The following is a 72,089-nucleotide window of genomic DNA, read 5'->3' on the forward strand; positions in this document are numbered from 1 at the left end:
GCTCAGGGGAGGAGCAGAGAGGGTGAGGGACAGGGAGAGAATCTCAAGCCGACTTTGCACTTAGCATGGAACCCATCGCAGGACTCAACCTCATGACCCTGAGATCATGACCTGAGCCAAAATCAGTAGTTGGATGCTTAACCAACTGAGCCACCCAGGTGCCCCATTCTTAATTTTTTTCTTATGATGAGAACGTTTAACATCCACTCTCTTAGTAATTTTTACAATAGGGTATTGTTAACTGTAGTCGCCATTCTATACCATCACATCCCCATGTCCGATTCATTTTATATTGGCAGTTTTTATCTTTTGACCTCTTTCACCCATTTCACATCTCACTACCACCCACTTCTGGCAATCACAAATCTGTTCTCAATATTTATGAGCTAATTTAAAAAATTCCATTTATAAGTGAGATCATATGGCATTTGCCTATCTTTGACTTATTTCACTTAGTATAATGACCTCAAGGTCCATCATGGTATTGCAAATGGCAGGATTTCCTTTTATATGTCCGCATTCCATTTTATTTATATTTATATACATATATATACACAAACTACACATTTATGTTATAATTACATATATTATAGTACATATAAATATTATAGATATATTATAAACATTATGTTATTTATATTAGATATATTATGATAAATAATATAATAATTGTATATAATATACATATAGCATTTTCTTTATCCATTCATCCATTGATGGACACTTAGTCTGTCTTCATGTCTCGGCTTTTGTAAATAAAGCTGCAGTGAATACATGGGTGGAGATATCTTTTTGAGTTGGTATATTCGTTTCCTTTGGATACAGAATTCCAGAAGTGAAATTGCCAGATCATATGCACAAGTGCACAAGTGTTCTCTTTTCTCGATATCCTTCCCTGTTTTAAATCTTGTAACACAGATTAGTGTTTTAAAAGATCTCCTTGGCTGCTCTGTGGACCACAGATTAAAGGGAGATAAGAAGAGAAGCAAGACCAGTTCAGGAGGCTGTTGTAATAACCCACGAGAAAGATAAGTGTGAATCAAACTATAGTAGTAGAGAAGAGTAGATTATTTTAGAGATATTTGGAAGTGGATTTAACAGGTCTTGGCTATTAAAATGAAATAAGGGTAGAGAGCAAACAGCAATGCCCCAAAATAGTTTGGGGAGCTTGAGAGGAAAAAGAGAAGATACAAAGAAGTAGAAAGTAGGATGGGAGCAGGGTGAAGAGGTGGATGATAGGGGTGGGGTGGGGGGGGGGAGGATGTCACACCTTGGTGCTAATTAAAGAATGATACTTGTTCCAGATATTGCCAAGCAAGCAGATAAGGAGGACCTTCCCAGCACCTCTGAAATCACATAGGTGGACACCTAGCCTGCTCATGAATGGGTGTCGGTTCAAGTTGGAATGGGTCTAGGAGGAGTGCTATGGTCCAATGTTGCCTGAGATCCAGAGCAGCCCAGTTGTGGATACCACAGCGGGGGTACAAAGTTGCTGAAGCCAAGACTATGGGTCTGTGTGCACTTTCTCCCTATTTGACTTAAAAGAGTGATAGTTAACTATTCCTCATTCCTTAAATACATATCCACTGGTTGGGTTCCTGAGACTTGCAGCTAATCCTTACTCACTTGATGTTACTAAACTAAGAGCATTCTACTAAAAAAGAAATGAAATAATTAACTCCAAAAAGTCAAATTTATATTCCTTTTAAGGAAACTGAAATTAATAATTAATCCTTTATATCTGGAGAAATAAAGTTTCTTTGCTGGAAGAATGGTCTAAATATATACACTGGATCTTGAAAACAAAGACAGACATGGAATTTTTATGGTAATATCAGTGATACTAGAAGGCTGCCCCCCCCCCAAAATAGTGCCTATGAGAATGACAGTTACACACTCAAAGGAGGGAACTGCATACCTAGTGGTTTACAATGTGTTCAATTACTGGGTAGAACAGCAACTCAAGTCTCCTAGCAGTGCAAAAGTCTATTAGATCACTTACCACCCTCCCCCCATACTCCCACCACTGTAGGATTCTTCTCTCTGGTATGTTCATAAGGACTCTGTTCAGTCTCGTTTTAAAGGTCTTAGGTTTGGAGGTTTTAATCACCTTCTTTAGAAGACTCTTCCCTCCTATCATAGGAAGTATGTCCTTAAGGGAAATTGACTGATACTTAACCCATATTTTACTTGTTATAATTTCCTATTACTCTAATTAATACCTTTCTCTGAGCTTTTCCTTGTGACTCACCTACCATGTATCACCTCTTCCTCTGTGGTGTTTTGCTATTTAGATCCCTTGCATGTGGACAGTTATTCTGAGTCTCTAGTCAGTCTTAATAGTTAGGAAATGTTTAAGCCTGTAGTACTAATAAATCAGCTCAAGGTATAATTAGAGGCTTAACTCTGTGAAGAGAAGATGTAACCCATTTGTTAATAACATCACTTAGGTCTTTTGAAAACATTCCTGCCTAAAATAACTGAGTCAAATTAAGAACTAGCCTTAGACAAAATGTCAAAATAATGGCCTTCGAGGACATTAAGAGCCCAATTTCTCTATTGAAAGCATAGCTAAGAATGCTCTGCAGCTTTCTGCTAGTTATTACATAGGCAAGTTGACTTTCAGCTTCTTCAGAGTTGATTAAAATTCAGATGAAATTAATATTAATTTATGTGCTAGATGCTTTTATTATAGTCATCTTACAGACAACTACACCACAGCTAAGAGATGTTAAGTAATGTTTACAATGCCACACAGTAGATAGTGACAGACTCAGGATATAGACTCAGGCTATAGACCCAGGTCTTTTGACTCCAAATCCTGAGCTCTTAAAGTCATTCACCTGATTCAGAGATGATAACACTATTACTTAGATTTGAGTCTCTCCACCACACCATGAGGCCTTAGCAAAATATCCACTTTGTATTTTCTGCTGTGCCATAAAGCATATGGGCATGAAAAACAAACATGTTTATAGATGTATAAGAGCTATGGAATTATTATTCTCCACCTTGTAGTAATAATGTCTCCTTGCTCAACCTACTTCACATTTAATCCTCTTGTGTTCTTATACATATGCCCACTGCCCCCTTTTATGGACAAGGTATTCTCAAAAGTTTTCCAAAGAGCACTTAGTAGAAAGTGGCTAAGTTCAAAATCAAACACAAATCTAAAGTCCTTCCTTCATTTGTTGAAAAGTGAATGAAGGAAGCCTTACTTCTCTTCCTCATTAGGAATGGTGGTGGTGGGGGAGGTGGGAAGAGGGGGGAGATAACAAAGAGGAATTGCAACATGTTTTGCAAAGTAAAATATGCTAGTGAACTGATTGTATCAACCTGCTCCAGAGGAATCCTGCACATGATAAACATTAAGACTCACTAAACCAGTTTTTCTGTTGTGTAATTCCTCCTCCTGTCACCCTAATTATGCAATGTCATCTCTTATGTACTGTCATCTGTTCAGTGATAGCTAGTTCTAATTCTATTGCTATTTGGATAAATTATGTTTAAAATTTAAGTTAAGAATTTTTAATAACAAGAATATTCTCTATGAGCAAATGAAAATTTAAAAGAGCATGTAACCTGACAAACACTAAATCAGCTAGGTGGTCAAGGTGATCAACAGTGATAAACCATGGGATTAAATTGGCACTTTATATCTGTGGTCTTGCTTCGAAATATGGTTAACTTCCATCTAATTAAGAGAAAAATATTAGAAAAATCTCAATAGAAGGACATTTTACAAGATACCTAATACAGATATAGATATAGCTGAAACCAAAATACCTAAGTACTCCTCAAAACTCTCAAGGTCATCAAAAACCAAGAAAGTCTAAGAAATTGTCACTGTCAATAGAAGCTTAAGGAGACAGGATCACTAAAGGTAATGTGACATCCTGGATGATATCCTGGAATAGAAAAAGGACAATAGGTAAAAACTAAGAAAATCTGAGTAAAGGACAGACTTTAATTAAAAATAATATATTGATATTGGTTCACTAATTGTGACAAAAAGACCATACTAAGGTAAGATGCTAATCACAGGGCAAACTACTAGTGAGTTATGTGGGAATCTCCATACTCTCCTCATGATTTTTCTATAAATCTAAAACTGTTCTAGAAAATAAAGTTTATTAGAAAAATAACTAAAATAAAAGAGCATGTAAATAGGGTTTTGTTTTGAATAAATTCCTTAAAAGGCATGTTCTTCTCCCATTCTCATGTTTTTTTAAAAATCACAAGCACACAGAAAAAAATAGCATTTTTAAAAATTCATAGGAAATGTTTCTATCATGGAAGTATAATAAATTACTTTTCCCATCTTGCCATCATGAACAGAGATTAAGAAATTCAGGGTTATTTTTTCTTTAGGTTTATTATTGATTATGATCTTTAAAAAGTCATTTTTCCATTTGTAAAATAGATAAAATTTTACCTCATGGGAGGGTTATCAAGTTTTATGCAAGGATGCAATGAAATAGATAAACAGTTTATAAAAAGAATTACTTTAGGGCTAACATTATAATATCACAGCTTTTTAAAATACAATTTTCATCCATCTCATCCAGTGACCAGAGTATTTGACTTTCCTGTCAATGATGATGCCTATAATGATTTTATTCTTTTGTTGAATTTTCTTCACACAAAACAGCATGCACTTAAACTTTGCTTAAATACCAGGACATGCTGACACAGGCTGGGGACAGAATTACATAGATAGTCCACACCCTGGCTCCTGCTCAGTTTTTTAAATCCAGGACACGGTGTAACCCAGCAAGTCACCGTTTCATGAGTCAGCCCTTCGATGTGAGGGGGAAAGTCTTTGGCAACCTCACTGTGCTGTTCTAAGGTAAGAGAAGTGATTGCCTAGGGAAAAGACATCACGGCCACCACATGTACAGACTTGCTCTGCCCAGGATGTGGGGAATTTTACTTTGCTTGGAATCAGCCCCAGAATTCAAAATTAAGCTAACTACAGCTTGCTTTTCTAATATCCTAAAAATGCGTGCTTTTGTAAGTCCCTAGGTGCTGGCTTTCACTATCCATGCTTGCTTTGACTCTGCTCACCATCCCTGAGCCACTGGAGTTGATACACCGTTGCTTGATCTTGTCAGGTAACGTGAAACAGAGTGAGACAATCAGCTATTCAATTCAGACACAGGTTTGAGTGTAGAAACAACCCCACATGTAATCAGAAGTCACAAGACAGTAAAGGTGACCGCAGGCTTTGAAAAGAGACCTAAGTCTATACCAGAAACTAGGCAGCCAGGGGTATGGTAATCAACTTCTGTGGTATCTGTTTTCTTTCTTTCTTTCTTTCTTTTTTTTTAAAGATTTTATTTATTTCACAGAGAGAGATCACAAGTAGGCAGAGAGGCAGGCAGAGAGAGAGATAGAGGAGGAAGCAGGTTCTCTGCTGAGCAGAGCCCGATGCGGGACTCGATCCCAGGACCCTGAGATCATGACCTGAGCCAAAGGCAGAGGCTTAACCCACTGAGCCACCCAGGTGCCCTGTGGTATCTGTTTTCTTATGGTTTGTGCTATCACTGCCTAATTCAACAGAAGACAGGCAGGTTGGACCAACAGAAGACAGGCAGGCTGGACCAACAGAAGACAGGCAGGCTGTTCTTCTGTGGAACCTGCTGGGTCCAGGCTCTGGCCTAAGGTAATTTCCAACTGCTCCTTTTCTTCCCTCGTAGATCCATGGAACTCATGGTGATCAAGACTTAGGATTCATGGTAGCTACTGACCAAGAATTTTATGGAACATAAATTCACCACATGATTTTAAAGTTGTAAGACTTGAATCCCATAGCTTGCATTCCATTTCTCTTTAATACTATGCCTACTGCATCTATCCCTGGAGATCCTGTTTCTTCTCATCTCCAAGATTGGCTGTGAGTGGATCATGTACTCCCTAGTACTTTCTTGTCAACTGTATGGACATGCACACCATTTTTGCTTTAGAAGTTTAGACTTAAGTACTACAGGAATGCTGACACCAGAAAATAATGTAATAGCATGGAGGAAGTTGTAAAAACTAATAAATTAAAGTCTTCCAGTCATAGTCCCCAGTCTGAGGTTGTGGGATAACACCCTCTGTTTGCAGTTCTTGTTCGTAAGAGTGAAGTTCATAAGAAATAATAAGGAAAAATGTTGATTGGGTTCTTATTTGGGGGAAATGTGTATTTTTCAGGAACTTTCAACCGCATGTTACCAAATTCAGTGGGCATTTTCACAGAAACAGGTATTTAAAGAATTACTACCTCCCTTAAACATACCGAGATACTTACATCCCTATCCAGAATTCTTTGAATGCTAAGGGGTTATTAATTTACTCAAAAAGAAGAATCTGACTCCAAATTTTATTTCTATCATTTGACTCATTATAGTAACTAATGAGAATTTTATTAAATATATATGTCATTCTGAAACAAATGTACGAGGCTCTGTGGCTTAGTTTCTAATTTCATTATCATGTTCTACTCAGCAATGTTGCTTGGACTAAATGCTAGTCTAGGATTTTTTCCTTAGTCCTTAGATCCAGAACTTCATCTAATGGAGTTTAGGCTTAGTTCCACAAAGTCACTAGAAAACTTTGTTCATTTATAATGCAAACCATTTACACTAAGAATTTTTTTCTCTCCAGATATCGACCTCAGAAATGAACCAAGGACAGACATAGGCTTAATGACTATGGAGGCAAGGAATAAAGCAAAAAGAATGTTTTAAAGCTGATGATGAAACTCCCCCTTAGAATTATGGCACCACAGATTTATATCTGCCTAGGAGCCTAACTATTCCTGTCACTGGTCTGGGAGCCCTTAGTCTAGGGACACACCAAAAAATTCTTACTTTAAAATTCTCATCTCTCTGGATGCCACATATACCCACACCTTTATAACTCTATATCTTTACCCTCACTGCAACCTTCTTACAACATTTGGACAATGTGTTTTATATTCCAGTTAGCTGACTTCCTATGGAAAGGAATTATCTACATACATTAATTGCTGTCAGTCCCACAATAGGACTTGCATTTTTTCTTTCCTTTCTAAAACTTTTTTCCCTAGCATTTATCTTATTCTGGTCTCTTTTGTATATCCATTACTACAGTAGTATATAGCAATAACTCACCACATTTCAGATTTGTAGTTATATCAGATGAATAGGTACCATAAGCACAAACAAGAGCAAGATGGTATTATAAAATCACAAAGGAGAATCATATAGGATAAACATTCTTTTTTTCCTCATCCTCTATATGTGAATGGGAGAATTAATATAGGTTGACATAATGGCAGGGATGTTGGTACTTTAATATATAACAGTAAATGAAGAAGTGCAATTGAACAAACCTATCTTGTGGTCGGTCATTACTGACTTGAAGTTTTAGTTCACAGGACATTTGTTTTGTTCTACATACAGTGTTTACAAAGCTTTGATAGAATTGCAGGGAAGCACCAAAAGGGGAAAATAGTATTGTAATTAATATTAATAAGCAGCCATAATTAATACCACCTCTGAAATATTTTTATCTAAATTTTAAAAGGATCCTATGATCAACAAATGGTGCTGGTATAACTGGATAGCCATATGATAAAGAATACAGTTGGACCCTTATTTCACACCATGTATAAAAACTAATTGAAAATGGATCACTGATCTAAACTTTCATGACCTTGGATTAAGCAATGGTTTCTAGATGTGACCTAAAAGCACAAGTGATAAAAAACAGATAAATTGGATTTCATCTAGATTAAAAACTTAATGATAACTACGTGAGGATATATGTTATTCTGTTTAATTGTAGTAATCATTTCACAGTGTATATGTACACCAAATTATCATGTTGTGTACTTATATATAGTTGCTATTTTTAAAAATATATAAATTACAAGATTAAAAACTTTTTGCTTCAATGGACACTGTCAAGAAAGTGAAAAGACAACCCACAGAATGGGAGAAATTGCAAATCATATATATCTAATAAGGAACTTGTACCCAGAATACATAAAGAATTGTTCTACCACAAAAATAAAAAGACAACCCAATTTAAAAATGGGCAAAGGATTTGAATAGACATTTCTCCAAAGAAGGTATACACATGTCCAATAAGCATTTGAAAAAAATGAACATCATTAGTCATTAGACAAATGCAAATCAAAACCATAATGAGACACTACTTCATACCCACTAGAAAGGCTATGATCAAAATGACAATGACAAATGTTGGCAAAGTTATGGAAAAACTGGAGTCTTCATACATTGCCAATGGTAATGTAAAATGGTACAATGGTTTGGAAACAGTATGATAGTTCGTCAAAAAGTTAAATATAGAGTTACCATATGAGTCAGCAATTCTACTCCTACTGGATCCACTCCTAGTTATATCCCATGAAAAAATGAAAACAAATCCACACAAATTCATAATAACCAAAAAGGGGAAACAACCCAAATGTGCATCAACTGAGAAATGGACAAAATCTGTGCACCACAAAAAATGGTACAATTTTGTATTATTTGGCCATAAAATGAAGTATCAATAGATGTTATAATATGGATGAACCCTGAAAACATGATGGTAAGGGAAAAGAAGTCAGACAAAAAGACCACACATTATATTACTTCATTTGCATGAAATGTCCAGAATAGGCAAATCGATAGAGAAAGAAAGTATATTAGTGGTTGTCAGAGCCTGGGAGAGAGGGAAACAGAATGACTGCTAACAGGTACTGAGTTTCTTTTTGGAGTGATGGAAATATTTGGGAATTAGATAGCAACAATAGTTGCAAAATTGTAAACATACTAAAACTGTGGAGTTGTACTCTTTAAAATGGTAAACTTTCTGGTATATGAAATATCCATAGTTTAAGGTAAAGAAATTATGGTTCGAAAAGGCTGAAGACTCCATTAACATTGGAGGCTGGTGGTATAAGTGCACTGAATTAGGCTAATGGTTCTCAAAATGTGGTTTGCAAATCAGCAGCATCGTGTCACCTGGAAATTCGTTAGGTATGCACATTCTCAGGTTACACCCCAGATCAAATAAGTCAGAACCTCAGGAAGGGGGAGCTCAGCAATCTGTGTTTTAACAAGCTCTACCGGTGATTTTGATGAACACTCAGGTGTTGAGAGTCACTGGATTAGTTACAACTTTAAAGCCTTCCTGCTCTCCTGGTCGCTAGATGTGTAGCCTTTGACAAGTTTCTTGACCTTTCAGTGCCTCAAATTACTCAACCAGAGAAATCATTCCTCACAGTGTTATTATGAGCACTAAATGTTTAAATACAAGTAATCTGCTTGGAAGAGAGTTTGCCACTCAATGAGCAGAGTACTCATAATAAGCTATTATTATGCAATAGTACTGAGCTGATACAGGAAACAAATACAGATGCCATCTTGGGGAAATTGAGCCACAGATCTAAGTTTAAATTTTCTAGTAGCCACATATAAAATGTAAAAAGAACTAAGATAAAGTAATAGCATATTTTATTTAACCCAATGTATTAAAAGTATTATTATTTCTTGGGGTGCCTGCGTGGCTCAGTGAGTTAAAGCCTCTGCCTTTGGCTCAGGGCTCAGGTCATGCTCTCGGGGTCCTGGGATGGAGCCCTGCATCAGGCCTCCCTGCTGAGCAGGGAGCCTGCTTCCCCTCCCTGCCACCGCCCCCCCCCACCTCTCTGCCTACTTGTGATCTCTGTCAAATAAATAAATAAAATCTTTTAAAAAATTAAAAAATAAAAATATTATCATTTCAACATGTAATCAACATAAAAAATGTTTAGATAGCTTGCATTCTCTTTTTCAAACTGAATCATCAAAATCCTGTATATTTTATACTTAAGAGAACATCTCAATTTGGACTAGCCACATTTCTATTGCCCAGTAGTCACCCATGGCTGATTGCTGGTGTACTGGACCACAAAGCTCTTAACTCGAATGCTGTGCTTTTTTCCTCGCCTAAAGTTCCTAAGACTGCAGCATGTTGTCTGCCTGAAGGGAATAACCAGATGGGGAAAAGTCATGAAGCATCCTTTCCTGACATATTCCATCTTAAAAGGTGATACTGGTTTGCAGATGAGCCTCCAACCTATGTCCTCAACTGCATATTGTTACACAAGGATGATCTGGTGAACTGGCTGAGGAGAATCTTAAGGGAGAAACGTAGTAGGCTGCAGGCTTTCCTGTACTGCTCCCTCTTTTATCCATAGAGTCTAGAAAACTTGCCAGACAAAAAGCAGGCACTCAGCACAATTTTTTCAATTAATGAATAAACATTAAGAGTGCTTTTCTAACTTAACTTTTAATTTTATTATAATTTTTCAAATACCTGAAAACATCTAATAATTTCTTTCACAATGTCTTTACTTCTCATAAGCAGATCCAGTTTTTGTTTTTTAAATTGATTTGCTTATGCTTCTCCTTACATTTAAATATTCATCAAGTGCTTAATAAAGATTAGGTTTCAAAAGCATGAGCCCATAATAGTATTGCTGATATTAGGGGTGTATTTTCTGTTACAGAAGACATATTTCATATTTATGTAAATAACATACAAATATCACAAATATAATTTTGTTTGGATTTTTTTATTGTGATCTAAGAATAAACAGAAGGAAATATCCAGAGTTTCAGTATTGATGAGCATTTCTCATTCTCAGTAGCAGTAACTATGGGACATATTTTTACATTAAGGGGCCATATGCCTGGATAAGTCTGACTTACTACAGCAAGTAACCTGCAGAAACACTGTTGACATGTGGGTGGAGTGGTTTCCCAGGGAGGTTGCTACCTGGCATGAATTAGTTTCTTACTGAGTTCCTAGGATCCTAGAAGCAAGATGGTGTGGGTAGTTAACTCAGAGTAAAAGACAAGGTCCTATTAATAACCCAGAAGCCTTCTTTGACTCACTCTATACTTTTCCTTATGCTCATTCTCCTCCAGCCACACTAGCCTCCTTCCTGTTCCTCAGATACACCAGGTTTTCTCCAACCTTCCTGCTCTGCTGAATGTTCTCCCCCCGCCACAAATCCACCTGGCTACCTCCTTTCACTTCCAACCTTGCTCAGATGTCGCCTCCCTGAGTTCTACCCTGATTGCACTATTAAATACAGTCACTTCCCCACATTCCACCCCCAACCCCTCATTTTCTTAAGCCTACTTTTTACCCCACTTAGCACTTACCACCCCTTAATATATGATACGCCACCCTGTGTCGTTCCTCATACTAGAATATAAGTATCTAAAGGTCAGAGATTGTGTCTGTTTTGTTCACTGATGTACCATTTCCTAGAGTAGTGGCTGGTGTACAGCAGGCACTCCATAAATCCTTGTTGAATGAACAGTTCACTCATAGAACAGATTCTTCAATAGATTTTTTTCCCTTTTCACTTTTTAAGCCCATTCTAGTATTAAGATCATCTGGGAGGTTTTGCAAGCCTGACTGAGAAGTTGAACTCTCCCCACGTTTTGGTTGGGCTTGCTCACTGAAGGGTTCTGTCTCTGGAATTCATTTCTCTGGGCAGGTTGCCAGAGCCTGAATTTGTCGTCTTTAGTGTATGATGCAAGATTTAGGATTTTTGTTTTTCTTTTCGGAGGGGCGTGTTTTAATTTTGGCTAACTTTATTGTTTTGTCTGGGGTTTTATTCTTGTGTTGAGTTTTGTTTGTCTGGGTTGATCAAGCAATTTAGCAACTATTCTTCAGAGCTATGGAATACTAGAAATTAGAGCTGGAAAAGACCTCATGGTTGATCCAGTCCATCCCCCTTGCCATTGAAGTCTTGCTCTTCATAATACAATGTCCATGGCTTTGTTCAATGAGGTTTTAAATGTCCTCAGAGATTCCTTTAGGCGCCCACTCAACTAACCTAATACTCTCAACAATTAACAAAAATTCCCAGAGTATGTCTAAACTCTCCCTTTCATATTTTGATTTTATTTATATCTGTAGTCCAAGGTAGCAGGCCTTTTCTCTTACAGGATTTTACATCTTTCAAAGAAGTGTGGACTTACATTTCTGCTCTCAACAGACTTATATTTCTGCTCTTTAGCCAAACTCTACATGTGTTCCTACTTTTCTTCATTCTCTTCAATTTTGGTTTTGCTTAGTAAATTCTTTCAAACTCCTCACCTTGATTTTTAGTATGTAGTTTCACTAGTCATCCACTGAATGACTGTAAAACAATGCTTTTCCTTCTGAAACCTTAAGACAAAGCACTGCCATCTACCATATGAAATTGCAAATATATCCAATTTGCTGCCATACTCAAGCTAGGCTGTTTTTATTTTATTCATCAGAATATTAAACAAGTTCTGTGCAATGCTCTTCCCTTGCCTTTAAAATTTTGATGGTAATTGTGTAATATCAGACATCTCACTTAAGCCCTTTGTACTTTTGTTTTTATATCTGCAAAAGGAGAGAATAACAGCAGCAGCCTCCTTTGCTATAATCTTATGAAAATAAAGATGTTATTATAGGGCTAGAAAGAGACCTTTCAGAGATAAAAAGCTTTCATTTCCTAGCTTTCAGACAGAATCACATAGGATAAATTATTTTCAATACTATGAAGTTCAAATGGCACTCTTTTTTCCCCTGGTTTATAGTAATTTATGCTAAATCAGTGCAACTCAAACTAATTGAAGTGAAGGGCAAATTTCACAAGTTTCCAAATGCCATGGACTGATTTTTGTAAAATACAAAAATCATAGAGTTGGGGGAAGTGGCAATGTCAAAGTGCTCTAAGAGTCACTTTCTGTATTTATCTTTTCCTAGACAGGCACTGGTCCACGGACGCTACTTTGAGTGGCCCTAACAATCATTTTCCTCACTTTCAGATTCAGATACTTTATAAATATTTCTCTTCTGAAGATTAACATAATACTTGCTTTTACTTTTCAGCTTGTTTTCTGCCTCACTTGAAAATCAACTTTTAGAAAACAGAAGAGCCAATCAATTAATCATTTTCCCAAAACATTTGGTTACATATTTCCCATTTATTTATTTTCACTTTTTCCAAAGTGTAATAATCCCTAATTTACTTTGTAAAATCAAATCTAATGAAAAATACTTTTACAAAAGAAAAAAAAAACAATCTCTTGGGGTTTATACCAAGTCAGTACTTTACAGGATAGTCTCTTGGTCAAACAATGCCAGCAGCCTCACTTCTCAAACTGCCCCTAGTCTCTAGCAATCCTGACCAATGCTAGAGCAACACTGTTAACAGCAGAAATCCACCAACCCAAGAAGGTAAAAAACACTCTCACTTTTTCCACCCTGCCTGGCACTCTGCCATCAACCTGCACTTTTTGGATTTAAGACACAGATTATATGTCAGCAATAATTGGAGTAGCTATTACATAAGCTGGTTATGAGATGCCGTGTGCTTTCAACCGGCATCTTTTATAGTTTGGACATTACAAAAATTTAGTTTTAGCACTCTTTTCTGAAATAAGCTTCTCTTATTTTTAGTGGGTTTTAATTACTTTGAGAGGGAATTAAATAAAAATATACTGAAATATCATTTCTCCAGGGAATAAAAAAAATAAAGTTTATAGGAAAACATGAAATGTGAGGAAATATTAAATATAGTAAACTGCACAAATGTAATACATAACTTACACATTGGGCTTTTTATGATCTAAAAATCTATTCCAAGAAAAAGAAAAAGTGAAATTTGAAGACTTATGAGCTTGTTTCAAAAAATACTAAAAATAAGTTCCAGCTGGTGTGAGAACATGGTAAAGGTATAACATGGTACCAGGGTAAATAATAGCACAGGATAGGTGAGGCACTGAAGAGGGAAACTTTAAATGCAGAACATTTTATACTGATTTTTAAAGGGATTTTTACAAAAGTAAGAAAACTTACATGCACACATCAATAGCAGAGAAAATGTACTAAAACAATATTTCAGATGATGTTTTCTTTACACAATTTCCCAAGAGTAAGCACATGGCTAATATGGATTTATCACTAATGAATTTAATAAAGTGAATAGATTATTAGGTCCTAGAGCCAGTTATAGTTATTTTATTTTCTAATGTTTCAATGTGCCAGATGTTTCATAAAAATAGTTTTTACTATTTAAAATGATTTATGAAGCTAGAATGCCCAACTTTTATTTCTGTGTTAAAATTTAAGAGTTAAAAATCATTAACAAACAGAATTTGCAGTTCAGTTAGCAGTCACTGAATGTAAAAAGAGTTCTTAAAATGCTCCTCTTCAGAGCCATTCTCGTTCCCATAGAAACCAATGTGAGATCCTGGAAAACAAGGTAAGTTCTAAAATAATCACCATTATAAATACCCATTATATAAATGTAAATACAGGCAATTGAAATGATTTAGATGATTTTGAAATTGCATATCATTTCCCAAACCATAATGATTCCTTCAGAGTGGTTCTTGTCTGTCATATAAATACAGCATTTACAAAATTTTTAAAATTCTTATGATTTACTTGTGAGACCATAATCGCCTTTTCAAACAAGTCTTGGGCATGCAAATATCGATTTTTGAACATGTATTTTGGTGCAAGATGGAAATTTTGGCTGGGCTTTTCCTTTGTGGTAGATTAAGTACTTATCATTATTAGTATTTCAATTTTATATAACCATTTCTTGATTCATTATTAATTGTTCTACAATGATATCTAGATTTTTGGAGAGTTATTTTACAATTATAATTTTCACATTTTTACTTATGCAAGCATTTTGTCACATTAAAAGAGCCAAGAACTCTTCTTTTATTGAGATAGTAATTCTTCTGAGAGTCCAGAACCAGCCACTGAGTATAGAGCACTCATAATATTAATGAAGATGTGAGTGTGTGTTCACAGATATATACGCCTCTAATAGATAAGCCTCCTAGGGATAGGAGCAAGAGCATTTCAGGGGTAAAGCTCTAATAACAAGAAACAAGCATTTTAATTTAGTATGGCTGTTGAAGGAGTTCTGAACATTGTCACTTTGGTATAGTGATTATTTTGAGGGAAAGGCACCTGAAAAACAACAGATATAGGGGGAGGTTTTCTTTGAACTTCCCTTATCAGCCTAAAGACAGAGCCTTCAAAAGGAATTCAGTTGTCATAAATCCCCTTCTTGGGATTGACTCCTACCACGGGGAGGGAACTAGAAGTCAAGTCAACACACAGACACACTTTGTCATAAATTATCATATTTCCTATCTATTCTCTAACAGCCCATTCATCTTTCCTAAAAATAACTTCCTCTCCCCAAAATTGCCTCTATCCCCTCCTTCCGCTGTTAAAGATGGCATACAAGCTCTCAAATCTCACCACTTCTTTGCGTATTCACTTTTTCTTTTCCTGTGATGCCCTGGTGTGCATAATAATAAAAATTAATAAGTTTGTTTACCTTTGCTCCTGTTAATCTGCTTGTTGTCAATTTATTTTACAGACCCAGTTATTGAACCTAGGAGAACAAAGGGAAAGTCTTTTCTCCCCTACACCATTAAAAGAGCCACAAGTTATAGACTAGTCATGCAGTATTGTTAGCTGGATCAATGATCAGAAAGTCAGGTATTTTCTCTTATATTTCATCTAAACACTTGCTTCTTAAAATGCAGTCTCCAGGCCAGCAAAATGAAAGCTTGTTAAAAATGTAGAATTTCGGGCACCTGGGTGGCTCAGTGGGTTAAGCCACTGCCTTCAGCTCAGGTCATGATCTTGGGGTCCTGGGATCAAGTCCTGCATCGGGTTCTCTGCTCAGCAGGGAGCCTGCTTCCCTCTTTCTCTCTCTGCCTGCCTCTCTGCCTGCTTGTGATCTCTGCCTGTCAAATAAATAAATAAATAAAATCTTAAAAATAAAATGTAGAATTTCAGGGGTCCCTGCGTGGCTCAGTGGGTTAAGCTTCTGCCTTCGGCCCGGGTCGTGATCTCAGGGTCCTGGGATCAAGCCCCACATGGGGCTCTCTGCTCAGCGGGGAGCCTGCTTTCCCCCTTTCTCTCTGCCTGCCTCTCTGCCTACCTGTGATCTCTCTCTCTCTCTCTCTAATAAATAAATAAAATATTTTTTTAAAAATGTAGAATTTCAGGCCCTAGGTAGACCAGCTGATTCAGAAGTTGCATTTTAATAAGATCACCAGAGGTGAATGCATATTAAAGTTTAGAAACATAGCCAGTCTCAAATATTTGCTCCAAGCAAATTCTAGCTTAATTCCAAGTGAACTGATGGAAGCTAAAAAAACCTACTAGGATGTAAACTCTAAGAGGGGAGGGACTATAACTGCATGTGGCATCTGCATATCATATAGTTTAGAGCAAAATCCATAAACAATGTTAAATAACTTTGAGAAAAGAGAATGGAAAATATCACATTATTACAAAAATGACATATTTCAGGTTTTATGTTTAAAAAAAAAAAAGTTCTTATATTTCATTTTGTTTTTACTCACTCCCCCAAACCAAACATACATCACATACAAAAATCAACTCAAAGTGGATGAAAGATTTAAATGTAAGACCTGAAGTTGTGAAATTCCTGAAAGAAAACATAGTCAAGAGCTACATGACTTTGGTCTAGGCAGTAATTTCTTGGATATGACACCAAAAGCACAAGCCATAAAGCAAAAATAGAAAAGAGGTACTACATCAAACTAAAAAATTCTGCACAGAAAAAAATAATCCACAGAGGCAAGTTACAGAATGGGAGAAAATATGTGCAACCTATATGTAACTAATAAGGGGTTAATCTCCAAAATATATATGAACTCCTTACAATTCAATAGCAAAACCCCTAAAAACCAAATTAAGAAATGGGCAAAGGGGGGTACCTCAGGTGGCTCAGTCAGTTAAGCTTTTGACTGTTGACTTTGGCTCAGGTCATGACCTGAGGGTCATAAGATCAAGTCCCACACTGAGTTCTGCATTGGGTGTGGGGCCTGCTTAAGATTCTCTCTCTGCCTCTGCCTCTCTCTCCACCTCATACATGCATGCTCTCTTGTTCAAAAAAAAGGAAAAAGAAAAATGAGCAAAGGAATTTAACAGACATTTCCCTAAAGAAAACATACAAATCACCAATATGTATGTGAAAAGATAAACAACATCATGAAACATCAAGGAAATGCAAATAAAAACCACAATGAGATATCACCATCTCACATCTATTTCTCAGGGTGGCAATAATAATAATGATAATGATAATAATAATAAAAAAATGTAACATGTATTGACAAGGATGTGGAGAAATTATAACCCTTATGTACTGTTCTGGGAAATGTAAAATGATGTGGCCCCTATAGAAAACAGTATGAAGATCTTCCCAAAAATTACAAATAGAACTATTATACAGTCCAGCAATTCCACTTCTGGGAACTTATTCGAAAGAACTGAAATCAGGATCTCAAGAAAATATCTGCACTCCCATGTTTTTTTGCAGCACTGTTCACAGTAACCAAGATATAGAAACAACCTAAATTCCCATTGACAGAAAAAGGGATAGAATATTACTCAGCCTTAAAAAAGAAGGAAATTCTGCCATATTCAACAACATGGATGAACCTGGAGAACATTATGATAAATAAAATAAACCAGTCACAGAAGGACAAATATTGCATGATTCCACTTACATGAGGTGTTTATAATAGTCAAACTCATAAAACAGAATAAAATGGTGATTGCCAGGGGTTGGAAAAAGAGAGAAACGGGGAATTGCTGTTAAAGTTTCAATTATTCAAAATGAGTAAGTTCTAGAGATCTGCTGTACAGCACCATGCCTATAGTTAATACTGTATTGTGCATTCAAAAATGTAAAAGGGTAGATATATTAAGTGCTCTTACCACAACAAATTTAAAAAAGTAGATCACAGGGCTTACAGCTAGCTGCAGGTCTTCAGAGCCTGACCTCACAGTTACAGTCTACTTTTCTTAAAGACCTTCAAGATCTGTTTTAGGGGGAGGTAAATAAATTTTAAAGGCCCAGAAAGAATGAAAATGTGAACATGGAGCTGTAGATTTATATGAAATAAAAGATGTTCTACAAAAGATATCCCGAAGTCTACTTTCTATATCTCATCCTTTCTACATTTCCCTGCTTCTAGGTCCCTTGTTGCAAATTGCATATGGTTTAGTATGCCCCACCCTTTCAAATTTCCATTTTCTCCTAACAGAGTTACACTTGCCTTTATCACAAATATATGTGAAATTTTGATGAACTTATTGGTTAAATGCCCGAATGTTGTGACCTGGTGGGAAGAGGAAGGTCCTGAAGGTCTGTTTTATGGATTTAATTTCATCTAGGACCTGTCCTTTGGACACTCAGAGGCTCCAGCAAACAACTGTGTTCTGGAGGTTAGAAAGGTCAGATTAAAAGATAGACAGGACACAGCAAAAGTTGAGTACTTCTTGATGACAAGCACAGCTGGAATTAATTTTTTTTTTCTAACCTCAAGAAGTGGTGTGAATTGCTAGAGGGTAGGAATCAACATCGTCATTCTTCTGATTTCAAACTATTACTATTTATTGCTTCAAACTCTTACTATTTATTGTTCATCATATGTCAGGCATCCTTCTGAGTGTGCTTCATACGAAATAGTTTATTTAATCCTTCCAACAACCTCATAGAGAAGGTAACTGATTACTCCCATATCAAAGATGAGTGAACTGAGGCCCAAGAGGGAAAGTAATTTTCCAGGGCCCCATAGCTGGTAAGCAGCAGAGCCTGAATGAACTCGAGTGATTCTGGCACCAAAGCTTTTTACATGCCCCGGAAGGACATCCTAGAGACTTGATGTGTAGACCTGTCTCCTCAGTTCTTCATGGCTGGCTAATTAGCTGTACCTTCCTGAGGTCAAATGAAGTGACTCTGAAATCAGTCCTTCCTCCAGATATCAGGCATTTAGCAGCCCCTGGCCATTTCTTCCTGGATAGAGATAAATATAGAAAGATCAATCTTGTAGAATCCATTCTGCCTAGTTACTGATAGTCATTCTACAGGAAACTTAAGGATTCAGGTATTTGTGGTATAACTATAATTATAAAGATCCCAAACAGGACTTCAAGGAAAAAATATTTGCTAGAGACAAATTCAATCACCTACTATAAAATGTGCTGCTATCTTGATTTCTTGTGAAGTTAAATATAATCAACCAATTACAGATATGATATATAGGAAAAGGCATAATTGTGATTGCAGAGCTTCTCTCTAATGTTATAAAGGGTTTCCTTGCTACACACAGCTAAGACAATCTTAAGATTCCATTTTCTTCCTCATTCTACCTCTTTGCCCTCTCTACTTTTGTCTACATTTATGTATTTCTGCCATTTTCCTACATATGTACATGTTCAGTAGTGTTAGAAAGAAATGATTTCAGGGTTCTTGTGTCAACTATCTGTCTCTACACACTGAGGTGTTTTTTTTCCTTATCCTTTAAAAAGCCCTTAGAATACAATAGCTCCATCACTTCTCAGCACGGTGACCTTGGCCACATTACAACCTCTCTGTCCCTTATTTCCCTCAAGTACTAAATAGATTTAAATTGTATTCACTTAATCCAAAAAAAGGACTTGGCACAGTGCCTGATACAAAGTAAACACTAAATACATGTTAGCTATTATTATTATTATTACTATTACTACTATTAACTTGTGGAGGAACTCACTTCTTCCCAAAGTATTACCAAGATATCATCTAGGAAATAAAACCTACATTTAAAGACTTTCAGCGTTAGTAGGGAGGATCTGACAGATATTAAAGTTTAAGATCCTTATTTAATAAGAGCTAACATGTATTGATTACTTATTACATGCCAGGTATTGGGTTATGCCCCATACACACACACACATGCACACACACACACACACACACACAAATGTACATACAGAGAGAGTCACTTAATCTTTGCTTTAACTCTACAAATCACTAAAATTACTTTAGAGAAACTAAGCAATTTGCCTAATCCTCCTGTGTAAGAATTGAGTCTAGGTTTATATCCAGTCCATCAAATATGATTCTTACATGCTTTAATTAGGAAAGAAATAATGCCTCTTACACTTTAATAGCAATCATTTCCCAGAGTTTTTCCATGTGCCATGCCCATTTAAATGTGAAGTTGCTCATTATGGCATGTGCCATGATGATTAAAATACATTATTTCAGGGGTGCTTGGGTAGTTCAATCGGTTAAGCCTCTGACTCTTGATATCAGCTCAGGTCTTGATCTCAAAAAAAGTTATTTCAGTGGTTCCAGCATTCTGGACTTAATGGATCAGTAAATTTTTCAATTTCAAAAATTGGAGACTTAACATAAAATTGTTGTTTTTAATTATTCCTTTAAATATATTCAATTTTATGAGGGAAATCACTATATCACCATTGATTTTTTTCTTTTGTGAATTGATATAAACTTCAATCACATATCAGATAAATTAAATAATGCACTTAGAATTTGGCATTCCTGACTCCTTGGCCAAATTTTTTATAGCACTTTAAAAAATTCAGATACACTTCACATAACATAAAATTTATCATTTTAAAGTGTACACGTCAATAGTTTTTAGTATATTCACTGTTTTGCAACCATCATCATTACCTAATTCCAAAATATTTTTATCATCCCACAAACCTCATACCTATTAGCGGTTAGTCCCAATTCCCCACTTCCTCATCTCCTGGCAGCCATTAATTTTTCTGTCTCTATGGATACAACCTCAGGCAAATCTTTTATCTCTGCACAAAATGGCTGTCTCAGATCTATGATTTGTTTTCTATTCCTTGCTGCCTAAATCAAACTGCCTGCCCAAAGCTTTACCTTGGTGTGTTGTTCCCAGTGGCATATGTAATATATATGATAGACAGCATGAAAGTACAAAATTCTAAGAGGTCCCATCAGGGTTAGCAAATGCTGCCATACTTAAAAATTTTAATATGAAGAAATATGTCATATATTTTCTATATTTCCACTGTCCACATTTACTTAGAGTTTTAGTTTACTTCTAATTTTAATTCCAATTTTAGATTTTCCTCATCTTTTCCTTCTCTTCTTTTGGTATTTATTCATATAACATGTCAAATTACATACATTTTGAACTTAATTTGAAGGCTGCTAATGTTTTCAGTAACCACTACGAATCAAAATAGTATTAATAAGGGCCATCTAATTTTTTTTTTATATTTACATATAATTGAGGTTCCCAAATTCTGGTCCAAATCTGTGCTATATTTACTTGCTCTATTCTCTGTACATCCATACGCTCTGTTCATTTCTCAGATAATTTCCATTTAAAATAGAAATTAAAATGTATTACTATGTTCCATTGTGATTTATCGGTTTACATGTCTCTGAATGGACTCTGAACTCCTGGAACAGAAGGACTTTGTTTATACCTGTTTGATTTCCAATATGGTGCCTGGTGCATGGCATGAACTAACACACCTACTGTTGTTGAATGAAGGAACAGGATTTAAATATACAAGCAAGCATATGTATCAAAATTTATACACCTAATTATATGTTATATTACATTATAATATTACATACACATCCAAGTTTTATAAGCTCACAGGTACATTAAAATATTTAATATTTAAAAAATTCAAAATGATATATTTGAACACCATAAAGTATTAAATATATCGAATTTTACATTGTTTGATTTTATAATAACCTGAAAACTAGTTATTACACACAGAAACACACTCTTACAGCGTAATTGCAAGATGGAGGAACAACGAACAAAGGGCAGAGTGGAGATGCAAGTCAGGTAAACAAACCTGTATTAGGACTGTGTAGCACTACTTGACTGACTTTGGCTATTTCTTTCTGAATCTGAATTTTCTGTGACGTGGAGATATTTAATACCATGCTTAGGAATCAGTTTAAGATTGGGGCTAATCTATATGAAGGGCCCGACACTTAGCAGGCCCTTGAGGAATCTTAGCGGGCACTTTATCCCTCAGACTTAAACTAAGTAAAGGTGTTTAATTTTTCTACACATTATGAAGCTTTTCCAATGAGGAAAACCTACCCGGATGCCAAATTTGCCAATTCAGAGAGCCCAGATAAAACAATAAAGGCATAAAATGATCCATCTCTAACTCCGACGGATTGCTAAACCCGCAGGAAGCGCGGGGCGGACCTCCAGTATCCCAGCATTCCTTGCGCTGCTCCCGTTGCTCTTCTACCGCATCTCGATGGTAGAGCCGGCCTCAGGGGCGCTTCGGCGTTGGTGTCTTCGGTGGGGAAAAGTGAGAGTTCCAACTTTCCTCTTGGCCTGAGAGGTTTTTGGCGCAGAGCGTCGTCATGTCAGAGAAAAAGCAGCCGGTGGATTTGGGTCTCTTGGAGGAGGACGACGAGTTCGAGGAGTTCCCTGCCGAAGGTAACCGGCTGGGCCCCGGCCTCTGGGCCGCGCGGACGGTGACTCAGGCCTCCGGGTAGAGTGAGCGCGGATTTCCCGGGGGCGCCGGCGGGAAGTCCAGACCCCTGCGGCCGGCTCTCGAGCTTCTGCACGCGCGACCTTCAATGCGACCGGCTTTGGGTTCGGGGTGTCTAGGTGGGCCTCGCTAGTGAGGCTGAATGCCTTCTGCTTCCTCATTGGGAGGAGCCATGGTGACCCGGGCCTCTAGCCCTGAGTCCGGGATGGTTGGTCTTTTTTCTTTTCTTTTTTTTTTTTTTACCCGCCACCTCGTTCATATCTACATATATCTCTTTTTTTCTTTATTTTGTAGTATAGCAGCCTTCCTTTGTCCTTAAACCACCCAGAATTAAATTGCTGTACCTGGTTAGGCCAGTATTGCTTACTTTTAGGACTTCACAAATGAAGCCATTTAAGTAGGATCAGGTGTTGGTGGATAATAACACGTTGTTACCTTATCCTTGTTTCTCATTTTTGATCACTTCAAACTAACAGAAAATCCTAAAACGTTACATTTTTATTAGTTTCATGGTTACCAAGAGTAGTTTTCTCATTGTAAGGGATAGCCAATAACTAATATTTATCGAGTAATTACTTGTCTGAGTGCTTTGCTTGTATTCATTTTAACAATTGTAGCAACTAGGTACCAGTATTACCGTTTTTCAGATAAAGAAATTGAAGTTTGGAACTATTAAGAAAGTTTGTCGAATGTCATATAGCTGGCTAGAAATCATGGATACCTTCTAGGAACGATGTACTGCTTCTGTTTATTTTTTTATAAATAAAGACCAAAATTTATTAACTGTTGTTGCCAGGTAGGTTTCCAGAATTACTTGCTTTATTATTTGTTATGTGTAGGATAAATATTTGTTCTTGTAAGTAAAGGCTGCTATTAGTAGCCTTTCTGAAGGTGGTAGGAAGAGAATTGTGATCAATAGTGTACCGATCTGTTATGTTAAGCAATTACAACTTCGCCAAAATTGTCCTAAGGTATATACCCCATTGTGATCCTATTGTGCATAAAAAACCACATAGCTTGAACATTTGTTCTTCTTATTTATGGTGTACTCTGTTATTTTCCTAAGTGGAAGAAGACATTAGTGTTCATAGGACTCATACGCTAACCCAAAGCACATTTTAGTTATGGGATTCATTATATATTGAGGGGATTGTTTTGTTGTTGTTGTTGTTTTGATAGTGGATTTATCTGTCCAGACATGTTTTCTCTCTCTATTTTTAAAATAAGATTTTATTTATTTATTTATTTGAGAGAGACCGCACAAGTGGGGGTGGGGGAGGGACAGAGTGAGACAGAGAAGCACACTCCCGGCTGAACAGGGAGCTGGAGCAGTTTTGGATCCTAGGACCCAGGACCCCAGGATCATGACCTCAGCTGAAGGTAGATGCTTAACCCACTGAGCCCCCCAGGTCCCCCAGACATGTTTCCTTTACCTCACTGTTAAGTTGGTTTGTAATCTAACACTGAGCTCTTCAGTAGAGAACTGGCTTATTGAGGGCAGGATCAACTTTTTACTCAGACTTCATATTTCATATAGCTTTTACCCATTGTTTATCACATACAAGGTACAATGGTAGGCACTTTGTTTACATTATATAGTGTAACTGTCACTACAACTGTGAGGAAATCGATGCTTAGATTTCAGAAGCTTGCCATTAAGTAGTCAAGCCAGGATCTGAAAGGTCTGTGTGACTCCCCAACACAAGCTTTATTTTTAACATTTAACAAAGTGCCTGGCACATAGTAGGTGGTTGATAAATGCTTGTTGAGGAGCACCTGGGTGGCTCAGTCATTAAGCCTCTGCCTTCAGCTCAGGTCATGATCCCAGGATGCTGGGATCAACTCCTACATCAGGCTCTCTGCTCAGCGGGAAGCCTGCTTCTCCCTTTCCCACTCCTGCTAGTATTCTGTCTCTCGCTGTGTGTCTATCTGTCAAATAAATAAAATCTTTAAAAGTAAATAAATAAGTGCATGCTTGTTTAATGAATAAACTTGCATTCTAAAGTACGTAGGTGAGGGACAACTGGGTAGCTCAGTTGGTTAAGCCACTGCCTTTGGCTCAAGTCATGATCCCAGGGTCCTGGGATTGAGTCCTGCTTTGGGCTCCTTGCTCAGCAGGGAGCATGCTTCTCTCTCTGCCTTTGCCTGCCACTCTGCCTGCTTGTGCTTCTCTCTCCCTCTCTCTCTCTCTCTCTCTCTCTCTCACTCTCTCTCTGACAAATAAATAAATAAATAAAATCTTAAGAAAAAAAGTAAGTAGTTGAGAATTGACTGCTTAGAGAGTTCTAGAGATAACTGAATACCTAATGATACACTTGATTTTTCTCAGCAACTTTGATTTCAGCAGCTTTTTGCAGAATATGTAGTTTGTTCTTATTCGAAGTTTATGTTGTGAGCAGCAATTTGTTCGAAGTCTTGGTAGTTATATAGTAAAAAATTCTTTAAAGTTAAGAGAAAAAGCAGAGAATTTTTTTTAGGAAGGAGGGTCTTAGGGAGAGCGAATTTTAAGCAGGCCCCATGCCCAGCACAGAACCTGATACTGGTCTTGATCTCACGGTCCTGAGATCATGACCTGAGAGTCGGTTGATTAAATGATTGAGCCATCCAGATACCCTGAGAATTCTTTCTATCTATCTATCTATCTATCTATTTATTTATTTATTTTAAAGACAAGAGCCTGTTGAGATCAACCAGTTTATTAAAATTAAGTAATTCAGCACTTTTTCAAGTCTTTATAGAATATTTGTTGTCTTCAGGTTTAATGTGTAAAACCTAGTTCATTTAGGAATATTTCCATTTAGAATGAGAAATAACATTGAAATGTCATTGTTTTGCTTAGGTTTCTGTGTTTCTTCTGTGTTTTATAATTTTAGATAGGTTTTCCTTTCATGTTAATTTGAATTGAGATTTTGGTGGGTACAAAATTAGCCCAGTAGGTGAAACCAATAAATATTTACTAATAAAAACGGCTCTTATAAAAAAAAAAACTAAGAGAAAAAACCTGGAGAAATATCACCAAGGAATTATTGAATTATTTCCCTTTTGAAACTGTACGTTTTTTGTTCGTTTGTTTTTTATGGCCAAGTCATGTTTTAGTCTTCATTGCTGTTCAGTGTGATCCATGGACCAGCAGTTTTGGCATTAACTGGCAGCTTATTAGAAATGCAGTTTCTCAACCTAGGCCTACTGAATTAGTTTGGACTTTACTAAGATCCTTTAAAGATTTGTATGCACTTTACAGTTGGAGAATAACTAAATGGCCCATTTTTAATTTTTTAGTATTTGAATTTTCAGTTCAAAGATTATGACCTGAATTATTTTCCAGGTTCTCTGCTTTCTTTGGAAATTCTCTTTCTTGTGGTTGTCTTTATAGTAAATGTGCCATTGTCAGACACAGTAACAGATACAACATAAAATGGCCTACAATCATCTTTTCTACTATAGGAGGTCTGATTTTCATGGGCCTTGTTGCCTCATTGCTCCAGAAAGTGGGTGATGGGTGATACCCATTGTGTAGGGTAGCTCGCAGTTACAAGAGACTGCTGCATGAATACCATTACTGAAGTTTGGTATCCCTGGTTTGAGTAATGGATTATCCATCTTTTGGAGGAATGTTGTTGCTACATCTCATCCCAGATAAGAACTTGTTTGGTAGGATGTCATTCAGTCATTTTAAGGAAGGGGAATTTCTGTTTTAAAAAGGAAGCTACGGTAATGTGTTTTTATGGAGCCTCTTTGTTTCTTTTGAATAGTTCTTCAGTGTGAGGTATACTAGTGGTGGGAGGGGTGATTTTCTGAAGGTCCAGAGAAACAAATGCTTCTTTTTAAAAACTTGTTATTTAGTCTGTGGATCTGTGTTACCTTGGCAGTTTCTCACAGTTACTCTAACTGATGGGTATATAATCTGGTCATTAAGAACTGTTTAGGGGCGCCTGGGTGGCTCAGTGGGTTAAAGCCTCTGCCTTCGGCTCAGGTCGTGGTCCCGGGGTCCTAGGATCGAGCCCTGCATTGGGCTCTCTGCTCGGTGGTGAGCCTGCTTCCCCCCTCTCTCTCTGCCTGCTTGTGATCTCTCTGTCAAATGGATAAATAAAATCTTTAAAAAAAAAAAAAAAAAGAACTGTTTAAAAATCATGTTTAGGATCTTTGTGAAATGCTCTCTGCACCTTTTTGGCTATTTAAACTGAGAATAGGCTTTGTTAGGAGGACACTCAGTATACTGTGTGTGATTGATAATAATTTTGGAGTCTTTGGCATGGTTAGAACTGGAAAGCAACTTAAAATCTAGAGAAGATAAAACTTGTCAAACTCACATGGCTAAGTTGGTAGTACTAGAGCAGGGTCTAAAACTGAAATACTTTATAATTTATTTGAAATGTCAAGAAATTTTTCATCAGAGAGAGATTAAAAGGATACTTAAAATATTTTCATTAATCACCTTCCTCTGACAATCAGAAGTGGGTGAGGAAAGAAGAGTGGAAAGAACAAGTGGGCCTTTTGGTTCTTTTAATCTCTTCTTTCTGTGCCAGAATTGAGAGGGGTTTTTTTGGGTTTGTTTGTTTGCTTGTTTGTTTTTTTAGGGGAAAACTTTTTAGAATATTTAGAAGGAAACTGAGTTTGCCTCCAGAAGTAATGATATTTACAAGAGAATTCTATTATACTAAGTATTCTATAATTTTTCTATGATCAGTGAAACTGCTTTGTTATCTGATGAATTCAAGAGCAGTGTACTACCTACCTTGCAACCCTCCTTGAAAAATTGCTGGGTAAGAGACTGTTACTGATGGAAATCTGTCTGTTGAGGCAGACAATAAACAAGCTGGTGGTTCCCTCTGGAATAACTGAGCTACTCTCACCTAACAAAGTAAGACATCTTACAGTAGTTCTTATCCAGGGAAGTATTTTTGGACATCACATTTATCTGACAGATGCAAATGTGAAGTAATGACATTTAGGGGTAGAGGCCAAGGATTTTAAATGCTTGTTTTGTATAGACCAGTATTGCATAAGAATTGTCCAGTGAAAAATGCCATGGAGAAATATTTACAGATTGGATACCAACTGGACTAAACCATCAATGGGATTCCTGAAAATCGTAAATATAAAGATAGATACAACTGATAATGTGTCAGATAATACATTAGTTAACTAATGCTCAGAGGGGCTCTGCTATTTTCAGTTATTAAATGTAATATAGTGGACACATAAATAACACTATCACACATTTAAATTAGTTACGTGGTGGTGGCAAGAAATGGAGAAATTGTGTTACTAAAAATAAAGAAAAAATAAATATGATGAATGGCAGAGTGTTTGTTGCATGTCCATTCATGGTAATTATATGCAAGAAGAAAGTTTTTGAACCCTGGGGTAGAAAAAGCACAATGAATCTAAGATCAGACCTAGTTTCAGAATCCATCTCTCATCAACTTGTAGCTTATCAATTCATGTTATTACTTAATTTCTTTAAAATGCTTTTATAGTATTATGTATATGATAATTGTACAAGTAACTGCTTATAGCAAAAATTTAAACCTATAAAAGGGCATAAAGTAAAAAGTAAAAGCATTTACTTGCCTTTCCCCCAAATCATTCACCATACTCCAGGAATAGCCACTGTTAACTAGTTTTTTTAGTATCTTTCCAAAATTTATGTATATATTGTGTGTGTTTATATATATATATTTTTTAAAAAATACAGAGGACCATATTATATATAGTATTTTTCATTCTAGAGCAGTTCTCAGTTTGTCTTTGACTTTCATGATTTTGACACTTTTGAAGTTTACAGACCAGTTATTTTGTAGGATGTTCCTTACTTGGATTTCTCTGATGTTTTCACCTGATTAAATTCAGGTTCTACACCTTGGTTATCAGGAATATCATAGTTGCGATTTTGTGTTCTCATTACATCCTATCAGGTAGAATATGATTCTCATTTGTTCTATTACTGATGAAGTTCACTTCGATCACTTTATTAAGGTATTTTCTAAGAGGCTCTTCCAAAATTAGATTACTCATTTTCCCTTTGTAATTAATAGGCATTTTGTGAAACTATGGAAATACTAAATTCCACTCATTATCAAACTTTCAGTTTATTAATTTGGTTATTTGTATCCATACAGACTTGGATTATCATTTAATGGGTTATAGTATGGTGCTATTATTTATTTTGATCCTCAGATTGTCTTATATTTGAACATGGGAAGCCCTGACATACTGTCTTCTGTGACCTTTTGACATGTCACCGTCATTGTGCATTTCCAAGCATTCTGACACAAAAAGATATTCCAAGTTAATCTTGTTCTTTCCCTGCTCTAATCCTGGAATCAGCTCTTTCTCCAAGGAGCATTTCTTTTAGTGGAGAATAATATTCAGAAAGCAGGATCTTAACTCCAGCTGTGCTAATTGCTTTGGGGACCCTCTCAATGGAAGGAACTAGGAAGTACACAAATGTGTGCATAAATTTATACACTTGTATTTATATATGTGTATATATAAAACCCTAAGTTCACACAGTGTCTCCAGTTACAGTTCAGCGCTGCGGGGTTCATTCTAGCTCATTTTCTTTCTATATTTGTATCTCCCTTCCCTAACAGGGAGAAATCTGGCTTTCACTGTCTTAAATATATTGTCTGTTTGGTCATCCTGCTCCCTAGCCAATCTTTGTTGACCCCTCCACCCACAGTTACCTTCCTTATGTCACTTGGACTTCAACATTCTTTGCCAGGCTACCCTCTCCCCTCCTCGCTAAAGCACCGCATGACTTCTTCTCCGCGTTCACTCTGTTCTGCCTCGGTAGGAATGCCCTCTTGGCTCTGCCACCTCATTTGCTAACAGGTGCATTTTGAATTTTGACATATAGCCTTAAATTCCCTTTGAGAATGGCTATACCAATTAAAATTTCTATCACGGTTTACTTTTTCCCTCATAAGGTTGCCTATTATCCATATTTAGCATTTTAGTCATTGTGAACCTGATGGATGAAAAATGAAATGTCATCATTTTGATTTTGGGATTGAGTTAAGTGAGATTGACTGTTCTTTTTTCCTTGAATTTTTACTGTCTTTTTTTTTTTTTTTTTAAGATTTTATTTATTTGAGAGAGAGAGCGTGCCTGCACACAACCAGGGTGAGTGGCAGGGAGAGTGAGAAACAGACTCCCAGCTGAGCAAGGAGCCCTATGCAGGGCTCGATCCCAGAACCCTGGGATCATGACCTGAGCCAAAGGCAGATGCTTAGCGGATTGAGCCACCCAGGCACCCCAGCTGTTACCATCAAGGGGCCATAGCAAAATACTGTAGATTGAGTGACTTAAACAATGGAAGTTTATTTTCTCACCATTCTGGGGGCTGGAAAGTCCAAGATCGAGGTGTTGGCTGATTCAGTGACTGGTGAGAACTCTCTGGCTTGCAGACTGCTGCCTTCTTATTGTGTCCTCACAGGGTAGAGAGAGAAAGAGCGAGCTGTTTGGTGTCTCTTCCCGTAATGGCAGTAATCACATCTTGAGGACTCCACCCTCATGACCTTACACAATCTTAATTACCTTCCAAAGACCCCATCTCCGGATAGCATTACATTGGGGTTAGGGCTTCAGCATAACTGTTTTGGGATGGAGGAAGATACACACAGTGATACATATGAAATGCGTAGCTCAGAGTTTCACACAAAATGGTACTCAATAAATATTAGTCCCCTTTTCTTCCCTCCAGTCTCCTTAGGGAGTTGGATTTTGGATATTTGTTATTTACTTAGAATTTGAATTGACAAATATTTTATTTGTAATTCTAGGAATATCCAAAATAAAGCTTGAGTTTGTTGGTTATTTAAAAATTGATTAGTTTTCTAGTATTGAAAACTTTTAAATTAATTTCCAAAAGTACTCTAAAAATAGTGTATTCATATAAAATATAAAGATACATAAAATAATAGCAAATAGTTGTTTAAGGATGCATACAGATGTGCAGGAGGTATAAAGAAATACAGTGGAGTTAAGAATACAAAAAATCAAGATACTGGTGCTTAGGGACACCTAGGTGGCTCAGTGGGTTAAGTGTCTGCCTTCAGCCAAGGTCATGATTCCAGGTTCTGGGATTGAGTCCCACATTGGGCACCCTGCTCAGTGGGGAGCTTGCTTCTCCCTTTGCCTGCCGTTCTCCCTGCTTTTTGCTCACTGTCTGACAAAATCTTTTAAAATTCTTAAAAAAAAAATATATATATATATACACACACACACATATATATATATAGTGCTATATATATATATATACACATATATATATATATATATATGTGCTTGGGAGGATTTAGTGAGAGGTGTGCTCCAGGATATTAAACAGTAAAAATTACTTCGAAAAACTATTTGGATTAGCTGTTTCACTGATCCTATAGAATAAACAAGCAGTAAGCAATTGCAACTTCAGTATTTAACATTATTACTGGATTGTTGTTAAACATCACTCAGCGAAAGATGTGATGAATTGTTGAAAACATTGAGGAGAAAATAAAAGTTTCAAAGACTATATTTAAACTCCTATGAAGTATTAAAAGTTCACCAAGTATATTTTTTTCCTGTGTTGTGTTTGTGTGAAGTATTAAAAGTTGTGTTGTTGTGTTGTGTGAAGTATTAAAAGTTCACCAAATATATTTTTTTCCTGTGTTGTGTTTGTGTGAAGTATTAAAAGTTGTGTTGTTGTGTTGTGTGAAGTATTAAAAGTTCACCAAATATATTTTTTTCCTGTGTTGTGTACATGTAATGTTTGGTAGAAATAGTATTGTCTTTATTCTGGAACATGTTTTCCTTCTTACTTTCCTTACTCCTCAAGTTCCTGTGAGGTGATTGGTGCATAATAAATGATTTATTCATTCAATATGTATTTGTTGAGTGCTTCCTATAAATCTGGCAGTGAATGGTGCAGAGAGAATGATGTTAGCTGCCATTTATCAATAGTAAGTGCTTTAGATACATGGTCTCATTTAATTCACATAGCAGATTTATAAAGGTTTTATGCTTGGGGCTCTGCAAAATTTGGTAATTTACCAAGTCACAGTTAACTAGTTGCTGTACTGAGGCAAATTTGACTCCTTAGGTGATGCTTACCTTTGAACTTAGAAATACCATGGAGTCAGGGCACAGTGATTTTCATAGTAAGCTTGAGGTTTTTAGTATTTTGGAGGTGCAGCTCTAAGCCCTTCCCTCAATACCCCCAATTAAATCAGAGCAATTTTGCTTTTGCTTATCTTTATCTGTTGGGCTTCTGGGTAAGAGTTCATTGAGTTTCCTTCCAGTGGTGGGGGCGGGGATAGGGAGGGCAGGGAAATAAACAACTGGTGGTAAAGTGTAACTAACAGAGGTTGAAAAGAAGGGGAAATTATTTCCAGTTCTGTACAAGGTGAGATAGCAACATTTGAACAAAGCTTTCAAAAGACAGAAGTGTAGAACAAGGATTTCCAAAAGAAGGGGAAAAGAGTAGATACTTGGAGGTGAAAAAATAATATGTGTGTTTTATTTGACTATGAATAGTGGTTGTAAATGCAGGTAGTTGGGGCCTAATATTGTAAAATTTTAAACCAAAAGTCCAATTTGGACTTTATCCTTAGATACATGATAAGTAGATTTTTTTGTTTGTTTGATATGTGTGGGCCTCCTTTAAGCTGTAGGTAGTTTAAGATCAACTCAGCTAAATTAATTTGGAAAGATAGAAAAGAGACTGAGTCAGGGAAGCTGATTAGCAAAATGTTGAAATAGCGTAGCTGAGGATTAAGGGCCTGAGAAAGGTTGTTATTAGGAAAGAAGTGAAGAGAGTGACACAAGAATAACAAGTGAGCTTTGGCAACTGGTTTGATAAGGACTGTTGGGAATAAGAAATTGGAGGTTGTGATTTTGCACTTGCATGTCTAGTGGAATACAGGTGCCGGGGCTCGCGTCCTCACTCATATGGAGGATCAGAATGAGGGAATTGCGACAAGTGTGGGCATGAGGCCTTGCAAAAAATGAGAGTAATGGCTTTCGGCAATTTTATAAAAGTACAGAGAAAAACTCTAAGCGCTAATAAAGAGAAGCAAAGTCAGCATGACTTTATTGTGGAACCGTTCTCCCAGAGACGTGTATTTTTAAATTATCGATGAAAGGAATTGTGTTTGAATTTCCTTCTTTTAAAATATATGAAAAATTATAAATGGTTATTTAGCTTATTTTGAGCCTCTTTCAGACTGCTGACCACAAATAACTGAAAGCTTACCAGTAGTCTGGTAGCAACATCATTTATGACTTGCATTTGGTTGGTTGGTCTAAAAGTTCCTTACTGACATTTTTGGTCCTTATTGGAGAAAATACAGTAATATTATGGTGCTGTGCTAGGTACTGATTTTTTAGCTATTGAATAGACATTAGATCTCTAGGGTATAGTTGTTTTTGTATCATGATAACCTGTAAAACTTAAATTTTTGTTTTAATCTATTTTATACAGTTTAAGCAGGGACATGTATATTCATCTCAAAATGACTAGATTTAGTGTGCCTTCATTGTTGAATTCATGAGCAGAATGATGATTTTGTACCTGTTGCTGTTCTCTTTGACTTACCTATGATGGTAGGTAGTTCTCTGTATACTTACCTGTGATGGTAAATGTACAATTAAGAATTTTTCAAACTTCCATATGTTTTTTAAAATCTTTTTCTTCATACAATGTTCTGCATATAAATGCACAATTTTTATTTGAAGACACTTTGTTGAAGATTAGTTTGTTTATACTCAGGGTAGCTTTACTATTAAGGATTAAATGAAAATTTGATGCTCCTACACATTGGTATAGAATAAGGCATTTGCAACCCTATTTAATATAAGTAGAATTTCTTTTTTGCTTTTCTTCAAATAGTATACTTCATACTTTTAGGGAAATTCTGGAATGTGTATTGGAGAGTGGGGAGAGTAACTTCAAAAATAGTAAGTTGAGAGAAAACCCTTTCCCATACTTAAATGTCAAGGTGATACTTAGAAGAAGTATGTGGGATCTTTGATGGTTCAGATTTGTGAAACTTAAGGCTAGTCACAGATACAATTCTCACTGGCAAATGTGAACAAAGCCATATCTGGGGGAAAGTCTTAAATAATTTTCTAGAATTCCTAGAAACTTAGTATTAGGCATCTGTTACTGGTTACTTCCAATTCTTCTTAAAATATGGTAATTTTTTTTTTTTTTTTTTACCAATACACATCTGGAGGCCTGCACACTGAAGTAAACACAGCTGTGGTTATTTAAATGATTAATCACAATCCTGGCAATGCACTTAGTGTTGAAGATAAGAAAGTATATACTTTATAAAGTCAGCTATGTATTGAAGGAAAGCATTAGACATGAATCAGGTATCCTTTGTTTCATTTTATTATTTTGCCCTTTTCAAAACTATATTTGGGTTTAAGGCTTTAAAAAGGAGTGATTAAATAAAATTGCATAGTTACCAGTTTAGAGTTATAATTGAAAATTAAAACACAAATCAGGGATATATTGTAAGAAATGCCAGATACTGGAGATTACAACATTGCTTTTTAATTTACACATTCACTAGTATGAGTATACATATATTGTAATTTATATATAATGTAACATATGTACAGTATGGAGGATTTATAAGTGTTTGGAAATAATACTTGGGTGTTATTTTACCTTATCACTTAAACTTTTTACATAATATGTTCAGTACATTTGTTAATAAAATCTTTAAAGTTTCCACCTAAAATAGATTATGGATTCCCATTTGTTAGTGTGAATGAACACATACTTCTTCATTGGTGCTTTTGTTAAATAATTTAAAGTGCTTAATAAGTTGTAATTCAAAAGATTATATATTGGATTCTTCACCTGTGATAATTGGAAGGATAGTTGAGTGTGTCTGTTCACTTCATACAGAGTTCAGTGTGTCTAACTCCTAAGATAAGGCATTAAGGTTAAAGAGTAATACATTGAATTTTGTATGATGATTTGTGAAGAATTTAACCAGCTTTTCTAAATTTGTATCTCTGTATACTCAATAGTATCATAATTATAAAGTACTGTATAATACTACTAAAGAAATCCAGAACTATCATTATGAATTTCTTTGTGTGTATTCTACCTAAAATTTTGCTCACAGTACTGTCGTGCCCAACCCTCATGAGCTGCTTTCCTTTTTTTTTTTTTTTTAACTTTATTTTTACCTTCTTTTTCCTTTCCTTGCCATTAAAATAGCACAAGATGGTTTTTAAAGGAGGGAGAAATACTTTATCTGTATGCTAAATTATCATCAGAATTCACCTTTTTTTTTTTTTTAAGATTTTATTTACATGACAGAGATAATGAGAGAAGGAACACAAGCACAGGGGAGTGAGAAAGGGAGAAGCCGGGTCCCTGCTGAGCAAGGAGTGTCCCAGCACCTTGGGATCATGATCTGAGCTGAAGGGAGATACTTAACAACTGAGCCACCCATGCACCCCAGAATTCAACTTTTTAAACCCAAACTTGTACCTCTCTTTAAGTTTTTAAGACACTGTTCAAACTAGTGTCTTTCATGTTAAGAATTTTGGCTTTTTCTATCCTATGTAGAGTTAGGAATTGGGAGCTTCTTTAAAACAAGTTATTGAATCTGTTTTTTCTTATTGGTGATTCTCCGAGGAAGTTGGATTAGCAATTTGATTTTGTGTTTTGTTTTGTTTTTGTTTTTTTAGTCTCTTTAGTTAAAAATTCTTGAGTTAAAAGCCAGCTTGAAGACATTTGAATGACATCAAATAATAACAGTACTGAAAACAACATTTTGAATCAAGTCATAGTAAGATTAAAAGTTCCTGGGGCAGGGGAAAACTATGTTTTTACTCTTCTTGGAAGGGTAGACGTACAAGATTAGCAGAGAAATGTGAAATAAATACTCTTTTATATTTCTAACTTAAATCTTTTGACACATTATTGTTTATTAGGGAGTAGTATAGATAGAAATAACTTGGTTATGTTTAATTAGAAGTGTTGTAGGCTGGTTAAGAGGCTTTGTGTCTTAGAACTTTAAAACAGTTCAGTTGTTACTTAGTTATATCACCCCCTTTACTCAAGAACATATTATACAGTCTTAATATTTTCAGATTATTTGTGGAACATTACACCCCATTAGATATCTTTATGAAGAATGCTTAAAGTTTCAGTAAAATAAACACTTAATTTAGCGATTTCTGTTTCTTGGCTCAATACCAATATCAATGTTTAATGTCTAGGATTTTGAAATATTGGTAGAAAATGTTAAATATTTTCTTTTAAACAATCTACCTTCTTTGTTTTATAGTAGTGGTAATGGTGGTGGTTTTCAAATGAAGGGGGGTATGATGTGCAGTGATCTACAAGAGTTTCTCTAAAATTCTATGATTTTAAACAGTACTTCATCTTAGACATTTTATAAAAAACTTGAAGTGTTGAGCCATATCTTGCTACATTGCAGTGTAATGATATAGTTAGTTTTATGTGGATTTTTATACTGGAAGGCCTTAGTGTGTGCAATTAGCACAACACAAGAATCAAAATCCTAAGCTGTCCGTTAATACTATTAGGTAGTTATGGAACTATAGGTTATAGCAAGACTGGAGAGGATGTGGATGAATGCATAGAGTCAGTGTTCACTTGCCATAAAATGAATTATGAATTTAGTTGTCCCAATACAAGTTCAACATACAAGAATACAAATTTCTATGAAAGTTAAATTTGAGATTATTTGAAGTGCTTTATTTAGTTTTAATTTTAAAATGAAAATCATTCAGTACTGTAGAGAAATATATCTACTTTTGAAATGAGGCTCCTTTTTAATTTAAAATTTTATCTTAGCTACAACCAGTACCACCTTTACTTAATGTTCCTCTCATGTACTTAACATTGCAGTTTCTGCCCCCTTATATTTCCCTTAGAATACCTTACTTTCTGAGATTTCCCTCTTAGAAGAATAAAAAGTTTATTCATAATATTATAACATATATAATGAACAGTTTATTATTGATTGCAATGGCAATATGAGAATTAACAATACTATTTTATCCCAGTACCTGATGATTTAACTCTTGACTTAACTAAGTCACTTTTCTGGTCTATAAAGGTGCAAAATGTTTTTCTCTCAGTTTATTTTAGCTTTGGGAGTGCGTGCGTGCGTGCGTGTGTGTGTGTGTGTGTGTGTAAAAATGGGTTGGGTGCCTTGGTGGCTCAGTTGGTTAAGCATCTGCCTTCAGCTCGGGTCATGATTCGAGGGTCCTGGGATTGAGTCCTACATCGGGCTCCCTGCTCAGCGGGAGTCTGCTTCTCCTTCAGCCCCTTTCCCTTGCTCGTGCGCACTCTTTTTCTCTCAAATAGATGAATAAAATCTTTAAAAAAGTAAAAATAAAAATGGGTTGCAGTAGCTTTCTAATCACACTTCCACAGACTACGGGAAATCCTTAATGTGGTTCCCCAATTTTTTTTAACGTCTTAATCTACTCATGATAAAATATAGTTAGTTTCACAAACAGAATAAAAATTTTCAGTTTGAGTTGCAAGGTACTATAGGAAATGTAAGGCTATTTCTAGCCCAGTCAATTGAGATATAATTAATACTGCTGTTAAGTATTATTGTTGTTAAGGACCTCAGAGAATAGTTAGGATTTGAATTTAGGTATTATAGTAGTCTCTGCTTGAGAATAATATGCTAAGAGGTACAAGAAAATTTATTTGTGTAAAAATACTTTTGATTATTGAGAGCTTTTATTAATGAATATACATTTACTGCCCTATATGCAATAATTAAAGATGGGTATACATCGTGTGTGTGTGTGTGTGTGTGTTTGTGTGTGTGGCTTTTTTTTTTTTAAGATTTTATTTATTTATTTGACAGAGATCACAAGCAGGCAGAGAGAGAGAGGAGGAAGCAGGCTCCCCGCTGAGCCTAGAGCCCGATGCGGGATTTGATCCTAGGACCCTGGGATCATGACCTGAGCTGAAGGCAGAGACTTTAACCCACTGAGCCACGCAGGCGCCCCTGTGTAGCACCCATGATGGAGTTTGAACTCAGAGATCAAGAATTGCATGCTCTGGGGTGCCTGGGTAGTTCAGTGGGTTAAGTGTCTGCCTTTGGCTCAGGTCATGATCTTAGGGTGCTGGGATCTCATCGAGCTCCCTCCTCAGCAGGGAGTCTGCTTCTCCCTCTGCCACTCCACCTGCTTGTGATCTTTCTTGCTCTTTCCATCTCGCAAATAAATAAATAAATAAAATTTTTTTTAAAAGAAATAATCACATTTTCTACCACCTGAGCTAGCCAGGTGCCCTAAAGTTGTGTATACATTTAACTGAGCTTCTTAACAACCTGAAATAAATTGCCTAAGAGAAACTTTTTCATGTTTTCAGGCACTGGGGTCTTGAGTTTCCCCCATGATTTTTCCTTGGGGAGCACTGGATGAAGTTATCACTATTCTCAAAGATATTCTCAAGTATAATTGAGAATTTTACATTTCCAGTTCATAATACATGAGCTTATTGATCTCTTCTGTGTTGAAATAGATGCTCTTGGCTTTACTGAGATCACACTGGCCTCTGTTTTCTTGAGATTGACCACACAGAGGGCACTTGAGAAGTATAGTCCATTTACCCAGTGTTTTATTGAGTGTCTGTGGTGTGCCCAGCACTCAGCTAATCATATCAGAGTTGCAGATTTAATAAAATGTGGTTCCAACCTGTTGGTTTTGAATAGTAATAGACAGAAATGGCAGTTGCGTTTTAGGCATCGGTGGTGGAATGGTATAAACTGTGTACCACTGGGGAAGAGGGGACAGAAGACTACAGTAATATTTATGAAGGGAATAACCCTAAATTAATAAGTGGCAGTAAGAATAGGGAAGGGGAGACTTATTCTGGAGATAATTGGGAGTTGAAATGGAAGGGTCATAATGAGTGATTGTGATAGTTGAAGGAGAAAGAGTAGTTAAGATGCCTCCTAAGTTTCTGTCTTGGGGGACCAGATAAATAGACATACTTACTTCTATTCTTAAATCATGATGATGACATGTATTGCATTCAAAAATTTTTGTTAGATATATAACATAATGAGTAATATACCCATATTATAAACAATTGTTGAATAGATTTTAACTTATATGTACATTACAAGAAAAACCTAATTCATACGTTTTATTATTTTTCTTTTCAAGTTGAAATGTTCTTAGCCATGTCTCTAATAAGTAATTACTAAAGTGAAACTTAGGCTAAGACATACTTAAGAGAGAGTATAACTTTACTGTTTTGGGTGGGGAGGGGGTTATACAACAATATACAAGGTCTGATTTAGAGTTTTATTTTTCATAGCCATTTGTTGTGCATGATGCTAGGTACTGTTTGTAGTTTAAGAATACGAAGGTAAATAATACAGAGTTATTAATTGTTAAGGAGCTCAGACCCCAGTAATGGACATAGACATATAAACTGATCATTATGGTTGTACAGTATGTAATTGCTGTAATAGAAATAGACACAAAAGAGGGGTCCTAATCCCCGAGGGTAAGGAGGAGGAGATGGGCATAGGGAAGGCTTCCAGAGTTGATTTCCAAGGTCATTTTTTTTTCTTTCTGTTATTTGACACAGAGAGAGATCACAAGTAGGCAGAGAGGCAGAGAAAGAGGGGGAAGCAGGCTCCCCACTGAGCACAGAGCCCGATGTCGGGCTCGATCCCAGGACTCCGAGATCATGACCTGAGCCGAAGGCAGAGGCTTAACCCACTGAGCCACCCAGGTGCGCCCAAAGTGATTTTTTAAAAAACTACTTTTCCCACCTTTTAATTTTGAAATTTTCAACCCTATAGAAAAGTATTAAAAAAGAGGACAAGGTGGGGCTGAGCAAAATGGATGAGGGGTCAAAAGGTACAAACTTCCAGTTACAAAATAAATAAGTCATGGGAATGTACTATATATAGCATGGTGACTATAGTTAATAATACTGTATTGCATATTTAAAAGTTGCTAAGAGAGTAAATCTCTCAAAATTACTCATCACAAAAAATTTTGTAACTATGTGTGGTGATGGATGTAACTATACTTACTGTGGTTATCATTTTGCAAAATATACAATTATTGAATCATTATATTGTATATCTGAAACTAATGCAATGTTCTATGTCTGTTGTGCGTCAGTTAAAAAAAGGCAACAAATACCTAAGGATTATCAGTTGCTAATATTTTGCCCTGTTTACTTTACTTGTATCATATGTGATAGAAATATGTATGATATATATCAAATATATTTGAGAACCACCTGCGAATAACTGTTGACAAAATGACACAACTCTTACATATTTTAGCATGTATGTCTTAGTGGGGGACATGTTCCTCTAAAACAGTTTTACAATCATGTTTAAGAAATTTAACATTAATTCATTGTCATCCAGATACAGAGTCCATATCCAGACTTTACCAACTGTTGTAGGAAATGTCTCATCACTTTTTCCCCCATCCAGTACAGCCCCTTCCTTTTTTTTTTTTTTTGTTCTTTTTTGTTGTTTGTTTGTTTTTGTGACATTAACTTATTTGAAGATACCAGTTATAAAGAATTTCACATTCTGGATTTGCCTGGTATTTCCTTCATGATTAGATTAAAGGCCAGCATTTTTAATGAATACTACATTGATGATGTTTATTTCTCACTGCATTACATCAAAAGATACATGTCAAATTGTCAAAATTTATTGGTGATGTTAAGTGTAATCATTGGTTAAGATTGTGGTTTCCAGATCTTTCCAATTTTCTCCTCATTTAATAAGTATATAATCTTGTGTAGTTTCAGCTATTTTTCACTCAATAGTTTTAGTATCCATTGCTGATCCTTGCCTGAATTGTACTGAGAGTTGCAAAATGGTGATTTTCAAATTCTGTCATTCTTTCCGCATTTATGTACCTGGGAATTATAAAGAGCATCCCCTTCCCAAAAACCCATCCCCCAAAACACTGCTATGGACTCCTGGGTTTTTTCATTTAATTCAGTATGTCATTCTTTGTGATTCTAAAGTTGTTCCAGATTTGGCCGGTTGAAACAACTTTAACCCAGTTTTAGTACCTTCTGACATGTTTATAAAAAGGAATCCCAAACTTACCTGTTAACTTCCTTATTCCAGATCTGGTATCAGCCATTTCTTCAGGGATCTATAGTTCCTTTTAATGGGGAATGGTATTTTAACTAATTAAGGTATTTTAATTAAGTAGATGTCAGGCCAACTAATAGGTTCGAAAGATGGCAGAAAGACAAAGAAATGAGGAACAGCATATGTTTGATGAATAGAAAATTTTAAGCAATTTCAAAATGTGAAGTAAAGTTAGAACTGAATAAAAGTGAAGATCTTGTGAATTGCTCTTCACTGTTATTTTTTACAAGGGGGAAATGTGCATAATAGAGTACTTGAAGCTGCGTGACTAACATCAGTGAATCATCCCAGTGGATTTAAATTTAAATAATTAAAATACTTGTTTTAAAACAAATACATTATGCAAAATCCTACAATTTTTTGTAATAAAGCTATGTCAAGATTAAAGCAGGCGGTGCATCTTAAGTCGGACAACAGAGTATGCATAAACTCTCTTTTGGGATGGTTTGATGACATTAAAAAAAAAAGAAGAAGAATATATAATGACATTATAACCCAGGAGGCTAGATTTTTTATCAGAATCAAGAGAGTAGAAGCAAGAAGAGCCTGATAGAAGAATATTGCCATTGTATAGGTAAGAAATGATAATGCGAATGTCTGAGGTAGTAGGGAAGGAGATGTTAGTTTCATAGGTTTTCTGAGTATTCTAAACAAAAGCTAAATTTAACCCCTCTCCCCATCATCAAAAGGGAAGGAAGCAAAAAAGGAGATTGAGAAAGCTAAAAACTGTAGCATTCCTCTTTGTACATATCTATATTTGTCCTCCCTTTAAAAATTTTCTATTGATGATAGGCAAATGTTAGTGATGCTTGTAATTTGGTCCATTTTTTATTTATGTATGAGTTATCATTTTTTATGTTTAGCAGTTTCTCCTCAGTTTACTTTCACATCATTGGTGCTGTATTTTAGAAGATTGTGAAATAGACCTTATAAAAATTAGCCCAAGGTAAAAATCAGGAAAGTAAATATCCTCCTGAAATTATAATACATTTTCATGGCAAATAGAATTTTTTTGTATTAACTTCTGCTTTAGATTTTCTGCAAATTCAAGAATTGAGAGAACATGACAGCATAAATTGATATTTAAGGAGGAGGGTTACCATTTCTTATAGAGATGTTATTAGATGTTTTGAATTGTGTCTTAAGTGGCAGACTTTCTGAAGTTTCTGTATTTATGAAAATAACATGTGAGAAGTATTTAGACAGCATCTGTTTCTGTTTTTAGACTGGGCTGGTTTAGATGAAGATGAAGATGCACATGTCTGGGAGGATAATTGGGATGATGACAATGTAGAGGATGACTTCTCCAATCAGTTACGGTAAGTTTTAAGTCAGATTTTATATAGCTTAGTATTAATTGTAAAGATGGAATATGTAACTTACATATGATGATTGACCTCTTTAAAAGATCATTAATCTTTGAAATACATTTTTGAATTACGAAAAGGAAAAATCTACTATCTTCATCTGTGTTTCTGAACATGAATACTTTGTGTAATTGCATAGAACTTTTATTCTTTCTAGTTTCTTTACAAAGGTAGTTAAATAGCAGCATATTTGCTATTTTTTTATTTTTGTGGGTTTAATTCTATCAACATTAATTTTCCACCAATGTTGAATAACTCAGCAGAAATTAGAACCAGAATGCCAGGACCCAAAAGATTGGTGATTCTCAAACTGGAAAGGAGATTGGGGTGATGGGAGTGTACTTTTTCATATTCATTTGCAAATTTACCTAATATGATTGATTGAAGTAAAATTCAGATATCACAAAACTAATCATTTAGTGTATAATTCAGTGGCATTTTGTATATTCACAGTGTTCTGCAGCCATCATCTCTATGTAATTCCAAAGCATTTCTATCACTCCAAAAGGAAACACCATACCTGTTAAGCAGTCACTCTGCATTCTTCTTTTCCTGGCCCCTGGCAACTACTAATTTTCAGTCTATAGATTTGCCTGTTTTAGATAAGTCATAAAAACAGAATCATACAATAAGTGATCTTGTGTGTCTAGTTTCTTACAGTTAGCATAATGTTCTCACCTTTCATTCATGCCATAGCATGTATCAGTACTTTGTTTCTTTTAATGGCTGAATAATATTTCATTGTATGATATGCCACAGTTTGTTTATCCATTCATCAGTTGATGGGCATTTGGGTTGTTTCCAGCTTTTGACTACTGCGAACTGTGTTACTATGAGTATTCATGAACAAGTGTTTGTTTGAATACCTATTTCCAGCTTTGGGGCATATAATCCTAGGAGTGGAATTTCTGGGTCATATCATAATTCTCTTTAACTTTTTGAGGAACTGCCAAATTGTTTTCCACAGCTGCTGCACAATTTTACATTACTACCAATAGTGTATGAAGGTTCTAAATTGTCCACATTCTCATCAAAACTTTATTCTTTTTTTATTATAACCATCCTAGTGGGTGTGGATTGGTATCTCACTGTGGTTTTGATTTGCATTTCCCAAATGACTAATGAAGAGCCTTTTTTTGTGTATTTGTTGTCAATTTGTATATCTTCTTTCAAGAAATAATCTAGTCAAGTCCTCTGCCCATTTTTAAGTTGGGTTGATACTCTTTTTGTTGTTGAGTTGTCGGAGTTCTTTATATATTCTTAGTACTAAGCCCTTATCAGACCTATTACTTACAGATATTTTCTCTCATTCTGCTCCCTTCTCTTTTCATTTTCCTCATAGTGTTCTTTATACATAAGTTTTTAATTCAGATGAAGTCCAGTTTATCTACTTTTTAAGAATTTATTGCCAAATTCAAGGAAAATTTATCCACATATTTTCTTCTAACAGTTTTAGAATTTTAGTTCTTACATTTAGGTCTAAGATCTATTTCAAATTAATTTTTGTACATGGTTTGAAATGAGTCCAACTTCATTCTTTTGTTATACCAGTACCATTTATTGTAGAGATAATTCTTACCTCCCTAATTTTATTTTGATTCAACCCATAGTATCTATCTTGGCCACAGAGTAAACTGTCATACTTTGCTCAAATCAAGATCTAGCAGTTCTACTGCAGTCTTCTAATTTTCTAGTCTAGTACATTTGTTCAAAAAGAGAGATGTTTTATAAGAAATTTAATGATGCAGTACCTTTTGTCCTACACTGCATTTTTCACGGGCTCAAAGCCCTACATTCTAAAGATATTTTAGGATTTTGCTGGAGACTAATAACAATTTTATCTATCACCTTTCTCCCCTTTTTGGAAATAGCACAATTTACCTTTCACTTTTATTCTGGTACTTTTACAGTTCTCCATGATTTCTCAAAATGGCTGACTCTTTTTTGACTGTGTCTTTTCATTCTTTCAGTATGCTGAGATGTAATTATTCAGAACCTAGAGATTTTAAGCTGCTTTAATGCAGTTTAGAGTTATCTCACCTGTCTTAGTTTACAATTTTGTATTAATGATGTTTTTCCTGTTGCAGTTTTATGAACAAGATAGGAACAATACTGTTGAACAATAATTCTGCTTTTTCTCTGAATCTGTTAATATTACATCTCTTCTAAGCATTGGATCTATTCTCATTCTTCTTTATTCATATATGGCTCTCAGCCTTTTTTGTTCTTTCTATAGCTCTCAATCCATATTGGGGTTAAATTCTGTGTGTATAAGTTCTTGCCACTTTTTGCATTAATTTTTGGTTCATATTTTAAAACTGAGCAACATCGGAGAACACCCTGCTACCTATTTTTTTTTTTTTTAAGATTTTATTTATTTGACAGAGAGAGATCACAAGTAGAGAGAGAGAGAGAGAGGAGGAAGCAGGCTCCCCGCCCAGCAGAGAGACCGATGCGGGACTTGATCCCAGGACTCCGAGATCATGACCTGAGCCGAAGGCAGAGGCTTAACCCACTGAGCCACCCAGGCAGCCCCAACCCTGCTACCTTTTTTTTCCAGTAGGCATCCCCCTCTTTCTTCCCTCACTAGAATCATTATACTCTTAGAATATTTTCAGGCCTTCCGGCTCTGTTGATCCCCATTCTGAGTTCTTAATCATTTATCATTTTTTTTCTTTTCTGTTATCTTGAAACTTTTCAGGTTGAAGCTGAATGAATTTTCTTCCTTTGCTATTCATAAATTTCTTCAAAATGTTTTTCTTTTTTATCTTTCAAAGTCAGAAAATAGCACTTTTCTCTTAAAAAATTAAACGAAGACATTATTAAATACTGGGTCACCTGAGTGGCTCTGTCGGTTAAGTGTCAGCCTTTGGCTCAGGTTATGATCCCAGGGTCCTGGGATTGAACCCCACATTCAGGTTCTCCACTATCCCTCTGCCTCTCCCCCTGCTCATGTGTGCATGCTCGTGCTCGCTCTCTCAAAATAAATAAATAAATAAATAATTTTTTAAAAAGACGTTATTAAATACAATGATCTTACCAGGAGACTTTTAGTAGTAAATACATTGATAATTGGATTTCTTGCCACTACTGCATCTTGTCTTTTTTCGAGCTTGGAAGTAGAGCATTATTCATATATTATTTGTGTCCTGTTGTTTTTATAATACACTTACACAGTTCTTATGTTCTCCTTTGTGTTCTGCCTTTACGTTTGTGGATTTCTATGAGAGTATAAGTTTTGATACCTTTATTAGTGAATAAGATTTTTCGTTTTATTTTCCTGTTTGAATCATGAGGTTTTTTTTTTTCCACATGTGGGTTGATACATCTCATCAGCACTATAAAATAGAACTTCTTATATTGATAGAAATGTTTTGTAAGCTGTCCTATCCAGTACAGAAGCCACCAGCCACATATGGCTCTTGAGCACATTGAAATGTAGCTAGTGCAGCTGATGGACTGAGTTTTTCATCTTACTTAATTTTAATAAATAGCCATATGTGATTCCTGTATTGGACATTGCCATGTCAGATAATATTTTTATCTTTGCTTTAAAAAAGTTGTCCTCCTGATTAACTAGTTGTCCTGATTAACTTTGCAGATTAACATCTGAAAAGATGTTCTTCTTAGTCTTTGTAAAACATCTAAAGGTCCTCAATGTGATATTATAAGCCATAGTAAAGAACATATTTTACTGTGTTCTGATACTGTAAATAGGTCCTAATCCCTAGCTTTGGAGAGGCAGTACATTTTCTGGAGTCATTCTGATTCCCTGGGTTCCAACTCTGAATCTGCCTTTTTATTAGCTACATGTCTTAGCCTTCCACTTTCCATGTTTTTCTCTTTCACTGTAAATACCTATAACAAGTAGAAGTAGAAAGAAAAAGGCCACCTGTATCTCCAAGTAACTAAAAGCCATAGAGAAACAAATAATCAGAAGCAGCAAAAACAATGACTCTTAGTTCTTCTTGGAGTTATTTAAAAACACATTCAGTAGAAATGGGTGGGATTAGTTTTCCTGACCTTGCATCACATGTTACATAAAAAAATCCAAGAAGCCAATATTGTTCTGATTTCCATGTCAAATATAGCCACTGTCTTATAGCAGAGTAGTTTCTTGGATAATAAGAGAGTTCTCAAACCTACCAGTGGCTATTTGTCTTTCTGTTTTTGTTGAAAAAGGAAAGGTGCTGTTTTTATTTCAAATGGTGTACAGTCACTATATGTGTCCTGTGATACTGTTCCAATTGTTCTGGACTTCTTTCTCATCTCTTTGTTAGATTGTATAGATTAGATTGTATAATTTTGTGTTTTGTACTTAGTACCTCAATTTGTTTTTCCTTTTGATTTTTTATATGTCCTAAATTCTAGCAAAAAACCTTTTCATCTTCTCTAAAAATAGAGAAGCATATCATATTCTCCTTTGTGTGTGTTAATAATTTACAAATGTAATTAGTTACTACCTCCTTTCAGTAAGGCAGATGCAAACCTGGACAGATTTGGTGTACCTGTTAACTAAATTGTAGGCTGACTTTCCAGGATTTTTGTTCTTGTTGTAGAATAAGAGAATTTGAATAATCTACATTGATTCTGTTAAAGGCGGCAGAAGACTATTAAGAAACTTTGAGAATTATTTCCTTTTTAAGTAGAAAACATGAAGAACAGATAAAATCTTTAATCTCCTAGAAAGGGATGGGGTGGGGAGGCAAAAGAAGCATTTTGGTTAAATTTAGCAAAGGAAGGAGCAGAAACATGGGCTGATCTTTTGACTACTAAAGGGGTGATTTACCACCGGCCATACTATCCTCTACACCTGAGCAGAAGATAAAAATGTTTTTTCTGAATAATCTCTGGATTTAATATTCATGGACTGTAGATCTGTGTTTGTATTATAAATAACTGTAAATATTTTAGTGACATTTGGGTAAATGAATAGTAAATATACATCATTCCTACATGTGTTTTTTTGTGTTGTGTTTACATTGGATAGTGTGATAGTGTCCAAGCTAAATTATAATTGAGAACAAATGTCAGTTTATCTTACCAGATATAATGGCATGGGGCACATTAATCATACTTGACATTTATACAGTGTTTTATCATGCTTTGGCCCTGAAATAATCTGGTTGTAAACTTCTATAAAATTGAATTGTGGCAGGGGCGCCTGGGTGGCTCAGTGGGTTAAGCCTCTGCCTTCGGCTCGGGTCGTGATCCCAGGGTCCTGGGATCGAGCCCTGCATCAGGCTCTCTGCTCAGCAGGGAGCCTGCTTCCTCCTCTCTCCTCTCTCTTTGCCTGCCTCTCTGCCTACTTGTGATCTCTGTCAAATAAATAAATAAAATCTTTAAAAAAAAAATTGAATTGTGGCAGAGAAGTTACTGATCATACTTGGAGTAGTAGTTTAGCTGAAATTGACTATAGAGCTAAACTTTTTTGTGCATCTGTTTTATGCAAAGCAGATGAAAAGTTGCAGTATATAAGGATGACTGAAAGTTCAGGTTGAATAAATTATTTAAATTACAAAATATCTAGGGACGCCTGGGTGGCTCAGTTGGTTAAGCTGCTGCCTTCGGCTCAGGTCATGATCCCGGTGTCCCAGGATCGAGTCCCGCATCGGGCTCCATGCTCAGTGGGGAGCCTGCTTCTCCCTCTGCTTCTGCCTGCAACTCTGTCTGCCTGTGCTCGCTCGCTCTCTCTCTCTCTCTGACAAATAAAAATAAATTTTTAAAAAATTACAAAATATCTATATTTATATAAAATATAAATATAAATATAAGTAAATTCATATGAAATATAAATTAAGTTTATGTTGTATATTTACAATATATATTTGTATATATTGGGTATATAATTATAAATTTTTGAGGTCTTTAATACACATTTAAAAATTTTTTAAGTAAAATCTTTAGTATTTTATAACTTATATATGTTTTGTCTACATATAGTTAATGCAGAATAAGTCCCATGTACTTTTAAATTTGATAACTTTTGTCTGGGTTAGAGCAATAGATATATGTCAATATGGAAAGCAGTCTGTTTATTCTTTATGTGTAAATAGCAGTAATACCTACTAGGATTATAAAATTCCTAAAAATTTGATACCAGATGTCTTATGTTCTAGATGTTTGGAAGATAGTAGTTAATCTCTCACATTATTTCCTTAAATAGATTTATCAGAAAATTAAGGAATATAAAATTAGGTTTACTAATGGGAAAGCAGAATTTTATTAGCATTAATGTTTATTCACATTCAGCTTCCTTCTTGCACAGATTTCTTTTAAGGGTGTAAAGTAAAAGCTACTTGGTAGTGTTTTATATTTGTGCCTAGGCTTAGCTCATTGTTTAATTAATTGTATTTCTAAAATCATTGTTTCCTTAATTTATCATAAAGAATGTCCAGTGATGTTGTTCTTCTTTTGTGTTTTATTATAGAGCTGAACTAGAGAAACATGGTTATAAGATGGAGACCTCTTAGCATCCAGAAGAAGTGTTGAAGCAACCTAAACTTGAACTGTACTAAATTCTAAGTCAGAGAACCCAGGATGGGACACTTAAAAAAAAAAAAAAAAAAAAAAGTTTATTTCATTACCTGCTGGGATTTATTTTTGTTTTTGTAACACACACAAAAAATAAATGTTTTGATCTAATCTTGGTTTGGTTCAGAAGTCTTGATCTTTTGCTTCCCGTCATTAATTTTCTCACACTATTTATGATTTTCTGGGACTTTATTATATAGAGATAGTAAATTCATCTGATCCCCGATTCAGCACTTTTTTTTAACCACATCAATTTAATGTTGATCTTATTCATAAGGTTACTTCTTTTAAGTTACATTTAACCTTAATCTCATCTGTATTTTGAAAGCTTAGGAAACATTTGCTGACATCTCTAAGGTGACCCTTTAAGACCTGTGTTTTAAAAATATTAATCATTTTCAATTGATGTAATTAGTTCCCGAGCCATTAATAATAGTATTAATAGTTGATAGAGTATTATTAGTACTGAAAACCAAGTGCTTTGATCATTGAGTCAGTGTCCTCTGTCAAAATTGGTGAAGTAGGATCAAGAGGCTTTGTTAACATAGGCATATTCTCAGGTACTACATAATAGATTCATTTAGTATAAGATTCTACAAAGTGATTATCATTGCCACATCTACTTCTGTGAGTGGGAGATACAATTTAGTTGGTAAAGGATTCTTCCTCGTAAGACTTAGAATGAAGCTAATGTACAGGTTTTATGAGGAATATTTTCAAACTTGAATGTGTTAATTATTTAGAAGGAGAATTAGCAGAACTGTTGAGTAATTTAAAGTGTAAAATTTATGTAACATGATGTATTTTTATTTTATTTATTTATTTGACAGATCACAAGTAGGCAGAGAGGCAGGCAGAGAGAGAGGAGGAAGCAGACTCCCCGCTGAGCAGAGAGCCCAATGCGGGGCTCGGTCCCAGGACCCTGAGATCATGACCTGAGCCGAAGGCAGAGGCTTAACCCACTGACCCACCCAGGCGCCCCTGTAACATGATGTATTAACACCAAAATAAAATTGGGTGCCTGAAATATACTTCACGTTATGCCTCAAAATGATTTTGAACATGTTTTTCTCCTAAGACAAGCTTCTATCTGCCTTGCCTACCTGGAGAACTGCTGGGTGATTTAGGTAGACTAAGGAATAAGAAAGAACTTTGGAAAGTGTAAAAGCATCTTACATTTTTGTAATCCTGTAGTGCAGCACAGGCAGCCATGCTACTGTTGTGGCAAGTGAAGAAATATTTTGATGTATATGTTCTCAGTACTCTGGTGGGTGATTATCTTTAGATGCCGTATCAGTCAGTAGTCACTTTGACAGTGTCAGATACTACCCAGGAGGGTGGCCACCTCATGTGACTTTAAATTGGTACAAGGTACAATTTTGAAACCTTACAGGAATTGGGCAGAGGCTTTAATGGGTTTTCATTAGTATCTGGTGTTTTGTTCTTAATGAAATTTCAAAATTTAGTTTGGGTATTCTTTTCTGTTAAGGGTTGAGTACCTGAAAATTGGTATTTAGTATAAGGATGATGAAGCCGTCAATGGTAGAAAGACAAGCAGCTGAAGACAATTATTTTTGTGGGACTTTATAGTTAATAGATTTCTTTAATTTTGATCTTCACAACAGCCCTGCCAAGGCAGGTAGGAAGGGCCTGTCTATTGTAAACATTTCATCAAATAGAAAACCATCTCAGAAAATAAGGCAGTGAAAGGGGCCATGGTTGTATAGCTTATAGGTGTCAGATAAAGCCTAGCATCCAGGGTTGGATTTTTTTTTTCTTTGTCGTTTTCCATAATCACTTAATTCCACTTGAAATAGTTTTGAATTCAAATTGTAGATATAATAATGGTCAGTATTTTTCATCAGGCCTTGGATTAGAATTGCCGCCACTGGATGCCGTGTCTCTTCTTCCTATTTCTACTAAATGTTTAATTTAAAGAACTATAATAATGAGCCAACACTCTTGAAAAATTGTATGGTATGTTAAAATTGCCATGTTATGGCATATCATGATCTATCCTGCCTGTACTTTTTAAAGATAGCCATATCGTTTCTGCTCCACAGCTAAGTTGAGAGAGTGAACATCTTCCATTCTTTTGGCAGAGAGCTAATAATTTGCGCTACTCTGTCTACTCACACAGAAGATGCTGGGGAGTTAGACTTGAGTTTTCTAGCTGCCTTAATGGCTCTAGTTGTGTTCCAACTTTAAATCTTGGCATAGATCTAGATTCTATCCTGTATCCACTTCTTGCTCTAGTATCCATACTATATTCTCTTCAGTAATTTTGTCCAGTCTCAGTTGCTTAAAAAAGAAAAAAAAAAAAACCCTGCATATGTATGATTTCATTCTCTATTTTCAGTCTTTGCCTCTCCTTGAAGTCCTAAATTTTCTTAACCACTAACAACTTGATCACCTTTTCAGTATCTAAAGGGTATCTTAAAGTTAACTGGGTGGAAATGGAAGATTTGATTATTTTTCTCAAACCTGATCTTTCCTCCAGTCTTTACCATCTCAGTAAATACCCCACCTTCTTCCCAATTGCTGAAGCCAACAGGATTAAGAACGGTTCTTGAAATCTTCTCCTGGTATTTAATCTAGTGGCAAGCCCTGTCAACTCCACCTTCAAAGTATATCCCTTGTAGTTGATAGCACTGCTTGCCTACCCAGCATCTATTTCCCTTTACTCTTTTCAAACAAATCATTTTTTTCCCTCACATACCACCTTTTCATATATGCCATCTAACTCAAGGCAAGTCAACCCCATTCCCAGTTCATGATGGGCTCTGCTTTAGTCAGTCATAATTCCATCTCTCATACAGATGAGTGGATGGTGGATGGGCAAGTTTTAATAAATATGGGCCAATAAACAATTGGCTAGGGGCATCTGGCAAAGAGGGATCTTGGCTTTTGAAATAGCAAGCCTCTCTATAGGTGTGAATAAGGAGCATGTAGTCTTAATTGCTAGTGGCAGTTACCTAACAACTATTCCAGTTTGAGGCCAAAGATAATTAGTCTGGAAGAATGTGATTCTTTGATAATATCCTTGAGGCTGCTCTGGCACTAAGCTTCCTGTAAAATAAGCAAATATAAGACATCTTGGGTTGGGTATTTGGTTACTGGTATCCAGAAATAACTGATAATTTCAGAATCTATCTACTCCCACTTTTTAGTACCTTAATCTAAGCCATCATTCACTAGGATTCTCTATAATGATCACCTGACTAGTCTCCCTGCTTTTACGTTCTCTGCCCTACAGTCTTTCCTGTTAAAAATAGGGATCTTGTTGAAATTTAGACCATGTCATCCCTTTCTTTAAATGCCATCAAGGACTTCTTAAAGCATCATAAAACTGAACTCAAAGCCGAATATAATTAGCCTCTGCCTGTCTCAGCTTCCATCACTTGATTTTCAGTTAGTGTCATATTTTGGTCACTTTTGAAAAGTAAATGAAAGATAAATCATTAAGCAGAAAGTCATTATACTCAATTGCTTGAACGCACCAGCGGCCTTTCCACCAGTTGGTACCTGGAAGGCTTGCCCCCTTCATCCTCACAAGTCAGTCCTGAGCTCAGAAGGGTCCAGCAGAGTCAGTATAGATGAGGAGATAGAGGAGAGACTTTTTTTTTTTTTTTTTTTTTTAAACAGAGAGCTGACTTTTGCCTTCCTTCTTGGCTTATAAGACACAAATCCTCATAATAGGCCCATGTCATCTCATTGGTTGTACCTAGACAATTCAAAACTTGTATCTTGCCAGAAGAGGTCAGTAGGATCACCAATGACTGAAATATATATATTTTTTTGTTATTGCCTGCAGTGAATGTCTTACAGAAAAATCTTCATAACTTTTTACTTTGCCCAAAATATGACATCATTGTTCACTAATTATTCAATACATTAATTACATGAATCTTATGTTTTCAAGAGTAATCCTTTACCTAAGGTAAAATGTTCTCTTCTGTACATTAGGGTTAATAAAGATAATAAGTATGGGGCACCTGGGTGGCTCAGTGGGTTAAAGCCTCTGCCTTCAGCTCAGGTCATGATCTCAAGAGTCCTGGGATTAAGCCCTGAATCGGGCTCTCTGCTCAGCAGGGAGCCTGCTTCCCCCTCTCTCTGCCTGCCTCTCTGCTACTTGTGATCTCTGTCTGTCAAATAAATAAAATCTTTAAAAAAAAAAAAAGATAATAAGGATGTTTGAACTTTGCAGATCTCATACTCAAATACTCATTGCATTGTGTGTGTAGAAACCTGTGGTCTAAGTTGATAGGGTATATCTTAGTGATTTTGATTATCATATTTCCAAGTAGAGGAATGGATAGGTTTTATGAGAAGAGCAATTGCTTTTCTTTGCTAGGGCTAAGGTCACTATCTAGTCACAAAGATGACAGTTTGTGTTTATGTCACTTAATATTTTTCAGTAATTTCCCCTTTGGTGATTAAGAACAGGATGTTCTCTATATATAGATAGAGATATATACAGATATATAGGTAGATACAGATACATAGATAGATATAGATATGTTAAATTACTTTGGCTTTGGAGATATGTATCTTTCCTCTGAAGCAGGACTGTAGGAAAAACATTTTGTGGGATAAAGAAGTCATGCTATAAGTGTACAAAAATTGTAAGCAAAGTTTTAAAATACTTATGATTTATATATTGGAGAGGTTTCTTCTTACAATTTAGCTTGTTAAATTATTAAAACATTTTGGAAGCTAAGTTTTCACTGATACAATAGTCTCAGTCTATATATTACTAGTTGACAGTAGCATAGGAGATTAACTCCTGTTAGATTTTATTTTGTTTTCAAATTAAAATTGCTGATAGACTAACAATTGTCTCTTTTTTAATATCATTAAAAGAGAGCATATACTTTTCCTTAATTTTTCTTGCATGAATGAGATTGGTAATCTCATTTTAGAATGGTCACAATGTTCGGAAAAGTCTAGGATATTCAGTCAGGAATTCAGGAATTTGATGAGGGATTTCTAATAGTATTCCTAGGAGCTTGTGGATGAAGGTGTGAGGATAGGGGTCCACAGATCCCTCTTTGTTTCATTTGGACCTTTTTGACCCTTACTTGTGTTAGACATTGAAATTCAATGTAGGATTTCATTTGAAAAATCGGTTTTGTTGCCTTTTTTAAAAGTTTGATAATAGTGATCTAGATTTCCTATGATATTGGCAATTTCTCCTAAGTACTACCAAGTAAGTTAGGTTTTGCTTTCTGTCCAGATTCAGGGTAAAACCACTACATACTGTGAAAATTATAAACATTTTTTTTTTCTAAATTTGCTGAGTCTTTGTCATCTTTATATTTCTTTTTTTTTTTTTTCATCTTTATATTTCTGACCATGATGTTAGATTTACAGAATTGGACAGATTGCTAAAGAGCATCTGCCTCTACCACTTCATTTTGCAGTTAAAGAAATAAACCCAAAGCCATTATGACCTGTCCCCAAGGTCACATAGGGCAGAAGCAAAAAAAGCTCCAGTACTCTCCCCACTGCATTGAACTTTCTCTTTTGGGGGTTCTACTTCATCAATCTAGAATAAGGGATACTTAATAAAAACTAGGAAATACAAATGGCATAAAGGAAGGATGAGAACAAATAGCACTGAAGAAGAAATTCATTCAAAAAAATATTTATTGAGGGATGCCAGGGTGGCTCAGTCATTAAATGTCTCCCTTTGGCTCAGTTCTCGATCCCAGGGTCCTGGGATGGTGCCCTGCATTGGGCTCCCTGCTCTACGCGAAACCTGCTTCTCCCTCTCCCACTCCCCCTGTTTGTATTCCCTCTCTCGCTGTCTTTCTCTCTGTCAAATAAATAAAGTATTTTTTAAAAAATTTATTGAGTAGCTACCATGCATCAGGCACTGTGTATTCGCTGAAACTAAGTTGTGCTCTTTTGGGTCAAAAAAATTTCTGTTTTAACACCATAGTGGACGTTGTTTTCAACTTGGCCACCTACAATACTTTGCCCCTTATGTTGATAACAATACCCAAAATTCTTTATGGGTAATTAACATCACCACCTCTCCACCATCCCCCTCCAGTCTTCATGAAGCCAAGAATTGAGGTCCCCTGTTCAGCCCAAGCCAAAAGGATGAAAAGTCTATGGCCAATTCTGGACCAATTAGACTCTTTTCTCATAATTTCTATCTCAGATCAAAAGATGGGGAAAACTGTCAGAACTCATTCCTGCTTCTGAGATTCTTCTCCCTAACAGGGCATCTTGGATTCTTTTTCAAACATGGGAATTCAACATCATCTTTGATTCTCTTAACTCTCACTTCCATTAAAGTCCCTTTTAAGTTAGGTAAAGTTGGTTTCTGTAACTTAGAACCAGTTAACCCCAACTGGTATCTATGTTTGTGAAAGATACTGCAATTTTGTATTGCATATGACAACACGAACTGCTAGAGAAGAACGGGACCTGTGAAAGCTTAGGCTCTTTGTCTCAAAGTCCAAAACCTGGGTCACTGTACTGAGGGATGGTGACCCTAACCTCCAAATGAAACTTTCAGCTCTTTGTTGCATGAACTGACTTAGTACCAAGACCTGCATAATAAAGATAATTCCCTTCCCTCAATCATCCCCACTCCTGCTTAGAGGCAACTACCTAAGAAGCCATACTAGGCCTCTTAGGACTGTGAAGCACAGCCAGTTTTTTCCCCCAGTCTTGCTGAAGGACTATTGCACCAATCCTCTGTGGAGTGCTGTTGACCTTGCTCGCTGATTGCTTTTAGTGATTCTTTTCTGATTCATGGAATGACTGGACAGTAATGAAAACAGAGTTGGTTCACTTTATCTTATCAGGATTAAAGCCTGAAAACAAATCTAATTTCCTTTTATGGGAAGGAGAAGTAGAAACAAAAGATTTTGATCATCTTAAAGTAACATGAAAAAAACACTGGAGGATTTAATATGGTAAAAGGAAAAATAGCATAACTGTTAGATTCCTAATGGAAGAACTGGTGGTGCTCTAATTTCCTTGTTAACAATAAATGTCATTTGCACACCAGGTACGGTATAAATACTTGAGAGCCTCCAGATAAATCTGTGATCTAAAAGACATGTGAGAAATGTAAAAACTATCATGGGAATATTGAAGAGATTAGAATAAGAGTTTGGACAGCATAATTGGAGAACTTTCTCTTTCCACAGTACCTCTATAAAATTGGAAAAATCTAGTTTATAGGAAATTAAAGATACTTGGGAAGTTCTTGAGTTCTTTGAGTTGTTTTTCTGCCAGTGGTGATGAATATGAAGGGTTAATTAAAAAACTAGTATAACGCAGAATGTTAGATATTTGTAAATATATTTTTAATTACAATTCCAACTATATCAATACTTGAATGCAAATTATAAGTACCTGGGACTGTGGTAAGCTCAGTTATAGAAAGATGAATTGTACAAGAACATTCTTGTCCTTTCATATTTACCTTGCAGGAATAAATAGGTGGTTCAATCTACAGATAGAGAGGCAGCAGAATAGTCCATTGTAGTATTATTGCATCACTGTAATCATAGTTTATATGTCAATGACTTAGTCTCTAGGCCTCTGTTTTACAACTGAAAAAAGGGGAAGGGCCCCTGCCCACCTATAAATGCCTCTAAGGAAATTGGAAAATGCCACCCTTTCCTTTAGCAGAATATAGCCCCACAAACTCAGCAAGTGGAGCACAGGCTGGATTTCAGCCACACTTTCTTTTGCTGGGTTTGCTTGTGCAAAGTACAATTTAAATAGCTGTATATAGCAGCCATGGTCTGAGTTCTTGGTTGCCTGCAACAAAGACCAAACCTAAATATCTTAAGTCAAAGGAGAATTCACTGGAAGGAATTTGGAGCTGTAGGACTATGAGAAAGTGACAAGAGCTAGGGCATCTCTGGCATCAGTATCTTAGTTAACCAAAGTTTCAACTCAGGAGCTTCCTGATTCTTAGGCCCTGAATTTGGCCCAGTGAATTTGGCCTCTGTTTGTGCCCTCTTCCTTTGTATTTCTCACTCACTGGGATTTACAGCCCTAAGAGTGATGTTTGATTGCCTGGTACAGGGTGTATCAGGGAGCTAGTGAAGGAAGGAATGAAGGAAGAAACAGGCTCCCTCTTTGGAAATGGGAAATGGCAGTGAGAGGTGGCACTCAGTGCCCCATAAGACTACATACCACTTGAATTATCCCCAGGGGGAGATGCTATTAAGAAGGTGGGTATAGGGGCACCTGGGTGGCTCAGTGGGTTAAAGCCGCTGCCTTCAGCTCGGGTCATGATCCCAGGGTCCTGGGATCGAGCCCCGCATCGGGCTCTCTGCTCAGCAGGGAGCCTGCTTCCTCCTCTCTCTCTGCCTGCCTCTCTGCCTACTTGTGATCTCTGTCTGTCAAATAAATAAATAAATAAAATCTTAAAAAAAAAAAAAAAGAAGGTGGGTATATGTGGATACATTTGGGTGTTGGATAAATACAAAATGGTAAATGTCTGGTATAGGACTTAGGTATTTATATTTGCTGTTTTTGCTTAGGTAACATCTATTCCCATCTTCTATCAGATTCAGAACCTTCCAAATGACCCTGTCCCCACTCCTTCCTACTGTGAAAGACCACTAGCTTGTAGACAGGATTACCAAAATGAGAGAATAGTAATAGTGATCTGGTTTTCAGTACTTGCCCAAGACTTTGTTGATTTTCCTCTTAGATGTGAATTTTTTATGCCCTTGAGTTTCTTTTGTGTACAGAACTTTTGTAGTCAAGTCTCTGCACAAACTTCTAGCCTAGCACCTAGTCCAGTGGGATTTGTCTTTCTAATGCCATTGCCCATATTATGGAACAACAGACTTCCTTCTTCTTACATGTAATTCTTTCGATGGAATGATGTTCATTTACTAAAAAAAAAAAAAAGTACTAACAATGTTCTAAGACCTAGTGATGTTCTAAGTTCTAGTTTATTTTTTCATTTATAAGACCATCTAGGTTTTACTTATTTTTTTAATAAGTAGAACCTAGGTGGTCTTCTAGATTTCTTGTGTGTTACATTCAGTCTAGTGATAGAGACAAGAAAAAATAAGTGGACATATTTATAAATATGCAAGTATAAATTATGAGGAGAGTAATTTTAAGTAAAAAAAGGCTCAAAAATATAGGATATCAAGGGTGAGATCTTAAGAAAGGGTGGCCATTAGACTTCTCCAGGAACAGATGAGTCATGATCTGAAGATTGACAAGAAACCTCTCAGACAGGTGGGTGGTGAGGTAGAGGTCAAGGATGTAAGGAGTAAGTTTAGGGTGGGGTTGGGATGTAAGTAGTGTATACTATTCAGTGTGGGTCAGACTTAAGCTATGGTAATAAGTAGTGCCAAAATCATAGTATCTTAACACTTGAAAGTTTATTTCTTGCTTATGTAAAGTCTTTTCTCTGGGACAACTATACACTTTTGGTGACTCAGGTCTATCACCTGGATCCCCATAAACACACGTGGCTGTCATGTTCTCCACCAAAATGGAAGAGCAAGGGGGAAGGTTATGCAATGCTTTTCTCCACTGTTAACAGACCATTGACCTGAATGAGTTCATAGCCCTATTTAACTGCATGCTGAGGGATGAATGGAGAGCTGTGTATTGTGGGGCATTAGTTATGCCTTTCTCAAAGAGTATGAGCGTAAAGGGGAGCTAGAGCATTCCAGGCAGAGAGAAAAGCCTGGAGGAAGGTCTGGAAATAGGATTATGATTAGCATACTGCAGTACTGTTGGATTGTAAGAGATCATGCCGCCTTCTGTAGTCATGTAGAAAGTGCACACTTGAAGAATGACACTTGAAGAATTGTTCCAGTTACTGGAATTCAGTGGAAAATCATGTCTTTCATATAAAAATATGGCTTCTAGGACTTCTGGGGAAGATGACAGAGTAGGAGGATCCTAAGCTCACTTTGTCCCATGGATACACCTAGATAATGCCTACATTAGTGTAAATAACACAGAAAATGACCTGAAAACTGGCAGAACAGACTCTGCACAGCTAAATTAGAGAAGAAGCCATATCAAGAAGAAGAGAAAGCGAAGATGTAGTTGGAAACCAAGCTGACCTGTGAGAATATCCACAGGAGGGAGGGACACTGCAGGCACAGAGAAGGAAGATGAGCAAACCCCACACCAGGCACCCCATGCCAGGGGGAACCTGTATTGAGAAGATGAATCCCATAACATTTGAAGGATTAAAAAACAGAGGGGCTTTAATATCATGAGTTATTAAAATCAGTGACACTTAACACCTAGAATGTTAAAAATCATCAGGCTTGGCTCTGGAAGAACCTGAAGGTGATAGGAAACTGAATCCTGCCCTTAAAGAGACGGTATAACAAACAGCCCTGCTGAGATGCAGCATAGAAATGTCAGTTTGGAAAACACTGGGGATATATGGCAGGGAGATTTGTTTTACTAATCTCAGACTCTGTGTTGGAGGGGCAGGGATATTGGGAGACTTGTCCAAGAACGAAGGAGCTGGATGGCACCGTTTTCCTCCCCTACCTCCCAGACTAGATACATGGACACCTGTGGGAACCAGCACAGTGCAAAATTTCTCTAACTAGCTTGCTAACAACATACCCTGTTCCTGTGCTTTTTTATGGATCCATCCCCTCCAACCCAACCTCAGAAAGTGTTCTCCAAAGTGGCTATAGATCCCCTCCTATACCAGACCTGCTCAAACATTACTAACACAGGGCATCACACCTGTGTGTTCTCTTGTGGACCCACCCCCTCCAACACACCCTTGGCAGAAGCCAATCCAAAGAGTCTCCACAAGCCTGGCAGTGTGCAAGTAGTCACAGTGGGGCCAGCACCAATCCAAAGTGACTCATGTCCTGGGAGAGAAGAGGATAACCACACACACCATTTAGACTACAGCCCTTACAGTGGGCTGGGGCAGATGTCTGGTCTGACTCCAGGCCCTGCCCACTTACAAAATCTTCTCAGGAGACAACACAGGGAGAGCTCCCTGCAGTTTAGTGTGTCTGGAGTTCTGTCAAATGCCTCGTCTGACCCAACTCAAGCCAAAGGTAGCCCCAGACTGGCCCATTAACAACACAGGGATGAAACCCTACTCACAATAGGTAAAGAGAGCATTGCAGATGGGACTGAATTGAAGGTAAACACAGCTCAGCCACAATAGTAGGAAACATACAACACAAACAGGAGACACCCATGAAATTCAGGGTTCTGGTGAACAGGTGGCATTGCACTGCAGGGCAGTACAGGACCTCTATTTCATGAATCCAGTACTTTCAAGAGCAGGAGACATAGCTAATTTACCTAAAACATAGAGACAGACCCAAGGAGTTAGACAAAATGAGAAGACAGAGGGATATGTCCCAAATGAAAGAACAGGACAAAAATCACAAGAGAATTAAATGGAGATAAGTAATATGCCTGATAGAGAAAGTAAAATAATGGTCATAAATATATTCACCGGACTTGAGAAAAGAGTGGAAGATCTCAGTGAGATCCTCAACAATGAGGTAGAAAATATAAAAAAGGATGAGTTGGAATGAAGAAATAAATAACTGAAATAAAAAAATACATCTAATGGAATAAATAGTAAACTCAAGGATGCAGAAGGATGGATCAGCAACCTAGGAAGATAGGGTAATGGAAAATAAACAAGCTGAACAGGAGAAAGAAAAAGGATAATAAAAAATGAAAATAGATTAAGGGAATTCAGCAACATCTTCAAGCATAACATTTGCATCATGGGGATCCCAGAAGGAGAAGAGTGATAAAAGAGGGCAGAAAATTTATTTGAATAAATAATAGCTAAAAACTTTCCTAATCTGGGGAAGGCAACAGGGATCTAGACCCAGGAAACACAGAGAGACCCCAACAAAATTAACCCAAGAAGTCCACATCAAGACACACAGTAATTAAAATGGCAAAAAGTAGTGATAGAGAATTTTAAAAGTAGCAAGAGAAAAGAAAACATTTACATTCAAAGGAAATCCCATAAGGCTATCAGCTGACTTTTCATAGAAACTTTGAAATGCCAGAAGAGAGTGGCATGATATATTCAAAGTGCTGGAAGAAAATAAACCTGCAACTAGGAATACTCTGTCTAGCAAATCTATCATTCAGAATAGGCAAGATACAGTTTCTCAGACAAAGTCAGAGGAATTCATCACCACTAAACCAAACTTATAAGAAATGTTAAAAGGAACTCTGAGTAGAAAGGAAAGGCCATAAACAAGAGTAAGAAAAGTAGGAAGCACAAAAGCAGTAAAATGAAGTATATCTATAAAAATCAGTCAAGGGGTTCACAAAATGAAGGGATATAAAGTACAGTACTGTATATTTAAGATGTGCAGGGGACAAAGAGGTAAAAATTTGGTATTTTAAGAATGGGTCCAAACTTAAGGGACCATCAACTTAATATAGATAGCTATATCCATAAGATGTTATATACAAAATTAATGGTAACCACAAATCAAAAAGTAGACAAGGAATGCAAAAAAATAAAGAGAAAGGAATCTCTATATCTATATAGAAAGCCAGAACACTGTGAGAGGAGAGAGCAAGAGAAGAACTACAAAAACAATCATATAACAAGTTATAAAATGACAATAAATACATAATTATTTTGAATGTAATGGACTAAATGTTCAATCAAAAGATGTAGGATGATGAAATGGATTAAAGAAGCAAAACCTATCTATATGCTGCCTACAAGAGACTTATTTCCAACCTAAAGACACATGAAGATTGAAGGTGAAGGGATGGAAAAGCATTTGTCATGCAAGTGGAAGTGAAAAGAAAACTGGGGCAGCAATACTTACATCATACAAAATAGACTTTAAAACAAAGACTGTAACAAGAGACAAAGAAGGACACTATATAATCATAAAGGGAACAATTCAACAAGAAGTTCTAACAATTGTAAATAGATACGCACCCAACATGGGAGTACCCAAATACTTAAAACTGTTGATAACAAACATAAAGGAACTAATCCATACTAATACAATAATAGTAAGGGACTTTGGTACCTCACTTACATCAATGGATATATCATCCAAACAGAAAATCAACAAGTAAACAGTGGGTTTGAATGACACATTTGACCAAATGGACCTAACAGATATATGCAGAACATTTCATCCTAAAACAAGAGAATACATAATTTCATGGAACATCTCCAAAATAGATCACATATTAGGCCACAAAACAAATTGAAAAATGTTGAAGTCTTACTATGCATCCTTTCTGATCATAATGCTACAAAATTAGAAATCAATCACAAGAAAAAATCTGGAGAGAGCACAAATTTATAGAAGTTGAATAGCATTATACTAAACAACGAATGACCAACCAAAAAATTAATGAGGAAATCAAAAATACAGAGACCATTGAGAATGAAAGTACAATGGTCCAAAACTTTGGGATACAGCAAAACCTGTTCCAAGAGGGAGGTTTATAGTAATACTGGTGTACCTCAAGAAGCAAGAAAAATCTCAAATAAACAACCTAATCTTACACGTAAAGAAGCTAGAAAAAGAATGACAAGCAAAACCCAAAATGAGTTGAAGGCAGGAAATCAGGGATTAGAGCAGAAATAAATGAAATAGAAACCAAAAAAACACAATAGAAAAGATCAATGAAACCAGGAGCTGGTTCTTTGAAAAGATCAACAAAATTGATAAACCTTTAGCCAGGCTCATCAAAACAAAATATTTAGACAAAATAAAAGAGAGTGAGAGAGAGAGAGGACTCAAATAAACAAAATCAGAAATGAAAGAGGTGAGGGCCCCCTGGGTGGCTCCATTGTTAAGCGTCTGCCTTCAGCTCAGGTCTAGATCCCAGGGTCTTGGGATCAAACCCTGCATTGGGCTCCCTGGTCTGTGGGAAGTCTGCTTCTCCCTCTCTCACTACCCCTGCTTGTATTCCCTCTCTCACTGTCTCCCTCACTCTGTCAAATAGATAAAATAAAATAAAATAAATAAAATAAAATAAGAGAAATAACAACTAACACTACAGATATATAAAGGATTATGAGAGAATATTATGAAAAATTATATGCCAAAAATTGGACAAGATTGAAGGAATGGGTCAATTCCTGGCAACATATAACCTTTCCAAACTGAATCAGGAAGAAATAGAAAATTTGAACAGACCAGTTACTGGCAATGAAATTGAATCAGTAATCAAAAAACTCCCAATAAACAAAAATCCAAAACCAGATGGCTTCACAGGTGGAATCTACCAAACATTTAAAGAAGAGTGAATATCTATTCTTCTCAAACTATTCCAAAAAATAGAAAAGGAAGGAAAACTTCCAAGTTCATTCTATGAGGCCAGCACTATCCTGAGACCAAAACCAAATAAAGATACTGCAAAAAAAAAAAAAAAAAAAAAAAAAAAAAGAGAGAGAGAACAACAGGCCAATATCTCTGATGAATATAGATGCAAAAATCCTCAACAATTTTCAGGCACTTAATATTTGAAGTCATTGAGTTTCTATTTGTCTTTCCTGGTATTACAGCAAGCTTTCAGTCAAAGATTGCACTGACCTGCGAGCAGGCAAGAGCCATGTCACCAACCAGGAGAAAAAGGAGCATTTTAGTTTTCTGAAAACAAATAAAGTTTTTATGTTATGTTAATCACCATACAGTGGTTTTTGATGTAGTGCTCCATGATTCATTGTTTGCATATAACACCCAGCGCTCCATGCAGCACATGCCCTTCTTAATACCCATCACTGGGCTTACCCATCCCTCCAGCCTCCTCCCCTCTAAAACCCTCAGTTTGTTTCCCAGAGTCCATGGTCTCTCATGCTTCATCTTCCCTCTGATCCCCCGCTTCATTTTTCCCTTCCTTTTCCTAATGTCCTCCATGCTATTCCTTATGTTCCACAAATAAGTGAAACCATATGATAATCGACTTTCTCTGCTTGACTTATTTCACTTAGCATAATCTCCTTCAGTCCTATCCATGTTGATGCAAAAGCTTGATATTTGTGCTTTCTGATGGCTAAGTAATATTCCATTGTATTTATGGACCACGTCTTTATCCATTTGTCTCTGTTCTTTCCATAGTTTGGCTATGGTGGGCATTGCTGCTATGAACATTGGAGTGTATATGGCCCTTCTTTTCACTACATCTGTATCTTTGAGGTAAATACCCAGTAGTGCAATTGCTGGGTCATAAGGTAGCTCATTTTTAATTTTTTGAGGAACCTCCACACTGTTTTCCAAGGTGGCTGTAACAACTTGCGTTCCCACTAACAGTGTAAGGGGGCTCCCCTTTCTCCACAGCTTCTCCAACATTGTTTGTTTGTTGTTTCTTGCCTTGTCAATTTTTGCCATTCTAACTGGTATAAGGTGTATCTCAATGTCGTTTTGATTTGAATTTCCCTGATGGCTAATGATGATGAACGTTTTTTTCATGTGTCTTTTAGTCATTTCTATATCTTCTTTGGAGAAGTGTCTATTCATGTCTTCTGTCCATTTTTTGACTTGATTATTTGTGTTTTTTTGGGTGCTGAGTTTGAGAAGTTCTTTATGGACCTTGGATATCAGCCCTTTGTCTGTGGTGTCATTTGCAAATATCTTCTCCCATTCCCTGGGTTTCCTCTTTGTTTTGTTGACTGTTTCCTTTGCTGTGCAGAAGCTTTTTATCTTGAAGAAGTCCCAAAAGTTCATTTCAGCTTTTGTTTCCCTTGCCTTTGGAGACATGAATTGAAAGAAGATGCTGTGGCCAATGTCAAAGAGGTTATTGTCTATGGTCTCCTCTAGGATTTTGACAGATTCCTGTCTCACATTGAGGTCTTTCATCCATTCTGAGTTTATCTTTTTGTATGGTATAAAAAATGATTGAGTTTCATTCTGTATGTAGCTATCCAATTTTCCCAGGACCCTTTATTGAAAAGACTGTCTTTTTTCCATTGGATATTTTTTTCTGCTTTGTCGAAATTTAGTTGACCATAGAATTGAGGGTCCATAGCTGGGGTCTCTATTCTGCTCCATTGATCTGTGTGTCTGTTTTATGCCAGTATCATGCTGTTTTGGTGATCACAGCTTTATAATATAGCTTGAAATCAGGCAACATGATGCCCCCAGTTTCATTTTTCTTTTTCAGACTTTCCTTGGTGATTCAGGGTCTCTTCTGGTTCCATAAAAATTTTAGGATTGTTTGTTCCAGCACTCTGAAAAATGCCAATGGTATTTTGATCAGGAGGGCATTGAACATATAGATTGCTCAGGGCAGCATAGACATTTTAACAATGTTTGTTCTTCTGATCCATGAGTATAGAATGTTTTTCCATACTTTTGTGTCTTCTTTGATTTTGTGTTCTGTAGTTCCTAGAATATAGATCCTTTACCTCTTTGGTTAGGTTTATTCCAAGTTCTCTTATGGTTTTTGGTGCTATTGTAAATGGAATTGATTTTCTAATTTCTCTTTCTATAATTTCATTGTTAGTGTATAAGAAAGTAACTGATTTCTGTGCATTGATTTTGTATCGTGTCACATTACTGAATTGCTGGATGAGATCTAGTAACTTGGGGATGGAGTCTTTTGGGTTTTCCCATAAAGTATCATGTCATCTATGAAGAGAGAGAGTTTGACTTCTTCTTTGCTAATTTGAATACATTTTATTTCTTTTCATTGTCTGATTGCTGTTGCTAGGACTTCTAGTACTATGTTGAACAAGAGTGGTGAGAGTGGGCATCCTTGTCATGTTCCTGATCTTAAGGGAAATTCTCTCAGCTTTTCCTCATTGAGAATGATATTCACTGTGGGTTTTTCATATATGGGTTTTATGATATTGAGGAATGTTCCCTCTATCCCAATACTCTGAAGAGTTTTAATCAGGAAATGATGTTGTATTTTGTCAAATGCTTTTTCTACATCAATTGAGAGGACCACGTGATACTTCTCTCTTCTCTTATTAATGTGTTCTATCACATTGACTTGTGAACATTGAACCACCCTTGCATCCCAGGGATAAATCCCACCTGGTCATGGTGGATAATCCTTTTAATGTACTGTTGGATCCCATTAGCTAGGATCTTGTTGAGAATTTTGGCATCCATATTCATCAGGGATATTGGTCTGAAATTTTACTTTTTGATGGGGTCCTTGCCTGGTTTTGAGATCAAAGTAATGCTGGCCTTAGAGAAAGAGTCTGGAAGTTTTTCTTCTGTTTCTATTTTTTGAAACAGCTTGAGAAGAGCAGCTATTATTTCTTCTTTGAATGTTTGGTAGAATTCCCCAGGGAATCCATCAGGTCCTGGACTCTTGTTTTTTGGGGGGTTCTTGATCACTGTTTCAATCTCATTACTGATTATTGGTCTATTTGGGCTGTGAATTTCTTCCTGTTTCAGTCTTGGAAGTTTATAGGTTTCTAGGAATGCATCCATTTCTTCTATTGGCATATAGCTGTTGATAATAATTTCTGATAATTGTTTCTATTTCCTTTGTCTTAGCCGTGATCTCTCCTCTTTCATTCATAATTCTATTAATTTTGGTCCTTTCTCTTTTCTTTTGGATAAGCCTGGCCTGTGGCTTATCGATCTTATTAATTCTTTCAAAGAACCAGCTTCTAGTTTCATTAATGTGTTCTACTGCATTTCTGGTTTCTAATTCATTGATCTCTTCTCTAATCTTAATTATTTCCCTTCTTGTGTGTGGGTTAGGCTTAATTTGTTGTTGATTCTCCAGTTCTTTAAGGTTTAAAGATAGTTTGTGTATTCGGGATTTTTCTATTTTTTTGAGTGAGGTTTGGAATGCTATGTATTTCCCCCTTAGGACCACCTTTGCCATATCCCATAGGTTTTCAACTGCTGTGTGTTCATCCTTATTAGTTTCCATGAATTGTTTAAGTTCTTTGATTTCCTGGTTCACCCAAACATTCTTGAGAAGGATGGTCTTTAGCTTCCTAGTGTTTGAATTTCTTCCAAACTTTTTCTTGTGATTGAGTTCCAGTTTCAAAACACTGTGGTCTGAGAATATGCTGGGAATAATCTCAGTCTTTTGGTGTATGTTGAGACCTGATTTGTGACACAGTATGTGGTCTCTTCTGGAGAAAGTTCCATGTGCGCTTGAGAAGAATGAGTATTCTATTGTTTTATGGTGGAATGTTCTGTGTATCTATGATGTCCATCTTGTCCAGTGTGTCATTCAAAGCTCTTGTTTCTTTGTTGATTTTCTGCTTAGATCATCTGTCTATTGCTGAGAATGGAGCATGAAAGTCTCCTACAATTAATGTATTACTATCAATATGTCTCTTTATTTTGATTAACAGCTGGCTTATGTAGTTGGCTGCTCCCATGCTGGGAGCATAGATATTTACAATTGTTAAAACTTATTGTTGGATAGACCCTTTAAGAATGACACAGTGTCCTTCTGTATCTCTGACCACTGTCTTTACCTTAAAATCTAATTTGTCTGATATGAGAATTGCTAGCCCAGCTTTCTTTTGTGATCTTTTGGTATGAAAGATGGTTCTCCATCTCTTCACTTTCAGTCTGGATGCATTTTTATGTTCAAAATGAGTCTCTTGTAGACAGCATATGGGTGGGTCCTGTCTTTTTATTCAATCTGCAACCCTGTGGTGTTTTATAGGAACATTTAGGCCATTCACATTGAGAGTGATTATTGAAAGATATGATTTTATTGATATCATGTTGCCTGTGAGGACTTTGTTTCTATGGATTGTACACTTCTGTTCTATATCACTCTTGGGGTCTTTCTCCTTTTATAGAACCTCCCTTAATATTTCTTGTAGGGCTGGCTTAGTGGTCACATATTCTTTCAGGTTTTTTAAAAAGATTTTATTTATTTGACACAGAGAGAGAGAGAGATCACAAGCAGGCAGAGAGTCAGGCAGAGAGAGAGGGGGGAAGCAGACTCCCCGCAGAGCAGAGAGCCCAATGTGGAACTCGATCCCAGGACCCTGAGATCATGACCTGAGCCAAAGGCAGAGGCCTAACCCACTGAGCCATCCAGGCACCCCTTCTTTCAGTTTTTGCCGGTCTTGGAAGCTCTTTATCTTTCCATCTATTCTAAAAGACAGCCTTGTTGCATGTTCATCTCATTTAGTACCCTGAATATGTCTTGTCAGCCCTTTCTGGCTTGCCAGGTCTCTGTGGACAGGTCTGACATTATTCTGATATTCCTCTCTCTGTACATAAGGAATCTCTTCTCCCTACTGCCTTTAAGATGGTTTCATTGGTTTTAAGATTTGCAAGTTTTACTATTACATTCCCGGGCACTGGTTTAATCTCCTTGATCTTGGAAGGTGTTCTCCGTGCCTCTAGGACACAAATGCTTGTTTCATTCCCCACATTAGGGAAGTTCTCAGCTAGGATTTGCTTAAATATATCTTCTAGTCTCTAGTGGAGGTCCCTCTCCACTCCCTCAGGGATCCCACTAATTCTGACATGGGAATGTTTCATGGCATCATTTATTTCTCTAATTCCGTTTTCATTGATTCTAAGCTGTTTGTTCCAGGTCTCCTCCTGATTCTTCTTTTCTATCAGTTTGTCTTCTAGATCACTAATTTATTCTTCTGCCTCATTTACCCTTATTAGAGTATCCATATTAGATTGGATCTCATTGATAGCATTTTTAAGTTCTGCCAGATCAGGTCTCACTTCTGCCCTTAGAGAAAGTATGTTGCCATTAATGGTTTTCTCCAACCTAGCTATTGTCCACATAAATTTTATGCTGAAGTCTATTTCCAACATCTTTCTTATATCCATATCCATCTTTTCTGTGGCAGAGGTCATAGTATCTGAATTTTTCCTGTATTGGGGGTTCCTCCTCTTAGTCATTTTGTTTAGGGGTGGTTGAGGGAATGTACAGAGTCCATATTATTGACCACAACCCAAGCAAGATGCACCTGTTTTATAGGGATCTTAGGATCATCAGCCTCTTGATCTTTCAGCCTGTCTTCTGGGGGAGGGGTCTATGGCGCTGTTACTCAGGCAACCCAATTTGGGCAGAGTTGTCCTGCCCCCGAGGGAGCTGATGGGCTAAATGAAAACAAGTTTTGGGGGTCTTTTGTTCTCTGGGGTCTTTCCCTGGTGGCTTTCTGCATTTCTTCCAAGAGTCAGAGCAAAAGTAACCATAACCAAACTTCTGTCTCAGAACAGAGAGATTGCAGATGAGCCCTCCAATCCACACTGCCTCTGTTTTTGTCTGTGCTGCTAAAAACTGCAGCATCCTGGGTTGTGTACCCCACAGCAGCACTCCCAGCCCTCACTTCCAGGTCTATAGGTCCAGGTATGTCTCTGCCCTTTGTGCTTCTTCTTCTTCTTCTTTTCAATAATCTTTCTAATGTTGAATTAATCAAAAATTTTTTGAAGGAATGTAAACTTCCTTTTTTTTTTTTTTTAAGACTTTATTCACTTATTTGACAAAAAGAGACACAGCAAGAGAAGTAACATAAGTAGGGGGAATGGGAAGGGGAGAAGAAGCCTTCCTGCCAATTAGGGAACCTGATTTGGGACCCAATCCCAGGACTCTGGGATCACGACCTGAGCTGAAGGCACACGCTTAATGACTGAGCCACCCAAGCACCCCTGCCCTTTGTGCTTCTAAACCACCAGTTGTCCCCTGTTTGCATACATGCCCTGGCAGCTCCAGGTTTCATTCTGTGAGGCTGCCCTAAAGTCCTTTCCCTGCCACTACTGGTCTTTGAGTCTGTGCCCAGTCCCCAGTGGGAGAGGCTTTTGCACTCTGGCAGCACAGGATCCCAGAGGTTCCCTTCCCCTTCCATTTATCTTCCAATATCTGCCCACAGAATCATGACTCCCTGCTTCATACGTCAAAACCAACCGCCGGAGATATTCTATTGGTAGACTTCTTGAGTCTTCAGAGTGGTCTGGTAGACATCCAGATTAATTCAGGGACCAGTTGAAATAGGGTCCCCTACTCCTTCGCCATCTTGCCATATTGTCAGAATAAATCAATTTTCATAGACGTTCTAGGACCAAATTCTTCATCCTGATTAATGGCATCATATAATAGTGATAGGTTCCCCAGTTACAGTTTACCCTATGAATTTAAAATTTTTAAATAACGTTGTCCAGACACTTAATGTTTCATGTTTAGGAAGGCCATGAATTAGAGTTCTTAGGCCAGTAGTTCTGGTCCCTTTCCTCAGAGCACACTCTCCCAACTTTCTTTGGTGTTGTCCCTTCTCCTGCAGTTTGCCAGTCTGTGATGCGCTTTCCTTTTTTCTTTAACTGGCTAAATCCTTTTGCCCCTTCAGGACTCCTTTTAGGCATCATCCCCTCCTGGAAGCCTTTTTTTGACTTCCAGGTTGTGCTCAGTGCCCCTCTTCCAGCTTCCCCTGACACTCAATACCTTTATCTTACCCTTTAGCTTCACTTAATTGAAATTAACTGCTTTGAGGGCTCTTCCTCCCCCTTCATTAGAATCTGTGTAGGGTCTGTCTTTATTCAGCCTTTTCACTTCTAGATCTAGTGAAGTCCTTAATAAATAGCAGTTGAGGGGTACTGGGGTGATTCCATCAGTTAAGCATCTGCCTTCAGCTCAGGTCATGATCCCAGGGTCCTAGGATTGAGCCCAGCATTGAGTCCATGTCTGGCTCCCTACTTAGTGGGGAGTCCCTCTCCCTCTGTCCCTCCCTTCCTCTGCTCATGCTCTCTCTCTCTTAAATAAATTAATCAAATGTTTAAATAAATAAATAAATAGTCAGTTGAACTATATTAAGTGGGCAAAAGCTGGTTTCCAGTAAAATGCTGTGAAAGTTCCATAATTCTGTTGTAGCTGTGGAAGTGAGAACTGATTATATATAGCCATCATTGAAACAATGAAGCCAAAACTAAGCTCCACAATCTTGCTATCCCAGAGAAGGTTAACTAGAAGACACTGAATCTTATTGCTGACTTTAATTCTAACCTGTTTTGAAGTAAGTTGTTTATTTCGTGTGTCTTAATTTGCACAACTGCAAAATAGCTGTGAATATTGCAAAACACATGCAGCTTAATCAATGCAGAAGACCAAGAGTCTTGGATCAGTTGTGCTGATTTGACATTTTCCTGGAATCGACAAGGAGGATATATTTTCATGTGGCAAGCTACTAGATCTGCTCCCCCCTCCAAATTTCAAGTTATAAACACTCTTCTCGTTGACATTTATTAGAAAGTAACACAAAGCAGATTGCTGTGTTTGCATTCTGTGGACATTTTATATAAGGCATATTGTGTGTTCTCTGTGTGCCAGGCATGATGGCATCCTTGGAGGTTAAGCCTTCAAATCCTGTTCTACTATTTTAATAATTTCATTGACTTAACCTTTATATAGATGAAGTGTATGATTTCCTCAAAGAATACTTCACTCCTCTGTGCTTGCTGAAAGAATGCTTCAGGTTAGAAATTTGGTCTGTGATCTGTCAGGTGATGATACAAAAGGTTTAACTTAAACACAAACACTAGGTCACAGAGGGACAGGATCCAGATGGTTTGTATATGATTACAACATCCTCCCTCTCCCTGGCATCTCTATCCTTTCTTCTCTTTTCTGCCATCTGTCAGTGCACTTGAATGAGGAACTTAATCACATAGGGTAACAAGAAGTTGGTTGTTGTTGTTTTTTTTTCCTGCTAACTGTTCTTTCATTGGGTGGTAAGAAAAGGGTATATTACAAAATAGTATCTAGTTTTACATGTGTATTCTGTTTTCCCCAGAAAAAAAATAGTTTAAGACCAAGGCTGGGCATTTGCTCATGTAATTCCAGTATTATAGGCAAAGAAATAAAATGTTACATTTGATCTAATTTAATGACTAGAATGAAGTACACTTCTTTATTCTTTGTTGTTTTCATGATTTGTAAATTTGATTATTTTTTTCAAGTTTTTATTTAAATTCCATTTAGCTAATTTATAGTATAATTTTAGTTTCAGGTGTACAATATAGTGATTCAACACTTCCATACAACACCTGGTGCTCATCACAAGTACACTCCTTAGTCCCCATGTAGATTTGATTATTAATGGTCATTATTTATTTGTTATTAATAAAATTGTGGGGTTCATTATTAATTATGAGAAATTATAATTTATTATAGTAAGTTACAATATATTTTTGGAATTTGAACATTTAAAATTAACCTTAACAAGAAACTAACAACAGCATATAAAGCAGTTTAAATCACAAACCTTACAGTAGGAATCACCTGATTTATTCCTGGCTCAGTTATGTATTAACTATGTGGCCTCAGGCAAATTACTTAATCTTTCTAAGCCTTATCTCTAAAGGGGATAAAGGACTGTGTAACTCATGGGATTATTGTACAATTAATGAGATAACTGTATACAGCAATTAACAGAGTAGTTGGGACTCTGTAATTGTTCAATAAATGGTCATATTTGTTATTATTAATATTTGTTCTATTAAACTAACTTTTATCACTAAAGCGATAAAGTAATGAAATGTAGTTTTAAAAAAAAAAACTATTATGTAGCCAAATTATGGAAAGAGCCGAATGTCCATTGGCTGACGAATGGATAAAGAAGATGTGTTATATATATACAATGGAATATTACTCAGTCATATAAAAGAATGAAATCTTGCCATTTAAAATGACGTGAATGGAGCTAGAGAGTGTTATGCTAAGTGAAATAAGTCAGAGAAAGACA

The 72,089-nt window shown here is 36.4% G+C and overlaps 1 long non-coding RNA gene across 1 annotated transcript; it reads left to right on the forward strand.

Moving 5' to 3' along the window:
- The first annotated feature begins 22,127 nt into the window (after positions 1-22,127).
- On the forward strand, positions 22,128-48,497 carry LOC116877722. The gene is made up of 3 exons (XR_004384697.1): positions 22,128-22,334; positions 41,770-41,863; positions 48,342-48,497. It is a non-coding gene; the product is annotated as an uncharacterized LOC116877722 (long non-coding RNA).
- Positions 48,498-72,089: the final 23,592 nt, after the last annotated feature.

Source organism: Lontra canadensis, unplaced genomic scaffold (assembly GCF_010015895.1).
Source record: "Lontra canadensis isolate GAN:19392208 unplaced genomic scaffold, GSC_riverotter_1.0 scaffold2, whole genome shotgun sequence".
NCBI lineage: Eukaryota > Metazoa > Chordata > Mammalia > Carnivora > Mustelidae > Lontra > Lontra canadensis.